Source organism: Phyllostomus hastatus, unplaced genomic scaffold (genome assembly GCF_019186645.2).
Source record: "Phyllostomus hastatus isolate PE091 unplaced genomic scaffold, TTU_PhHast_1.1 phas_contig_346, whole genome shotgun sequence".
In the NCBI taxonomy this organism is placed as follows: Eukaryota; Metazoa; Chordata; class Mammalia; order Chiroptera; family Phyllostomidae; genus Phyllostomus; species Phyllostomus hastatus.
In genome coordinates, this window is record NW_025333858.1 from 14,891 (window position 1) to 73,259 (window position 58,369).

At 38.7% G+C, this 58,369-nt stretch overlaps 1 protein-coding gene and 3 pseudogenes across 1 annotated transcript; 3 read left to right on the top strand and 1 right to left on the bottom strand.

The window, feature by feature from the left end:
* The first annotated feature begins 9,438 nt into the window (after positions 1 to 9,438).
* LOC123820363 lies at positions 9,439 to 15,366 on the top strand (annotated as a pseudogene).
* On the bottom strand, positions 13,517 to 14,083 carry LOC123820362 (annotated as a pseudogene).
* Positions 15,367 to 22,603: 7,237 nt separating the features above from the next.
* Positions 22,604 to 53,382, top strand: LOC123820361 (guanylate-binding protein 7-like). Its single transcript, XM_045841055.1, is given in 12 exon segments — positions 22,604 to 22,677; positions 26,533 to 26,729; positions 31,098 to 31,212; positions 39,123 to 39,232; positions 39,450 to 39,500; positions 39,502 to 39,647; positions 41,028 to 41,273; positions 42,167 to 42,447; positions 48,181 to 48,393; positions 51,702 to 51,804; positions 52,099 to 52,292; positions 53,183 to 53,382. Coding segments are annotated over 11 exon segments (1,812 nt in total). The 5' UTR covers positions 22,604 to 22,677; positions 26,533 to 26,538; the 3' UTR covers positions 53,345 to 53,382.
* Positions 31,478 to 33,907, top strand: LOC123820359 (annotated as a pseudogene).
* Positions 53,383 to 58,369: the final 4,987 nt, after the last annotated feature.

The window sequence follows — 58,369 nt, forward strand, 5'->3', positions numbered from 1 at the left end:
AAATTCTGTGTGAACCTACCTGTCCTTGAACACTTGCAGAACACCTTATTATATGAAATGTTAAAAGACTTATCTAAGAAAAAGGTCAAAACTATGTACAGTAAAATGACAACTATCAACAAGTGAACCTAAAAAAACAAAAACAAACTAAGCAAACAACTAGAACAGGAACAGAATCACAGAAATGGAGATCCCATGGAGGGTTATCATCAGGGAGGGGAAGGGGGAGAATGGAAGAAAGGAAACATGGAAGAAGAAGCATAATTGGTAGTTACAAAATAGACAGAGGGAGGTAAGAATAGTAAGAATGGGAAATGAAGAAGCCAAAGAACTCATATGTACAAGGTATGGACATGAACTAAGTGAGGAGAATACTGGTGGAAAAGGGGTACATGGTGGAGGGGGATAAAGGGCAGAAAAAAATGAGACAACTGTAATAGCATAATCAATAAAATATATGTGAAAAGTTTTATTTCACTTAATGATTTCCTTCTTCAATGCCTTCCTTTTGATGTAAACCTGAGTTTCTTGCCTATATTATTTTCCTTCTTTAAGAAACTTCTTTTTAACATTTTTTGTAAGACATATTACCTGGTAACAAATTCTCTCTGTTTTTCTTGTCTGCAAATGTCTTTATCTCTCCTTTGCTTTTTAAGAGTAGTTTTACAGGGTACAGAATTCTAAGCTGGTAGTTTTCCTGTCTCAACTTGTTAATATTTTATTGCATTTTCTTCTTGCTTTCATTTTCATCATTCTTGAAAAAAAAAGTCAGGCATAATTCTTATCTTTGTTACTCTATAGGTTTCTTTCAGGATTTTTTTCTTTATCTTTGATTTTTGCAGTTGGAAAATGATATGCCTAGGTATAATTATTTTTGTTTGGTAACTGAGAAAGGATCACTAATATTTGATCTTAGGGCACAGGCCCACATAAATCCCTTCAATACAGTTAATATGGGGACACAATTATTTTGTAAGCTTGGGTTGAAATCTTGAATCTGCCAGGTTGAGTTTCAGGAGTTTACAAAACTCTGTCCCTGATACTGTTGCCTATACTTTTAGTTATAACATGCCCCACAGCCCCAAATATCAGTCTTATTCTGTTTTAAAAGATAAGCTTATTATGGTCATCTAGTTAAGACATATTTATGTAGCTGCTCTGACAGCTAGGTGTGACTATGTGATTTAGTCTGTATATGGAATATGCCAAAGCACTTGGATTTGTGAACCTGGGCCACAGAACTTTGAGATTATACTCCACCTGTCCTTCCATGCTCTCACTAGTATCTGAATGACACACGTGGCAGCAGGCCAGCTTTTAACTTGAGATTAGTATAATGCCTTAAGGTCCAGAACACTAGGATGCAAGGAATCAGAAACACTGAATGACCTTGTGAAACAAAGCTTCTCCTCAAGCCTAGAGTGGTGGGATTATAACATGCCTTCCACATGTAGACACCTCCTAAACTATCCCTGTCTAACAAATCCCCACTTTATGCACTCTCCCTTTCTGTTTCAAGCTGAGATCTGAGGATGTTTCATCACCTTGCAGAATCTACCTGACTGCAATAAAGTCCATGACTCAGGTCCCAGTTTGTCTTTGAAACTCATTCTCAATCAGCTTGTTCCACTGGCTACAATAGACCCCAGTGAATTCTTAGTACTTACTTCCTACCATTATATATTTACTCCTTCCCTTCCTTTGCTTTAAAACACACTTCTTCTATCTCTTCTTGCTGAAATATAAGTCATCATACAAAATCCAGCACTGAGGGAAATCCTACTGGGAGAACATCTAGAAATATTTCAAATTTAATAACCTGTTGACTTCATAAAAAGTGTCTTTATTTGAGAGAGAGAGAGACAGAGGCAGGGAGATCGACAGAGACAGAAAGAGTTTTAACCAGGATCTTTTTTGAAATCAATCAATTTCCCAAGAGCTTGTGGGCTTTTCATGGATTTGCATCCTAGCCAATGATCCTTTTCCAAGTTAAATTGACAGGCCTCTGTGGTTTAGTACCTCCATGGGAGCCATTTTGACTTCTATTGCTCACCTGTCCTTTTTTCTTCCTAGTCTTCCAGCAATCAAAGTACCTGAGAGGGTGTCAGAAGGCATGTTAATCTTTGCTGGGGCAATGCTGGGATCTCCTGGAATGTGTGTGAGGCTGCCACTTCCTGATAAAACAAACAAGTTCATGCTCCCCAGCTGATCATGCTTAACAATGTCGGAATCTCCTTGTCTTCTTCCTATTAGTAACTAGCTAACTGTGGTAACACCTCTCCCTCAGAAAAGAAGTTGAAGTCCTTTCTAAAACCAAATCCTGAACCCCTCACAAAGGTGCTGGATTGGATCAATTCCTTCATATCCCTCCCCTCTGCCTCAGACATTTCCTGGATCTCTCCCCACCCAGATGAGCCTAAATGATTGTAGAAACACAGAGAAAAGATGCTCCTTAACTTACAGACAATATAATCATAAAAAATTGACTATGTATTATTTTTATATTTACATTTAATATTCTACATATACTACAAAGCTGTGTTATATGGAATAATTCAATCTCACTCTTACTACTCAACTCTTAAAAATAGCTTTAAGATCTAATCTTGTTAATAATGCACAGAATAACCTGTGATGCTGTTGAGAGTCCAGGGTTTGGGGTATTTTTAACAATCACTTCAGGTGACACTCTTGAAGAGTAAACTTTGAAAACCATTGATCATCTAACTTCATCTAAGAGAACTATTTCATTGTGCTTGTTTATGTGGAGTCAATAGCTTCTAGGTTTGGATATCTCAGTACACTTACATTTTTTAAATGCTATTTTTTGTTGAATCATGTACTCCTTATGCAAAACTTTTTAAATATTCAATTTAAGAAATAAACTCTGCAATTCCTCCTGCTTATAAGACAGTAGTAAAAGGCTCATGTTTACTCCCCATCTCTGCTCCTAATCACCTAAAGAATTGTACAAAAATGATACAGAGGAAAACTGGTAAACAACTTAATGTCATTTTCTCACAAGATTTTAGATACTTTATTATTTCTTGGCAATTTGCAGTTTACTGAACATATGGACACATTTGAACACATTGCCTAACTTGCTCATTATTGAAACACTATTAATCCTAGAAATTGTTTTATTGCGACCCTCTTGGGTAACTACCACCCTGTAAAGGAATGAATCAGGCAGGAATCCTTGCTTTATCTATTGTATAACACTGATAAGAAAATGGAGGCTCACACATATAAGTTCCCTTTTCAAGGTCTCACCAACAGTAAATGATTGCAACCCTAGGGTTTGAACCCTGGTAGCTGCTTCAGAATCTGTCCTCTGACACCCCAGGATTGCCATGGGCTCCTCCCATAGGACTCACCCTCCCTCACTGTCCTCCCTCCCAGCTGCTACTGTTGGTCCTGTCCTGCCCACTCATCCTCCTCATGAGATGTGTTCCCCCACTTGCTTGATACTGGGGAAACAAGTGTCACTGTTTCAGTCCAAAGCCAAATCTTCATCTTCGTTTAGAATAGGAGTGTCCAACCCATGGCCTGCAGGCTGCATGCAGCTCAGGTAGGTTATGAATGCAGCCCAAAATAAATCATAAATTTACTTAAAACATTACAGATTGTTTTGTGATTACACATGTCGATGTCACATAAAATAAATGTACACATTCTCTTGCTATATGTACACATGCATGGCTTCAGTTTTACTGTGGTGTGTGGCTTCCAGCATGCTATCTTCCAAGTGCAGACAGTAGAATTGACACCATCAGACATTAGATATGCTCATGGTGATTTAACAAGGCAAAGATTATCAATAATATTTCAACCTACCATTGCAATGTTAGGCAATTAATGTTATTAGAAGTGAGGTAAGCATTCTTCTTTGATTATTAAAGGTACTTTCACACCTCAGTAGACAAGGTAGAAAAAAATTACAAGAAAGAGCAAGAAAAAGGAAAAAATCCAAAAGGAATGAAGAGGGGTTAACAAAATGCAGGACAACATGAAACATAATAATATCAGTATCATAGAGATACCAGAAGGGGAAGAAGAGAAACAAGGGATAGAAAACCTGTTTGAAAAAGTAATTATGGAAAAGTTCCCTAATTTGGTGACAGAAAAAGTCACATGAATCCAGGAAGCACAGAGGGTCCCAATCAGGAGGAACCCAAAGAGGCCCACTCTAAGACACAACATAATTAAACTGGCAAAATTCAAAGATAAAGAGAGAATCTTAAAGGCAACGAAGGAGAAACAGGAAGTAATATACAAGAGAGCCCCAATAAGGCTAGCAGCTGACTTCTCAACACAAACACTACAAGCCAGAAGGGAATGGCAAGAAATGTTCCAAGTAATGAAAAGCAAAGGCCTGCAACCAAGACTACTCTACCCAGCAAGGCTCTCAATTAAAATGGAAGGTTAAATAAGGAGTTTTCCAGACCATAGAAGGCTAAAAGTATATACCTCCTCCAAACAAGCATTGCTAAATATGCTAAAAGGACTGATTTAAGAAGATGAATAAAAAGAGTGAGAGTGAGAGGAACATGGTACAAAGGGGTAAAATGGCAATGAATAAGTACCTATCAATCATAACCTTAAATATAAATGGATTATATGCTCCAATTAAAAGACACAGGGTAGGCAAATGGATAAGAAAACATGGCCCACACATATGCTGCCTACAAGAGACCCACCTCAGAACAAAACACCTACACAGACTGGAAGTCAAGGGTTGGAAAAAAAATATTCTAAGCAAATGCACACACACAGAAAAGCTGGGGAAGCAATACTTATATCACACAAAATAGACTTCAAAACAAAGACCATAAAAAAGCCACAGCAGGATACTTTATAATACTCAGGGGAAGAATCCATCAAGAAGACATAAACATTGTAAACATATATGCACCCAACATAGGAGTGCCCAAATACATAAGGAAAATCTTGGAGGACTTAAAGAAAGAGATAGGCAGCAGCACACTTATAGTAGGGGAGTTTCATACCCCTCTGTCAACAATGGATAGATCTTCCAAACAAATTATCAACAAGGATATTGTATCACTGAACAACACAGTAGATTAAATGGGCTTAATTAACACATATAGAACTTTCCAATGCAAAGAAGCAAAATACACATTCTTTTCGAATGCACATGGAACATTTTCAAAGATAGACCACATGAGAGGACACAAAACAAGCCTCAAAAAATTCAAGAAAATTCAAATCATATCAAGCATTTACTCCAACCACAAGGGCTTGAAACTAAAATCCAACCTCAAGGAAAAAACTCAAAAATATTCAAACTCATGAAGACTGAATAGCATGCTATTAATCAATGAATGGGTTAATAATGAGACCAAGGAAAAGATAAAAAGATATCTAGAAACAATGCAAGTGAATACACAACAGTCCAAAACCAATGGAACATTGTTAAGGCAGTCCTCAAAAGGAAGTTCATAGTGATACAGACCTACCTAATAAAGATAGAAATGTTTCAAATAAACAACCTAACCTTACATCAAACAGGACCAGAGGAACAACAACAAATAAAGCCCAGGGTGAGTAGAAGGAAAGAAATAATCAAAATCAGAGCAAACTTAAATGCCATAGAGACTAAGAAGACAATTCAAACAACCAGTGAATCCAGGTTCTGGTTCATTGAAAAGATAAGCAAAACTGACAAATTTTTAAGTACACTCATCAAGAAAAAAAGAGAGAAGACACAAATAAGTAAAATCAGAAAAGAAAGAGAAGTAACAACTGATACTACAGAAATACAAAGAGTTGTAAGAAATTACTATGAACAACTATATGACAAGAAATTAGATAACCTAGGCAAAATAGATAAATTCCTAGAAACATACAATCTTCCAAAACTGAATTGAGAAGAAGCTGAAAGCCTGAACACACCTATAATAGCTGGTGAAATTGAAGCAAATTTCAAAAGAAACCCCAGCACACCAAAGTCCTGGAAAGGAAGGCTTCACAAGCAAATTTTACCAAACACTCAAAAAAGAACTAACTCCTATTCTTCTCAAATCATTCCCAACACCCTAAGAAAAGGAAGGACTCTCAAACTTTTTTTATGAGGCCAGAATCATTCTAATCCCAAAACTAGATGAAGACATAACAAAGAAAGAAAGCTGCAGGCCAATATCATTGATGAACATAGACACCAAAATCCTCAACACAATATTGGCAAACTGCATCCACCAATACATTAAAAAGGTCATGACCCTGATCAAGTAGGATTCATCCCAGGGATGCAAGGATGGTATAATATTTGCAAAGCAATAAATGTAATACATCACATAAACAAAAGGAAAGACAAAAATCACATGATCATATCAATAGATGCAGGAAAAGCATTGGATAGGGTAAAGCACCCACTTATGATAAAAAACACTCAGCAAAATGGGAATAGAGGGTGTATACCTCAACATAATATAGACCGTATAGAAGAAACCTGCAGCCAACATAATACTCAATGGGCAAAAACTAAAAGCTTTCCCATTAAGATGACGAACAAGACAAGATGTCTATTCTTCTATTCTTCCATTCAACACCACTTCTATTCAACATAGTATTGGAAGTTCTAGCCACAGTGATCAAACAAGAAAAAGAAATAAAAGGCATCCAAACTGGAAAGAAGGAAGTAAACCTATCATTGTTTGCGGAGGACATAAAAGTATACATAGGAAATCCTATAGACTCCACCAAAAAGCTACTCAACCTAATAAGTGAATTTGGCAAAACAGCAGGATACAAAGTCAATATTCAGAAGTGAAAAGCATTGCTGTATACCAACAATGAAATATCAGAAACAGAAATTAGGGAAAAAATCCCATTTGCTATAGCAACAATAAAAGTAATATACCTAGGACTAAACCTCATCAAGGATGTAAAAGACCTGTACTCAGAAAACTACAGAACACTGAAGAAAGAAATTAAGGAAGACACATGTAAATAGAAGCATATATCATGTTCATGGATTAAAAGAATTAACATCATCAAAATGTCCATACTACCCAAAGCAATTTATAGATTCAATGCAATTCTTACTAAAATACCAATGACATATTTCATAGATATAGAAGAAACATTTCAAAAACGTATATAGAACCACAAACAACCCCGAATAGCCTCAGAAATTCTGAAAAAGAATAATGAAGTAGGAGGGATCACAAAACCTGATATCAAACCATACTATAGGGCTGTTGTAATTAAAACAGTCTTGACTGGCATAATAACAGACACATTGATCAGTGGAACAGAATAGAGAGCCCATAGATAAACATATGTTTCTATGGTCAAATAATATTTGACAAAGGGGGCATCAGCATAAAATGGAGTAAAAATATCCCCTTCATGAAACAAATAGTGTTGGGAGATCTAGGCAGCTACATGCAAAAAAAAAAAAAAAATGAATCTCAACTGCAAACTTACACCATACACAAAAATAAACTCAAGATAGATAAAAGACTTAAATATAAGTTGTGACACCATGAAAGCCTTATAGAAGAACAAAAGCAGGAAAATTTCAGACTCAATTCAGCAATATTTTCACCGATATGTCCCCTAGAGCAAGGGATATAAAGGAAAGAATAAACAAATTGGACTACATAAAATTAAAAGGCTTATGCACAGCTAAAGAAAACATCAGCAAAATAAAAATGGAACCAATCATATGGGAAAATATATTTGCCAAAGATATCTTGGACAAGAGTTTGCCCTCCAAAATATATAAAGAACTCGACTTCACACCCAGAAAACAAAAAATCCAATTAAAAAATGGACAAAGGACCTAAATAGACACGTCTCTAAAGAACACATACAGAGGGCCCAGAGACATATGAAAGGATGCTCAGCATCACTAGCCCTCAGAGAAATGCAAATTAAAACCACAGTGAGATACCACCTCACACCAGTCAGAATGGCCATAATAAACAAATCAACAAAGAAGTGTTAGTGAGGTTGCGGAGAAAACGGAACCCTAGTGCACTGTTAGTGGGAACACAGAATGTGCAGCCACTGTGGAAAACAGTATGCGATTTCCTCAGAAAACTAAAAATGGAACTGCCTTTTGACCCTGTGATTCCACTGCTGGGATTATAGTCTAAGAACCCTGAAACACCATTTCAAAAGGACATATGCACCCCCATGTTGATAGCAGCACAATTTACAAAAGCCAAGGCTGGAAGCAACCTAAGTTTTCAGGCTTTATGTGCAATTTATATGCTTATCAGCAGTAATTGAGAATTCCCCATATCCTCATAAAAATATGGTAAAAGACTTGGTAAAAGATATGGAATGGAGCTACATGAAAGGAGCTGTGACCCGTGGTAGAGGAGCAGGCACTGGCATATCCCGGCACCCTAGGGGGAAACAAGGGGAGCACGTGCTTGACCTCTAGTCTCCTGCTTGTACCTCCCACTGGTTGAGCTCCATTAGAAACTGTCAGAAAAAAAATAAAAGCCAAATTTATATTAATTCTGTAATGGTACATAGCTTGACTTATCAATAGTATGAGGTGAATTGGAGACACAAAGTGTTTCTTGAGAAAGTCCTTGATGCACATGAAGGTTGCCCTTGCTGAAAGGGAAGCAGTCTTCCTCCCAGTCTGGCAATCACATTCTGGCAAGTTTAAACAATGTGACCCGTGGGTAGCATGGACTATCTACTGTTACTGTATTCTCATATGTTGCTTTCTCTTTTGCAGGTTTCCATCTGGGCTCCACAATGAGGACTGAAACCAAGGGCATCTGGATATGGTATGTAGCCCACCCCTCCAAGCCTAACCATGCTCTGGTTCTTCTGGGCACTGAGGGTCTGGAGAATGTGGAAAAGATAAAGCAGAGAATTTTCTTTGCTCTTGATACTCCACTTATGTTTTAATTTGCCAACTGACTTCAACTTTTATGATATATTTCTGAAAACTACAAATCCAATTAAGAATAATGAGGTCAAATTCTGTTTCTTTGAATTTACTTTACTGGTAAACTCAATACTATGGTTATTAGGGATAGATTTCATTTTTAACCCTGGGGTAAAAGATACAAGTTAACTATTTTGGGGGCAGCTAAATTCTAGGGCTTTCAGTGAAGTGCTACAGATATTCCAGGGAATAAGGTAAAGTCCCAGAGCCTAGTAGCAGTAACAAACAATGTAACATTTTATCAGTACAGGGTACCATGGATACAAAAAGTGAAACCTAACTCAGTTATCCCGTGAGGAAAAACCTCCTGAAGAAGCTATAAGGAAGAGGTCAATAAGCTCTACCAGTTAAGGTGTGTGTAAGGTTGATGTGCTTGGGTATGGGACTCATGAAAATAGGGTGTCTGTGAAATAATCTTCTTAAAAGATCTACAGAAAAATTTCAGTGACTCCAAGGACATTTACTAAGATTTTAGCCCAAAGCTCTGGGCTTTGAAGATCAGCACAAACTAATTAGAACAAAATCCTCTCCAAGCCCTGGTGAAGAAGATGACTCAGGCAAGTTTGTGAGTTTCTTCCCAGACTTTGTTTGGGCTGTATGTGATTTCATGCTGGATGGAGCTGGAGAGGGACAGATGCAACATCACTGTAGATGAGTACCTGTAGAATGCCTTGAAGTTGATTCCAGGTATCAGAGGGTGGTCTGAGTGATGGAAGATGCCAATATGAGGTGGGATCACCTGAGACCTGTCACTCAGCACTTAACATCAATCTTGATTTGAGACCTAGCCAGTTAGCTCAGTTGGTTAGAGAGTCATTCCATACACAGAAGTTACAGGGTTGGTCCCTGGTCAGTGAACATACAAGAATCAACCAATGAATGCATAAATAAGTGGAACAACAAATGAATTCCTGCCTCTCTCTCCTCTCTCCCTTTCTCCCTCTCCCTCTCTGTATCTCTGTCTCTCTCTTCCTCCCTTCTTCCTCTCTCTCTAAAAAATTAATAAATAAATAATTTTTAACCTTGATTAGAGATTGGATTTAGCCCATGCAAATGGTGTTATGTGTATGACAGGTGGATATTGTTTCAGTTGCTATTATTCCTGGAACAACCCCACTGAGCACACATGAAGCTCACTGAGGAAATACAGAATCTTATATTGGACCAACCAATTTTAGATAAATTGTCAGCATGAATAAAAATGTAAGGACTATAGCTAGTACTAAAACTTAAGTCTCAAATAGTTGTGTTACTTATTAAGCTCAGAGTTCCCCCACTTCTATTTAGAGGAAAATGCTCATCACTGAAAAACAGTAAACACAGAGTCACAAAGATATCAAATGACTTAATTTTGAAATATACTTCATGCAGTCTATTTTCCTGTCCTGCATAATTATAACTTTCATATGAAGGCTATTTATACACTATTTGTTTTTTGAATGGTTCTTAAGGAGTTACTGATATGTCTTTTCAGTAACACTGTAAAATCCTTCATGTTCTCTTTCTCATAATAACACTCTCTTCGTTCTTCAGTCTCATACAATATGCTGTCTTGTTAAAATAATAAATTCGTTACCACAATGATGAGTTTTAGTAGAAAGGATAAAGGTGGTACTTGGAAGTGCTATCCATTTTGTTTATTTAGTTACTTATTCAATTATTTAAAAATATTTATTGAACAGCTGATACATGTGCAGGATCTTTCTGTATGACATTGTCAACTCCAATATAATCTGATACAAAAAAAAAGGTGGGGGATCCAACATACATTTAGGTTCATCTTAATATTTGGTACTGTCTTCTAAAAGAATCTTTCAACATATGTATAAGTTGTCTATTTTTGCAGGGAACTCTGATTTCATCAAGCTTTTATATACTGTCCTGAGTATCATCTGTATTGTACATGGGTTTTTCACTGAAATAATATACATATTTTTATTTCTATCTTTACTTTAGAGCCCACATTTTATTTCTGTCATGGAGACTGTATTGTTGAGAAAGTATTTCTGGAAATTTTTGGATTAATTTATTATTCAACAACTATCTAATAAATAGTCAATCCAGTGCACACCATACAAGAGCTAAGGAACAATCCTGAGTTCCTTCACTTGGGATGGATGTGTCCCCTCCTCCTACAGAAGTACTAAGTACTTCTGGAAGTCTCGGCTCTGTACAAAAAAACAATTCTAAGTCTTGAGTAGATTAGAAAGTTAGATTGGCATAATTAGATAAAAGGAGTTTTACAGGCACAAGAGTTACAGTGGTGCAAATAGCCCAGGAAACAAAGGTACCCAGTTCCCTTGCCTAGAGACTGTCTCATCGATGATGGTTCTTTTTTCACGTCTGAAGGTGAGGATCCTCAAATCCAAAATTCCAACAAACCCAGAGAATATATCAAGAAGTTCTTCCCAAACAGAAATGCTTTGTCTTTGTCCTGCCTGTAAGTGACAACAAACTCTTACACTGCATTAAGGAAGCATCAGAAAACCAATGGAGATGCATTTTCCAGGTACAATCCAAAAATTTCTGTAACTGTATGTTTATGCATGCCAAAACCAAGATCCTCAGAGAGGAAAACATTATCACTGGAAATGAAGAGTCTTCTCTGCTACAACATGTATTTCTGTGGTTCAGTAGGTGTGATGGAGCTGTGATTGCACCCAGAGTTTGTCAGTAATTTTGTTCCATTCTCTGTGTGATGTGGAAAAGCAGAGATTCATGCCACAGATAGACATGCATGTTGTTTCATTAAAGCTTCTCTATATAAAGGATTATTGAAGCCTATTGTATCTGATGAAACTAGTACACTAATAATATAAGCACAAGGTGCTCTTAAGAATAGGAATCTGAACGATGATGATAAGACAAATGATTGTTTCGTGGGGAGACACACAAGATATTTTGTAAATTTACACTAGTTAGAAAATAATCTCTTAAAGTTCACTGAGAGCTGGAGAAACAAATTTATGTATAATACTATATTAAGTGCTGGATTCATGAACATGCAATCTGGTCAAACACAAAGTGCCCTGTGCTGAAATGGGCCAATGCTTGGTTTAATATCTCTGTCACTGTCTTGAAATTCTTAAAAATTTGTTTGCAAAGGCCCCACAATTTCATTTGGAAATAGTGCCTACACTTTGCCCATTGTGCTCACCTGTGTTATAAATTATTTTTTATTTTATTTCAATGGTAAAAGCATTTTAGGACTTCCTTGAACATACTGGTTGAGATTACTAATTTAATATTGTAATGGAATGAATTTGTTAACCAGATGAAAGTATATAACTAAGAGACATAATAATGTTATTATAAGGAAACAGATGCATAGAAGAGCAAGGAGGAGGAGAAAAGGCGAGGCCAAGAAGGGAGATTAGAAGGAGAGGAAGAAAGAGGTAAGAAAAAAACCCACTTTATTTCAATAAAATTATTTTGAGTTTTAGAATGTTGATCTGTAAATCTCTAAAATAAAGAACAAGAACTTCCTGCCCATTACCTAAATCCCACGTGTAATTCAGGTCTGGGGACTCTGGCAAAGGTCTTTGTGGATGCCATCAACAGTGGAGCAGTGCATTGTTTGGAGAATGCCATGACATCTGTGGCCCAGCATGAGAACTCACTGGCTGTGCAGATGGCAGCCGACCACTACAGTGAGCAGATGGCGCAGCGAGTGAGGTTCCCCACAGACATGCTCCAGGAGCTGCACGTGGCCTACACGTGGCCTGTGAGAGGGAAGCCATTGTGATCTTCATGGAGAACTCCTTCAAGGATGAAAAACAGGAGATCCAGAAGCTTGTGGTACTTTGTCTTCTGGTAGCATATAGCCTTCTTAATTCCTGTTCCTCTGGAATGATGCCTGGACATACACTTGTTTTGACACATAGTTCATGGGTTTCCCATTGGATTCCTGTGAGTGACAGGACTCAGCAGGCTTCTCTTCATCCTTTTTATGAAAGATTGACTCTGTGTTTTATTATACCAAAAAAATTAATGCACACTTATCAGCATATCACAAAAGCACACATTTATTAGTTCACAATTCTTCAGGCAGGATCCTAGTACAAGATGTGTAAGTGCTCTGCTCTGTGTACCAAAACAAGGGTCAAATGAACACTTGAAACTAACAACATATGGAGGCTCTTGGGAACTCTCCTTCCATCTTCAAGGCAGCAAAGGTAGATTGTATCCTTGTCTTGTTTCTAATATCTTTGACTACCTCTCTGCCACCAATTGGAGAAAACTGCTTTTAAAGGACTCATGTCTTTTGGCATGCCCACTTGAGTAACTTTTTCTTTCTATCTCCTTCCTTCCTTTCTTCCTTCCTTCCTTCCTTCCTTCCTTTCTTTCTTTCTTTCTTTCTTTCTTTCTTTCTTTCTTTCTTTCTTGCGGGGGTGACAAAAGATATTTATTGAGGCTTGAATGCTTGATCCTTCTATACATATAAAAAATATAATCTAAAATAAGGGAAATGATAATCTGGGTGGTGTCATCTCCCTTCCTCCCCTTTGGCACAGACTTCCTGGTAGCCCCTTTCCAGGTGCTTCCTTCAAAATCCTGAAGTATGTAGGACTGGGGTTACTTCTTGGCACTGTCTGCCTGAGCTGCCAAATCTGTCTCTTTCTGAGCAGATAAGAATGTGGATGCTCCTTCTGGGAAACTGGCCAGTTCTTCAAAACTGAGGTCCTTCACCACACTAATGCCCAGGATATGGGTGGGGCCAATGATGGAGTGGACAAAGCTGATAGGGGCACATTCTGCAGGGCAAAGGCATCATCCTGAGCTTTATCATAAACAGTCTCATACACATGCTTCAAGATCACCAGCTCTTTCCCTGTCTGCTGAGTCCCTTTCTGAATCCCAGCAGCTGTCCTCAGGAAGTAGGAAACAGTGAGATGTCCAATCAGGATTTCAAATGTCCTATAAGGTCTTCACAAAGGTCTTGGTAGACAAAGGGATGACTTATTTGGTGTCCTTTGTCTTCTCATTGACATTCTTGCAGACCTAGTTGATGGAAATGACTCACTGACCCAGGACAGGGCCTAGTGGGGGTGTGGACACCACATGGCCTGCCCACACAATGGCCCAGATCACACCAGCCTCGGGCTTCCTGAGGACACAAGTGACCTGGCTCAGCTTCAACATGATGTAGGCAGGGTTCACCACTTGAGTTCATCTGAGGTCAACAGCAAGAGAGACATCTCCAGGAGTCACCAATTTGGGCCAGAGATTAAGGGTCAATACTCTATTTCTTAAAGTCAACAGTGCCATGTAACAATCAAACCACAAGATTAACATTCAGCATTATCATAGGCCTAGGGACTGTAGTGTTTGGACACCATGGGAACTCTGGAGAACTCCCGAGAACAACATAATTCTGTGTAGCATGATCACCTTCACCTTGTCTTGGAGTCTGTCATTGACCATTCTACAAGTTACAAAGCTCTCACTTCATACAGAAGAAAACCAACAGAAGTGTAATTTTTCAATTACACTAGAAAAATTCTGTTCCTATAATTTTGCACAATCAATCCTTCATTGAAAAAACCCATGAAGGATTCAAAACTCTGTTCAGTAACCACTTACCTCAGTAGTGGGCTGTTAATTAACTGTGAATATGTTTTTCTCCATACCAATCCAAGTTTGCAAAGGAAAGTTTATTTCCAGTCATGCTGATTTTTTCATTGCTCATTGTCTATGAATGGGCCACTGTTAATTCTACTTCTGGTAAAGGAACCATTGATAATACTGGATGGCATATTTACAATTTGCTAACAGAGTCGAACCTAAAAGTTCTCATCAAAGAAAAAACAATTTCTGTATTTGTGTGTCAGATGATAACTAGACATTGTGCAGGTTATTTTGCAATGTATACAAATATTAAGTCCTTATGTTGTAAACCTGAAACTAATGTAATGTTATATCTAAATTATATCTCAATTTTAAAAATAAGGGAACCATGGAGTTTGTATCTACCAGCCCCACCACATCACAAATGTTGAGCCTAAACCCAAGGGACTTAAAGAACATTCCACAGATAACTCAAAATATTGGTCTAAACTGAGAATAAAATGAGCCTCCTGATCCTGACCTATTAGTCCATGCCCCAGTCCACCCTGATACAACCAAACTGCTTCTTCCAGGAAGATCAGAGTTGGACCTTCCCTCCTAATAGCTTCTTCCTTTGGCTTTCTCCACATTTTTCCTGACAAGAAACCACAGAGATGAAGAAGAAATATTTCTTGCTGCACAATGAAGAGGAATCTGGCAAATATTGCCAGGCTCAGCATAGGCAACTTTCTGAGCCCTTGGTGGAAAACATTTCAAGAGGAACATGCTCTGTGCCTGGAGGATACAACCTCTACTCAGAAGAAATGGACAAGGTTGAACAGTCCTATAACCTGGTGCCCAGGGAGGAGTTAACGTGAGGAATAAAAAGAGGTCAGGAGAACAGTACATTAGGGTCCAAAGGTTTTCGTAGATTCTTTTGAAAATCTAAGCCCACAGGACCATTTGTGAAGAGGCAGCAAGGCATGGGGATATCTGTACCTTTTTTCTTTTTATCTACAATTAGTTAAATACTTTTAAATGAACAAAAAATATGGTTCCCAAACACAAAATTTAACATTAGGAATGTAGAGGAAAGACAACATGCCTTTCATTTAGGAAATAATGAAATAGTTTTGTGCTATATTTAAGGGATACAAAATTAAAGAAACAACGTTGTCAAGAATCTTATGATCCTACTTAAAAAAAGAAATATAAACAGTCAATTAGATGCAGTGGGTAATGTTATCATACAAGTATACACTGCTGCTGCTGCTGCTGTGGCTGATATATATTGAATACACACTTCCCAAATCAGTTATATTCTTAGGTTTTGGGTTTGGAATATCAACTTAATATTCAGAATAATGTGAATTTAGATAAAACTGTCATCCCCATTACCCAAATGAGAAATCAAATGCACTGAGAAGCTAATAAGTTGCCTGAGAACACACAGTCAGCAAGTGGTAGAGCTGGTAGGGCAGGTCTGTGTAACTGGCATCCAGTCAAATCTCAAAAGGAAGGTTGGCAAAGCTTACTGGAAGAGGATGTAGTAGCTATAAGGTGAAATAACAATAAATTATATCTGACTAAAGAAAGTGTAGACAAGCATCTGTTCAGAAGAAAATAATGTGCAGATATTGAAAAACATGGGAGAGGAGTGTTTGTAGAACTGCATGTAAATCTGGTTGTCTGTAACTTGGGGTGGTGGGTGGTAGTTGGAATCATTAGGACAGGAAGCTAGAGAGGTAGGAAAGATGTTGCCAAAGAGGTTGTTATTCTAACTGAAAAAGTTTGATTTTTTTAAAAGATTTTTTTAGAGAGAGGGGAAGGGAGGGAGAAAGAGAGGGAGAGAGACATCAATGTGTGGTTGCCTCTTGCACACCCCCAACTGGGGACCTGGCCGACAACCCAGGCATGTGCCCTGACTGGGAACCAAACCAGCAACAGTTTTGTTCAAAGGCCAGTACTCAATCCATTGGGCCACAGCAGCCAGGGTAGAAGTTTGATTTTTTATTGTGACCATAGAAGAAAGGGAACCACTGTGTGATTCTAAGAAGGATTTACAGGGTCATGTTGTAGCTTTGTTGAACATGATTTCCTCAGCAAGAAGGCACAGGCTGCAACAGTGGAATCCACCCTGCAGGCAGACAAAGCCCTCACTGCTGGGGAGAAGGATTTAGCAGGCACAGGAAAGGGCTCTGATTACAGAGTGGGGATAGTTCCCTGCAGTGTCCTCCAGTGTGTGAGAGCACAGCCTTCTTGAAACAAAGCATTTTTTTTTGTGGAACAACTTGACTAAGTCTAAAAATAATCAAGAGGGTTTTATTTGCACATTCAGCCAATCAATTCCTTTCCATCACATTCTGAAACATACTGGTACTGCTAGTTAGAACACTCAGAGATTCCTCTCTGCCATTGACAAGTCATTTGAGTCTCTTACTTTTTGAGGGTACAGCTCAGTATAACTGTTATTTTTGACTCTCTGTAAAACCATTGTGGAACACCTGAGCATGCCAAGAAGCACACAGCAGAAAAGGCACAGGACCTTCTAAGACAAACACTGAATGAAATGTGGCAAAAAATGGAGGCTCAAGAGAGAAGCCTCAAGGAAAACATCACCCAATTGAATAAAATAACTAGAGAAAGAGAAAACCTACTGAGAGAGCAGGAAAGAATGCTGGAGCACAAGCTGAAGGTAAGTCTAGGTGGCAGTTGGGCAAAGCCTAGAGGGCAATCAATAACAAAAACTAAAGGAAAGAACAAAAACTGAAGGAAATCCAAAGGCATGTGATTCAGTGAAATGTCAGATTAAATGGATCATTTTAAAGCCCTTACTCTTTGAGACCCAGCACTTTCTGTGGTACTAAAGTTAGGGGGTTACAGATAACATGCTGCAGGTTCCTGGATTACTGGCCATGGTGCCTCCAGGGCCTTATTGTGCCCCCAAGTGAATAGGACTTTAGTTCTTAAGATGTTTGGTACAACCATCAAAGAGACCTGGTATAGATCCCTCTGTTCTGAAAGTATCAGATTATACATGATATGAAATATGAAACAATGAAAGCTCTAAATTTTGCTGCATTGGTTTCATGTCTGCCTGCTCCATCCTATAGATCCAGAGTAAAATGCCTTTTTTGGTCCCAACCTGGAATTTGATAACCAGCGTTCCATAGAGAGTCAGCAGTTGACTTTACTTGTTAATATGTGTAGTTGTCCTACATCAGTGGAACCAGGAAATGCATAGAATAAAATCTCCACCCTTCCCAAAGAACATCTTTAGGATGGGAATACATCCCTGGCATAGTCGTCAGGATAGAATCAGCCCCAAACTCCTCACCACCCCCAGTGAGATTGTGATAAGCAATTATAGGATGGTGTAAATCATGGATACTCCCACTATGAGGTCCAAGGTTTGGAAATATTGGACAAAAAGCATCAAAGGGCATGTAATTTTGCAGAGAACATGTATTTAACTCCTGATGTTTTTAATAAAGTTCTGATTATTGAGATATTCAAAAGGGAGCTTTCTCCTTTTTATAAATCCAAGAAGGACTACTTACTGAAGAATTTTTTTTAAGTATGAAGAGATGATAAAAGAGATAACAAGTAGAAGAAGAGAATGGGAGAAATAAAGTCAATGAGCTCTCCCATATGTCATGAAGCATATGGCCAGCACTGTGTTCATTGCAGTGCCACCTGGGGCTTATAAACTAATAAGTATAAGGATGAGATGCTTCAGTTCATGTATTAAAAGTTTTGATAATTCCTCTTGACTGTATTTTTAAAAGGCTCCTTATGCTATAATAGCATAACACTGTGGCTCATTTAGGAAATATTGTGTCATGCTGGTTTCGTTCAAGAAATGTCGCAGCCACTGGCCTGCAGTGACCGTGAATGCTGCAGCTGCTCATGATATGAGAGTAATACACACGGACTACTGAGTCCTGTGGAGGAACAGGAACAGCATGGCCACTCTTTCTAGTGGAGAGCGCCCCAAGCCACTGCCTGAGTAGGCTTTTTATTAGGTAGTATTGGGTAGGGGTATGGATACAGTTTGTGGATTATAGTCTTGCAGGGAAGATCAGACAAGTAGGTATCTTTCAAAGAGCTGAAAGGACTCACGCTGAGTTTGGAGTTTTATCACCTAAGAGCTACAAGGCTAGCTTCATTTCCTGCCCATGCCTTCATTTTCAAGAGCATCCTCAGCAAGCAGGTCTCACAGGATCTTGCATATCCTATGCCCCAGGTCTAATTACTCTGGAGGTCCACTGACTCTGGTCTGGACTGCACAGCCCCTGCTATTTCCACAAGCTTGAGTCGGACAGAGGAGACAAAGGCATCCAGGAGACTTGGATTTCTCACAGCCAGAACAAAGACTCAGGCTTTGTCAAAGCTGAGGGGGCAGGGGTGATGTTGGTCACCCCTTCACTTCCACAGCCCCCTGAGTCTCTTCTCTGAAGTCCTTCTCACGTGATCGTGTCTGTCTCAGATTCATTCTCCTCTGAGCATTGTTACCCGTCATTGATTATCCAACCATGCAATGGGAGCCAGCATAGAACAGGCAGTGTTCACGCCAGGGAAATAAGTTTTGTCTCCTTAGGTCTCCTTGTTTCAGAGGTCTCTCACTCAGTCTTAGCCATGGGTGGTTACAGCTTCCTGGGACCAGGCAGGGTGGACCCCAATAAAGAAAAGTCTAAAAATAGTGATTAAAAAGGACATCAGGACCTGATATCCAAGAAAATAGTTTATTTCGATTGAATGTATTAATTGAAAATAGAAAATAAGTTAGGAGATAATGATTATTTCCTAGAAAATATTTCAGCAAAGTGAGAAGATTAGCATCTGCATTAAAGTCACAAAGATCATTTCTTCAGCCATGACAGGCCCTTACAAATCTGGCAGCAAAGAGCATCAACCAAAATATATCATTTAAACAGGGCAAAAATATAAGAATAAATAAAAATGTTTATCTTTATGGATTATAAAGATATATAAAGTGAAACTAGGAGGTACCTGTGTCACCGCTCAGATAGTCCAGAAAGAACAGTTCTGATAGGACATTAAATAGGCAAGGGTTTCAGGAAACTGGAACTCTCTCTTATTTGCTGTTGAGCTTACAAATTGGTACAAGTATACATTAAAATTTTAAATGCAAATAATGTTGGTATAACAAGTCCACAGTTAGGAATTTATCTTATAGATTTACCCAAGTTGCAAATGACATAGGTAGCTTTGGATGGTGTGGCTCAGTGGACTGAGTGCCAGCCTGCAAACCAAAGGGTCACCAGTTTGATTCCCAGTCAGAACACATGACTGGGTTGTGAGCCAAGTCACCAGATGGCAACCACACATCAATGTGTGTTTCTCTTACTCTCTTTCTCCCTCTCTTCCCCTCTCCCTAAAAATAAATAAATAAAATCTTTAAAACAGACAATAACATATGTAGTGATATATCATTGCAAAATTTTTATAAATTCCAAAAGATTGGAAACAACCATAAATTCCCTCTGTGAGGTACTGATTAGGTAAAATCGAGATAGACTTACAGAGGAATATTCAACAGTTGCTAAAAGAAAGGAGAAGCTCTATTTGTACTAATGTAAAGAACTCTAAAAAATTTATCATAAATTTAAAAATGGTGCAGAATTATGCATAGTTGCCACCACTAAATTGTGACCGATAAATATGTGAATCCACTATGATCTTTCTGTAGAAAGTACAAAATAAACTTGTATATTAGACACGAGAGTCATGAACTTGCAGAAAATAAATAACCTTACATTGTGTACTCTGTGCCTGTTATATCTTATAGGAATTATTACCTATTCAAACAACAAATAAATATAATTATTAATATTAAAATTGAAATAATACATGGAAGGGAAAATTCCCATGACAGGATCAAAGTATTTACAGAAATACCATAAGTCAGCTCAATAGGAATAGTCTACTTATCAAAGCAGAAAACAGAAATTGCAAGATGTGCATCTTAACCTTGTCATCCTTTGGGCCTCTCAGTAAGGCCCTGAAATTGTAGTCTCAAATTTAGGTTCCAATATAATATCTACTGGGATGTCACCAGGAATGGTCTCCAGATTCCCACCCCACATTTATAAAGATGGTGAATTTGAAGGAAAAAAACTTAGGGTCAACTAAATATTTTAAGTTTTCAGCTCTGTGGTGCTTAAGACACTGTGCTTAGTTAGAATAAATTGCTTTTAATTTCAAACATTGTATGTATTCTTTTGACTTTGTATATTTGCCCATAGAACACAAACTTCCCTAAAACAGCCTGTACCCTTTATTTGCTGGCCTCTGTTCTCCTACCATGGCTTATTTCCTGACTTCCCGTGATTGGAAATGATGTCTTCCCTATGCTACCATTGTGCTATGTTATCCCTGCTGCCATAGTACATTTAGATCATTGCAAAAGTGAAATGACCCACTTACAGCCATCTCCACTTTACTGCCTCATAATCTCATCTACTTGGTGATCTTCATCATCATGGATTTAGCTCCCACGACACAGCCCACCCTGTAAACACCAGTTATTTAAAAATAGTGGTGAGTACATGCATGACCTGCCATCCAAAAGGGTGCCGGTTACCAAGTCCTTACTATATTAACTGCTTTCCATAGTCTCAAAAAAAAGATACAGCTTTAGAAACTTGAATAGATGGGACTCACTGAGGCAGAAAGGACAGTGCACAGCCATGTGAATCTGCCGCCCAGTTCTCTTTGAGGAGCTGGACAGTCCATGTGCTCAGGGTTCCTCAGGCTTCTCTCCCATGACAATCACTCATCAAGGAAGCTAGGTCCTTGTCTCACAATGCAGTTGTGACATTTAAAATAGTAAAGAAAAGAAGTAGCATTTTGCAGTCTCATTTGTGCCATAATTTTTCAATGTGTTTAAGGTGCTTTGATAAATGAATGGATACAAAAGCTGTGGTATGCATATACAACAGAATACTACTCAGCCATAAAAAGAATGAAATCTTACCATTTGCAACAGCATGAATGGACCTGGAGGGTATTATGCTAAGTGAAATAAATCAGTCAGAGAAAAACAAATATGATATGATTTCCCTTACATGTGGAATCTAAAGAACAAAATAATTGAGCAAAAAAAAAAAATTGAAACAGACTTTAAATTAAGTCTCTACAATCTGATTTTATACTTATCACTGTTATTATCAAAGGACCCATCTCACAGAAATATATGGACTGATATAGAATAGACACTCAATGCTATTTTTGTTCTGTAGTTCAGTACAATGGAGTGCAATTTTTAAAGTGAATTAAATTTTCGCTGGTATACCACTAAAATATATATGCCAGCATTCTGGCTCACACTGAAATTCAAATATGATGGGAGTAGTTGAACAGAAAGTAAACAAAGTGGTGAGACAAAATATTTATAGCATCTGTCAGCTTTTTAAAAATGTTGCTACATGGTTTTGGTCATTTTGAATATTCATTTATTAATTTCTATTTTTCTGTTTTTTTTATGTGAAGTAGATTCTCAAACTATATTCAATCATCAATCCCTTGCCCACCAACTGATCCACTCTCCTATAAGCAAGAAACAACTGTAAGTATATGCAACAAAATAATAATGAATTCATCTGGGCTATAAAATCAGGAAATTTATGTACACACATACTGGTATTTTTGTTGCTAATGAAAAAAAAATCACGTTGAATACAAAATACTCTTTGAAAAAGGAGGGAGAAGAACAAGTGAAAAATTTAAGAAAAAGATATTAATAATAATAATGAAACCTTTCCTCACAAAACAATGCCCGCTGTTCTTTGGCTCACATTCAGCCTGCTGCTGGGTATTCCTTGCGGGTTCAGGGAACAGCCAATGGAGGAGGGACCAACCTGGGATTCTGAAGGCAGGTGTGGAGCAACCACAACTGTCTTCCCACCTCACCTGCCTCAGTTGAAAAACAAAAATAAATAGAAAAGGGAGGGGGGCACCCAACGATTCACTTCTCAAAAAAGCACATGTCCTTTCCATCTGGGTTCTTATCAACCTGAGCCATAACTGCTTGCCTGTAAGATCTGGCACGTGTTCAGCTCCTAAAGAGAACAGTCAATACGCGGAGGAGCCAGACACTGGAGGAGCACGCGCAGAAAGAGCGAGGATAGCTGAGAACGTGTCCCCTGACTGCAGGTCCCAAGAAGGTAAGTTAGCTCCTAGACTTGGTTTTCCATAGCATGTTCTCATGTTCCTCAAACATCGCCAGTAACAACATGGGCACAAAGGCTCATCCCACCCGGGAAGAGCAGGGTGGGCACTGGCTGGCAGGGAGGCAGCAGGAGACTAGCACTGGGCCTGGGCTCCCAGCAGCTGAGCATCTCTGTTTGGATCAGAGGTCACCCTGCGAGGTGACCAACACAACAGTACCTTGTCACCAGGATGAGCTGCTCTTCCCACACTCACCCAGTGCTACAAAAACACCCCTGCATGGGAGGAGGAGGAATGCATCCTGCCTCAAATGTCAAAAGGGGCTAAAGTCCTCCCTGGCACTGACCTAGTAAATCCCACCAGCTTGCAGAGATGCTCCATGGAGTCCTCCCCGCTCCAGCTCTCTCCTCTCTCCTCAGACTGTCTCTGCTTCCCGTTCCCCTCTACCCTTTGGCCCTACCCCACCTCCAACTGTTGGAGAAACTGAGGGAAAAGATGGTTCTTGATTTACAGACAATTCAAATCCTGAAAGATCCACTCTGATTATTTTTGTATAACAATATTTAATATTCCAAAGGCAGTACAAAACTGTGTTATGTAGAATAATTCGATCTCATGCTCACTGATCAAGTGTTAAACATAACTATAAGACTGAATAGTGTTTGTTTACCATGCCTTGTTTCTAATGTGTGGTCCATGTGAGGAACCGTGTCAGAGTGCCCTGTGATACTTGCTGACAAGCCAGGGCTTGGGGCAGTTCTCATCGTCACTTCAGATGACGGACTCTCCTGAAGAGTAAACTTTGGAAACCAATTGCATACAGCAGCACTATTTCATTTTACTTGTCTGTTTGAAGTTAATAGCTTCTGGGTTGGACATTCTAGTATATTTATATTTTTTAAAAGTTTTGTTAATGCATCTATTCCTACCCAAAATTTTGAATGTTTGGTCCAACAAATAAGCTCTGCAATTCCACCTGATCATTATACAGCAATAAAAGACTCATGTTTTACTCCCCAATTCTGCTCCCAGCCACCTAGAGAAAAGTATAGAAATAGTAAAAAGGATGTCTGTTAAGCAAATTCATGTTATTTTCTGACGAGATTTTAGACACCTTATGATTTCTTGGCAATTTGTAGTTCACCGAAGAATATATCAACACATTTGAATGTATTGCTTAACTTGCTCATTGTTAAAACACCACACTAATTCCAGAAAATTTCTTAATTTATTGAAACCCTGTGTGGTGCATACCAGCCTGTAAAAGAAAGAATCAGGCAGGAATCCTCACTTTATCTCTAGCACTGATGAGAAAATGGAGGCCCACACAGGTAGGTAGGGTCCCTTTTCCAGGTCTCACAGACAGTAAGTGATTTGAACCCTGGGGTTTGAACCCAGCAGCCACTCCAGCATCTGTGCTCTGACACCCAGGACTGCCCTGGGCTCCCCAACAACAGGACTTACCCTCCCTCACTGTGCCCGCTCCCAGCTGTACTGCTGGTCCTGTCCTGCCTGCTAATCCCCCTGATGGGGTGTGTCCCCCCACCTACTTGTACTGGGGAGATAGGTGTCACTGTTTCAGTCCAAAGCCAATCCTTCACTTTCATTTAGAACCTACGCTCCCTGCTCTCTTAGATACTCAGTTTTTCATCAATACTTACATAGGTTTCAGTATGTAGCTCATTATTTTAGCAGCATTATAAATTTTATCATTTATTTAATCTTCTTAATGACCCTAATGATCAATTCATTGTTATTTTTATTGTTATTTTTAGTGTTGCCATTTTATGGAAGAACAAACGAGGCACAGAGAAGTTGATCTTTCTAATGGTCACTCAGCTAGGAAAGTATGGGAACGCATGAAAGTTGGTTAGAATTGTCTTTGAGAAAATGAAGGGATAGTCAAAGCATTTCACTGCTCTCTGTCCCTTGATTTCATGAAATACCCACTGTGATGGAAACATTCAAGCAGGGCCTCACCCAGCTGTGGGGCTCTGGCAGATCTGGGCTCACCCTGAAACACCCTGGCTACTGCCTCTCTTTCCTGTCAGCGTATAAAAAAGAAAGGACCTTTTATTATAGTCAAATACATGAATTTTTACCCTCATAACTTTAAGTCCTATAAGATCTGTCCCATGGTGTTTTGAGAGCAAGTCACATTCTTCATCTCTTCTTCTCAGAGTCTCCCCTCCTCCAGCTGCTCCACTCCCACAATTCGCTAATTCTGTCCTGAGCAAGGTTGCAGGTCACATTTATGTCTCTACCCCTGAGAGCCCTCCCTGACCACCCTCTATACAATTCGGCCCCACACTCCCCGTCATAGTCCCTGCTTATCTACTGGGGAGCACTTCCCATCATCTAATACACATACAACATGCATGTCACTTATTTGCTTTATCCAGCATCTGTCTTCTCCTGCTAGAATAGAGCTCTTTCAGACAGGAATTTGTATCCATTTTGTTCACCACTTGATACAGAGCAACTAGAACAGTGCCTGGTACATGTAGGTTCAGAAAATATATGCAGTTAATGAGAAACCAAATCATTCTGGAACTCCAGGTATTTTCTCTGGTCCCTCCTTGTCTCTTGCGTGTCCTGTTCTGCCCATACTCACCCCTAATGTGTTAGCGTTCTCAAGGTGCCATCATCAGTGCTCTGTTTCTTTTACCCATTAGGTAAGCAAGGTTGTTTGTCACTGGACAAGGACGGGGCCCAGAGTGGGTCTTTCTCAGGCCAGGCTGTGATGCATGGGTTCTGACTTCGAGCAGAAAAGATTTCACAACCTGAGTCCAGGTGATTTTGAGAGAACATTTATTAAAGCTGGTGACAGTAAAACAAAGGAAGGACTTAGGGTAGAAGAAGCAATAGGAAGAGATTAGGCAGTGCTCTGCTTTCACTCCCTAGAAACGTTATTGGAAGGAAGTGAGCCGAGGTGGGGCTGCTGTTAGTTCACTGGGAAGTGGGAGAAAGGGGGGAACTTGGAGACAGGATCATGAGGAAAGGTCAGGACAAGGAGCCCACTGCTCCCCTGATTGTAAGTCTCTCGGGACCCTTGGAGTTTAGGAAGAAGGCACTAAAAAGTTCATGTCCTAGAAAGGGCGTGGGCTTGCTCTAGAGTGAGCCCACATTGGTATCCATTGTCTTGAAGGTTATTCCTCACTTTTGTGGGCAAGAATCTTAAAGGGGGCTTTCAGCAGAATAGTCAACAGCTTTCCAGGTGTGTTTTTAATATACTGATGCTTCCAAATGAGCATATAGGGAAGTTTTGGATTACTCTATGATCTGCTCTACTGTTTTACTTTTATCTTGGGTCTGTCTGGCTTAATTGAGATTTTGTTATTTGTTCCTGGACTTCATCTGTTTGGGCATCCAGCTAGAACAAATGGCATTAACTGGTTCTCTGTTCTCTATTTCCCCAACCAGGGTGATTTAAGCTATGTGTCTGTGGTTAGGGAGGAGAAATGTGAACCATTTGCTCTCAAGTGTCCTTGGTTAGAGAAGATAAGGTCTTTCAATTCAATAGCTGACTATAAGTTGTTCAAACTGTTTGGCCTTATTTAATTTTCTTGTCTTAGTTTCCAAATTCCATTTGTGCAGGAATTTTTCTACCTTCTTACTATCCTGCCTCAGTTTGAGGGTTGATTTATGGATTAATTTGATAATGTACATAAAGTATCTGCACCAGGCCTTGACACACTAGGCTAAAACCTTATCTTTTAGGAACATACAAAATGTAGGAAGCTGACATATAAGCTCCAGAAGCAGAAAGTTGATAATGCAAATGACTTCTTTAACCATTAGATAGGATGTTGGGACCTTACATTTTACTGAGTTCTTCCTCTGGGTTGTAGCTTACCATGGCATCTGGATCCATGACAATGAACCCCATCTGCCTGGTAGAAAACCAAAAAAATCAACTGAGAATAAATCCAAAAGCACTGGAGATTCTTGACAAGATCTCTCAGCCTGTGGTGGTGGTGGCCATCGCAGGGCCGCACTGGACAGGAAAATCCTACCTAATGAACTGCCTGGCAGGGACAAGCCCCGGGTGAGTGTTGCTTTGGGTCATTTGTTTGGAAACAGTGATAACACAGGCTGATCATGCCTCCTTCATAGTCATCTTAAGGAAGAACCTAACTCCTCCCATTGAAGAAAAATTTAAATTTTCACTGAAAAATGTATAACTTTAACTCCATCTGCCCATAAAAATCTCACTCATTTGTTGAGGAATTAAGAGATCCCCAAACTTATCAAAGATCCATCCTATAAGTCATCTCTGGGGTAGCTCAGTTCCAGAAATTATTCTTTTCTTTTCTTCCACATCACTTCAGCCCTAAACTATAGGGAAATTTCAGTAACACCCAAATATTGTTCAATATTTACTGTTTTTTAAAAGGGGTAGAAAGCAGCATAAACAGCAGTATATTCTATATACTTTATATCTCAATGGGGATACCACCTAATTATTTGTTTTATTTCATAGCAAAATTTTTGTGAATTATTATACCTCTCTCTTTTTCTCCCTCTTTCTCCCTCCCCATTCTTTTTTAATATGTGAACTATAACACATGTAGAAAAGTACATACCACACACATATACAATAAGATTAATAAATGTAAAATGAACATCTGTGTAATCACTGTCAAGATCAAGAAGTAAAAACATCATCAACACCCAAAAGCCCAAGTCATGCCCTCTCATACCTCACTGCAGTTCACCAATGTTTTGACTTTCATGGTTCTCTCTCTCGCGCTCTCTGTTTCTCTCTCTTTATACCTCTCTCCCTTTCCTTCTTTCTTCCTCTTTTCTTTTTGCTTCTTAATATCTCTTTGATTTCTAACAAAAAATTTGTTTTTGTATTTCTTTTAGAGGAATTCTTAACCACCATTCAGGGTAGGACATTTTTCCTTGCATTGCCTGAATTAATTATAGAGGGGTTTTTTTTTGGGAGGGGGTGTTTTTTGGGGTTGTTTTAGTGATTAAAGGTTGAGAACTCAGAGAGCTATTAGTCAAGTGGTTTCAACAGTGTCTTTTTTTCTTCTGCTTAAGATAACATCAGGTGGGAACCAGATGGCTTCCCATTGGTGAGGAAGTTTCTACCCTCAAAATATGTTGACATCCAAATGGTGGTTTTACCACCCCACTCATATCACAGAAAGAATAAAAAGAAAGAGATTTGCATCCAGTCAAGTTCCATGAGCATGACCAGGTGCCTACTCTCTCTCTCTTTGTTGATGACTAGCTTTATGTGTTATTTACCTCTCATAACAGAGAGCAATGACCTCCAAATACACATTGTCTTTCCTCACTGGGGGAATAGGAACTTCAAATTACTTTGTACTAGTCAGAAAGCAAACAAACAATATCACATGTAAAAGAATGCTGACCATATCAGGCTTTATATCCTCTTTATGGACTACACCCTGAATGTGGAAATTGAATGGCCTGAGCCATGATGAATCAACCTCTCCTAGATATTTCATTATGTTAATTTCTATTCTTCATTGAGGGAAACATTGACATATGGCAGGTGGTCAAAATCCTGGACTGTAGAACAAGATACATCATTAGCAGGTTCCTGGGCATATATCTCACATCTGCTCCCACTGTGTGTTAAATTTTAGGTTTCTGGAAAGAGGATCTAGAAAATCTCACAGGTCTTTTCTGCTTTCTCTTCCATTTTATCCCCACCTGAGGCAGTGAGCAAAGAACTCATTACTTGTTTAAAAAGAGAAAAAGATTTCTAGTCAAGATGGTGGCATAGGTGTACATGACTCATCTCCTCATACAACCACATCAAAATTACAACTAATTTATAGAACAACCATCATTCAGAACCAGCAAAAATCAAGTTGAATGGGAGTATGAAAACTACAGAATTAAAGAAACCACATCCATCTAGACTGGTAGGAGAGGAATAGACAAGGAATAGGCTGGTCCCACATCCACATGTGGCAGATAAAAGTTCAGAAGGTATATCTCAGGAACTAGGAGTCCCAGCCCCATACCAGGCCCCCAGGTCCAGGCTTCCAGTGCAGGAAGATAAGTCCCCATAAGTTCTGGCTGCAAAAACCTGCAGGAACTGAATTGATGAAAGAAACCACTGGAGCTCCAAGCAGTTCCTCTTAAAGAACTTTCACATGAACTTACTCAAACTCACTCCCTTTGTGATCCGTCACTGGCTAGCAACTTGGAAGGCACCACTGGCCTACAGGGAGAAACTGACACATCTGGCATCAAGGTGAGATCTGGGAGACAGCTTTCTCCCATACAGAAAGGCAGCTAGAGCCACAGAGCCAGCAGGTGGGTGCCATATCAGAGTCTCTATCAACCTAGCTAACACTGCCTCACCCTGGAGATTCCCTGAGGTTCATGCTTCACAAATTCCTAAATCCTTTCAAACAAACAGCAGCTGGTCTCAGTGAACTCCCAGGCCCCATATCACTTGCTAAATAGCCCCAGGCACAAGACTAAGAGTAGCCAGCCCAGATTCACAGCTTGGCTTCACCTGGAAGTCTCCAAGTTCAGCACAAATATCAGGCATCTCAGATAGCTCTAAAGTTCAGGAAGGGTGGTCCTGGGAAAAACATCGGTGGGGACTGACCTTGGCCTGTACCAACCAGGAAAGCCCAGAGCCTGCACACCCAGTGGACAGCTACAGACCACACTGGAGCAACACCACCCTGCCCCTACACAGCTGATCTTCCATGGAGGGTGGCAGTTGGTGGTCAATGCTCAAAGCCACGCCTTGCAACTGGCTGGCCTGGGTAAATCCCTCCTATTGACCTGCTAAGAGCTACCAATGCTCATCCAAGGCAAGAGGAAGGTGTACTGAGCCCATGCAAAGGTCACACTTCAAGTGCCCAGCTTGGGTGATAGGGGAGGCTGTGCCCCTGGTCCATATGGGACACCTACTGTATGTATTAGGCCACAATACCAAGACATGGAGTCCTAGCAGTTCTACCTAATACATGGAAACAAACTCAGGGAGGCTGCCAAAATGAGGAAATAAAGAAACATGGCCCAAAAGAAAGAACAGATCAAAACTCTACAAAAAGAACTAAACAAAATGAAGGTAAGCAACCTATCAGATGCAGTTTGAAACACTGGTTATAAGGATGCTCAAGGAACTTAGTGAGGACCTCAACAACATAAAAAAGATACAGTCAGAAATAAAGGATACACTAATTAAAATGAAGAACAATTTACAGGGAAATGACAGTAGAATGAATGAAGCAAAAAATCAAATCAATGATTTGGAACTTATAGAAGCAAAAAACAGCCAATTAGTACAACAAGAAGAAAAATGAATAAAAAAAAGTGAAGATCATATAAGCAGCCTCTGGGATGACTTCAAGTATTCCAACATTTGCATCATAACGGTGTCAGAAGGAGAAGAGAAAGAGCAAGAAACTGGAAATCTGTTTGAAAAGAATAATGAAAGAAAATTTCCTTAATTTGGTGAAGGAAAGAGATATGCAAGTCCAAGAAGCACAAAGAGTCCCAAATAAGGTGGATGCAAAGAGGCCCACTCCAAGAAACATCATAATTAAAATACCAAAGGTTAAAGATAAAGAGAGAATCTTAAAGGCAACAAGAGAAAAGAAGTTAGTTACTTACAGGGGAGTTCCATAAGACTGTCAGCTGATTTCTCAAAAGAAATTTTGCAGGCCAGAAGGGATTGGTAGGAAATATTCAAAGTCATGAAAAGCAGGGACCTACAGCCAAGATTCCTCTACTCAGCAAAGCTGTCATTTAGAATTGAATGGCAGATAAAGAGCTTCCCAGACAAGAAAAAACTAAAAGAATTCATCATCACCAAACCATTATTATATGAAATGTTAAAGGGACATATTTCAGAAGAAGAAGAAGACCAAAACTGTGAACAATAAAATGGCAGTAAATACATACCTATCAATAGCTGATTAAAAAAAAACTAAGCAAAGAAGAACAGAGATACTATCATGGATATGGAGAGCATTTTGATGGTGGCCATATGGGAGGGGGGTGTGGGGGAATAGGTGAAGAGGTGAGGGAATTAAGAGCTACAAGTAGGGACTTATAGAATAGCCATGGGATGTAAAGTACAGTATAGGAAATCGAGTAGCCAAAGAACTTACACACATGACCCATGTACATGAACAGTAGTGTGAGGTGGGCCTGAGGGAGAGAAGGATGCTGGGTGGAAGGGGTCAAGGGGGGGAAATTGGGACAACTGTAATAGCATAATCAATAAACTATAATTAGAAAAAGAAAAAATGAGGAACACACAAGAATGAAGGGGAGAAAAAAATTCCAACAAAAGCAGCTGTATCATATAGGTCCTGGCAGGACACAGATGACCCACACAGAGCCTGGACTATCTGCTGCTACTGTATATTACTCCCTCCTCTTCTTTTGCAGATTTCCCTCTAAGGTTCATGATGAAGTCTGAAACTAAGGGCATCTGGATGTGGTGTGTACCCCACTCCTCAAAGCCGAACCACACTCTGGTACTTCTGGACACAGAGGGCTTGGGCAATGTGGAAAAGGTGAGACAGAGAACCTTCTTTCTTCTTGGCAACCCACTTACATTTAAATTAACTACTTCAGTTCAAATTTTATGACAAATTCCTCTAAAATACAAATTTAATTATGAATAATGAGGCTAACTTCTGTTTCATTGAATTTAATTTCTTGGTAAACTCAACACTTTGATTAGGAATAGATCTTTTTATTTTTACACAGGTGCAAATAATGCATATCAAATACCTATTAGGCAGCTGCAGTTAGGGATTTGTGTTAAGCACTGCAGATATGACAGTGAATGAAGTGAAGACCCACAGCCTAGTTGAGCAGACAGATAATATGCTGCATTATCAGAACAGGGTACCATGGATACAAAAATTGGGAATCTAATCCAGTCATTCTTAAAGGAAGCTGTAACCAATGGGATATACTAGTTAAGGTATGTGAGATTAGTGTGGTTGGAGGCAGGACCCATGAAAATAGGTTGCAGTAAATAATCTACTTAAATAATCTACAGAAACACTTCAGCTACACCAGGAATATTTATTCTTTGAAGATGAATTCTGCACTGACTTGTATAAAAACATGAGTTAGATCTACCAAAAGCACTATTAGTATAGTATAATAAACTATTTTGTATTTATAGGAATCCTTGCAATTCAATCTTTTTCATTATTTATATTAGTGTGCATCTAAGTTGAAAGTAGCACCAGTGAATCTTTGGCTTTCATTGCTGCAAAAAAATTTCAATTTTTTTTAAAATAGTGAGGGAATAAATTTAGAAAAATCTGAGTGTAAAAAATTCTCAGTAATCAGCTCAACATAAACCCATGATGGTCTACTGATGTCTAATAGATTGTAGTTTCCATAAACCCTTTTTTTTACATAATTACATTCATCAAGGAAACGAGACATACCAAATAGAACTGCTAGAAGCAGAACTACTTGCTAACCTTACAACTCTAGTGTATTTCTGTAGTATCTAACTCTATTACAGAGTCACTCATGACTTGCCCTGAATCTTGTTTTTAGCTTCTTCATCTACTCCCACTAACCACACACATAACTGCTACTTCAATCAAATAAAATAATCTGTAATGCCTTTAAATGGCCACACTTCTGACAATTCTGATTGGCTTCTATTGGTCCTACCACCTGCATGATCTCTTTCTCTCCACAGTTCCACATTCTGTCACTTCTTTAAAGCCCAGCTGTTTTCAACCTAATGGGATTGTACTGCATTGAGACATAATCAGTTCTTGCCCTGAAATCACAGAGTACTTTTCTGGATTTTGCATCCCCCTTTGTCTTTTATGGTATAATGCTGGGTTTCACTCCTGGCAGAGTTTAGCATCTTGGATGCATTTACATGCTGCCTTACATGCTCCAGTGAGTCATCTCTCAAGGTCTGGGACTTCCCTATGGAACTGTGTATTTACAGAAGCAAATGCAGTAGCTGGCACTTTTTAGATGCACAGTGAATAGTTTGATGAATTTAATGGAATAGATTTTTGTCTCCAATAAGCCTGTGGTTGAAGCCTGTGGTTGCAAAGATATCATTGCCCAAAGCAAGCAATATTTACTGTAACATAATCAGTAATTAGTTTAGAAGAAAGGGATTATAATAGGGGAGGGAGACAGTCCAGACTTCTAAAGACATTTATAATGTCTCTTTCTTGATGGTTAGATGAATGTGTGCTTTATGATGTGTTAATTTATATATTTATGTTTCATATGCCTTTCCATATATGCTAAGATTCTAGTGAAAACATTAAAAAACAAAAATCAAGAAAAAAAGAGAGATCATTGCCCAATTATTATAGCATACTTCTATGTTTTAGGCACTGTATTAAGTATTTGACACATTTTTTTTGCGGTGTTGTTTACTTCTGTTAATAGCTAAGTAAACTCAGGCCACAAGGGGAGTCAATATAAATACCCAAAATGAGGCTTGAATTCAGCATTGTCTTCACAGTCATTGTTATTCACCCTACTATTCAGTCATAGTAGAGCTGACATAGTGCACAAACAACTGAATGAGTGGATGAAGAGTAGACACTTAACTCACTTCTGGTATTCATACACCTCATCTTGCACTCTCAAGTTAATAATGATGGGCAATGGCTGCTGAGTGGAATAGAGATAACTGCTTCCCACACCAGGAAAGTCTCCATGCCACCCCCTTCCCACTGGCTATGAGAAGGACAGCTCTGTTGCAGCCAGATTTCAGCCCATGAAGGAGGAATTTGATAAAATTAGATGAGGAAGACTATAGAAGGGGTTGTGATTACACACGAGCACTGGCTTCCCCATATGTTACTGCTGCAGCTGGTAACAACTTTCTTCAAACTACCTGGTGGTGAACTGAACCTCAGAGAAGATGAAGTTGAAGGACTGAAATGCTTAATAACAGAGATACTAGGTGGTCAGATGGAGTCCCGAAAGACTGGGTCATGGATGGCCACATTGGTACCTGGCTGAGAACAAATTTTGAGCCTCCTCAGTATCCATAAATGCCTGAACATATTAGCAAACCTAAGGAACATAAGTTGTTTTGGGTTCAAATTCAAGACAAAGCCTTGTATACAATCAGTCCCTAAAAATTACAAGCTGGAAACCTCACCCTTGTTTGTATTGCATGACAATGCGCCAGGACAGGGACACTTCATGTCTAGACTCCCTCAGCTTTTGAGCAGGTTCAGTTTTATCTACGACTGAATTCCCATCCCCTGAAGAAGTCAAAGCAGCTATCTCTGTGAGCACAGCTCTACATTGTGAATGACAAACAGGGTAGAACAGCTTGTTTTTGGTTTCATCTCTTTCCCAGTCCCTAAATGGCCACCTGCTCTCTATTGTTTAAGAGTAAAGTTAACATGAAGGACTAGATAGTGGTGTAAACAAATGTGATAATGTTCAATTTCACATTTGTTTCTTCTCATATGTTTTTGTAAAACATTAAAGAAAGTAAATAAAAAAGTAGACTTCCTTCTATTTATATTTTATTTTAAAGTTCACATTAAACTTGTAAAATTCTTACATTTGAGGATCATTTTCTTCTCTTCCCCAGGCTGGTTTAGAGACAATGGCAGGTTCAGGTCAGTTGAGTTTATGGGACCCTGGCTCTGGTACCATTCTTGGGGGTTACACTCCAGCACTGTGTATGTTCTAGATCTTTGTGATGAGGATTTCTATCACTTTGGGAACCTCCTACAGATTTGCTTGAACAAAGCCAGGGTTCAACTCCTTCACCAAATTTTACCCTCTGGTGAGATGTATTACAGCCAAACCCCCAGTGTATTTCTAATTGGCACATTTTATCCTGGTAGAGCCAGATGTCAGTTTATAAGCAACAGACCTTAAATATATCGGAATTCACTAGAAAATTGATTAGGTTAGGGGAAATCATGGGAAAGGGTAGGAAAAGAGACTAATCTAAAGCTCATTTAGAGTTTTTTCTTCACATAATGGGTGTATTAATTATTTGTGCTATTCTGAAATTAGGTCTTAGTTAGTCTTAGGGGCATGGTAAAATGGTGAACTGTGGCTCTGGCCTGCATTGTTTGGTTGGTTGGAGTGTTCTCTGTTGCTGGTTCAATTTCTGGTCACCGTACATGCCCAGGTTGCGGTTTGATCCTAGGTTTCCAGCTCCATCCCGGATTGGAGTGCATGTAGGAGGCAGCCAATCACTGGTCTCTCTTCCATAGATGTTTCTCTCTCCCTTCCCTGCAACCTTGAATGAGAATAAAATAAATCTTTACAAAAAATAGTGATCTATGAAGGAAGTTTCTAAAAATGGGTCTCTTAGGTTATGAACTCTTGGGTTACAAAGCTAGGTTTTTTTAAATTAACTATAAGTTATACTCCCAGAGATGAAAATCCAATTGTAGCAAGTGACACAAAGTTTCTTCAAAAATGTATTTCAATAATCTGAAATCTAAGGACAGGATAGGAGATACATTTTGTCAGCCTAATAGAAAAATAGGAAATCAAAAAAACTTTTTAAAATACTGCTGATTTATGTTCAAATTTGGGAAACTGAAAAAAAAGAATCTTAGCGCACAGGTGTTTGCTGGCTGTGTCATCACTTAATGGTCACAGTACGCTGTGAGTGCCTTATTAAGGACTTGCTGTCTGCAGGCTGAATGTAAAGGAACTCTTGCAAGGTACAGCTCTTTAGAGAAAAGAGATTGGTGTGGTTAAGTTTTTAATAGATAGATAGACATGGACTTTCGATTAGCTCTTACATCTTTATAGTACTGATCACAGGGCTAATGCCCTGAGCATTGGGTGATCTGAAAGTTATCATGCATTTTCCCCTCTTTAGACTTGAGGAAAACAGATCAAGAGAGCCTGAACAACTGTATTCATAAACACTCAAGTTTAGTTAAGGTCCTGTCACACCTTCACATGGTGAGGAATCAGGTAGTGACAGTAACCATGCCTGTGCTCAAGTAGGTGAGCACATGTCCCCAGGATCAAACATCACCAGCGATTTCCTTTGAAAAGGACACTGGTTCTGTGAATAGTCATTTTTACCTCAAGGCTCACAGTCCTGCTCTCTGGTTTACAGTAGCATATCTCTAATTTACTGTGATTTTATTGGTGAGCTCACTGATTATCTCAGTCTAAAAGATTGGAGAAGGCAGAGATGGAGATGGCTTGATCCAGCCCACCTTCCAGGATTGCTTCTGGCAGCAGTGAAAAGCTACAGTGACCACGTTTCAAGCATGTTAGCTCTAGCCATTTGGGGAGGGTGGAAAGAGGTGGACGTTTTCCCAGTGTGAGTTATAAAGTGCTGTCAGCAAAGGAGTGCTACCGTTGAAGAGTGACCTGATTCAAGGCCACTCGTGTCCTGAGTAACTTAAGCTCTGACCTAGACATGCCTTCTTGATCTGTCCTTCCCATTAAAATTAGTATCGAGTCAGTCATCCCTACACTGTGGACTAGGTGAGGAAAACCTTTGATTTAAGCTGGCTGGGTTACTAACCTTGGAATGTGAGAGATATAATTCATAATGTAAAATTCATAATACACAAACCCAACTTTTAAAATTGTACTTGAACCAGTCACTTGTAGCTGCATCTTGTTGTGGTTTCTTGAAGCAAAGACTAGATCTAAGGAAATTCAAATCAGATGTATTCCTACAGCATTAAAACTGGGTACAAAGGCATTCTTAACACCAGATCCTTTGAGAAAAAGTGTTTATCACAGTTCTTCAAGAACTAACAGTCTTTAATTGTGCATTCCAGTTCTCTACATACTAAATATTCAATACTTTTCAAATGAGATCTTAACTGAATTTTTTTTGACTGCCTTCTATATTCCAGGTTTGCTTATAAATGAGAGCACCCTGCAGTCTTGGATAACTTCAATATTTTCCATGTTATTTTCCCAAAGTAACCCAAGTAGTGCATATTGTATATAAAACTATTGAATGGCACTGGAGAGTATTTAGTAGATTGAGGAAAAAATGAAAAAAGTTCTACTCAAATATTTTCCATCAAATTTAGCATTGACATCCCTTTGAAGACAAGGGAAAGTTATTTTTTTCCTAAGTGATGAAGACTTGTGATTTTTTTAATTCTTTTTTTTTTAGATTTTATTTTTTTAGAGAGGGGAAGGAAGGGAGAAACACAGAGAAACATCAATGTGTGGCTGCCTCTCGTGTGGCCCCCACTGGGGACCTGGCCCGCAACCCAGGCATGTGCCTTGACTGGGAATCGAACCTGCGACCCTTTGGTTTGCAGCCCACGCTCAATCCACTAAGCTACGCCAACCAGGGCAAGACTTGTGATTTTTTAAAAAGAAGATAATACTTAAAATGGCACTATAATGATTCTGTCTGTATATAAATCTGTACTTTTCACAGCAAATCGGATTGTTATCATCATCTTACCTTGTGATAGCATGTGTGGTTCAGTTGTTACTTTGGATATTTACTGGTTTCATTAAGTTAGCATTGTATTTAGATAAAACAGCCAAATTAGCCAGTCTCTTTTTTTCCTTCCATACCTGATTAGAAGTGAAAGGTAGAGTCTCCCTACATTCAGCACACCAGCAAGCAGTCAATTAACAGCTCCTTTTCTTACAGAGCTCCTACTCTTTGCAACAGCATGGATGGAGCTGGAAAGCATTATGCTGAGTGAAATAAGCCAGGTGGTGAAAGACAAATACCACATGATCTCATCTTTAACTGAAACCTAATCAACAAATGAACAAACAAGCAAAATATAACCAAAGACAATGAAATTGAGAACAGGCTGACAGTGACCAGAGGGGAGAGGGGAGAGGGGAGAGGGGAGGGGATAATTGGGGGAAAGGGTGAAGGGTTTGCAGAAGCAATTATAGAGGACACATGGCCAATAACAAGGCAGGGGGTGGAAACAGGGGAGGGAGGAGCAGAGTTCTTGGGTGGTTGGGGAGGTGTGGGGGGAAAAGGCAGAAAACTGTACTTGGACAACAATTTTTTAAAAAGTACCAAATGATAGAATAAAATAAAAATAAAACAATATTTTAAAAAATTCCCTGTCTTAAATGATGTGCCTCTTATTGTGTCAGGTTTTTAAGAGTTTGTGTTTTAAGAACCTTCTCAGTCACTTGAGATGGAATGATTAGAGTAGCTTTTCCACATTGGAGTTCCTCAAACATAATGTTTTTCCTCATTCACTGGATTTGGGGCATATGTGCCCATCACAGAGACTGTTTCAGAGAGGGTGCAGTTTTGTACATCACATGGCCAGAAAAGGCTCAGTGGTTTCTGACTAAAACACAAGTCAGCTTCTGCAGCATAGAGTTTCATTTGCTATTATCACTCCACTTGTTGTATATCACTTATTATACAGGACTCACTTCACTTTTCTTTTGTGTTTAAATGTGTGATGAGACACTAATACTGTAAAATGACCTGAGCCATAAAACACATTTGAATATTAACTCATATTTATCAAGCTTGTTTTTGTGAAAAAAAATAGACTAACAATTAAGTAAGTCCAAATCAAGCCAGTTTAGGTATAATTTGTATTTTAGTGATGGATTATATTGTAAGATGAAAGACAAATTGGGAAAATGTATCTGTTGAGAGAAAGATCAGTGCATTTATGAACTTAAATTTTTGGTCACTGTGTTCATATCTGAGAATTCAGGAACCACTTATAGTTTGGCTTTGAAAAATTTTCTCATATTAAGTTTATAGTAAATATAGAAAAAACTGACAGTTTCATTATATTTTTGAAATCATTTTAAATTTTCAATTACAGTTGACATACATTATCATATTAGTTTCTGGTGTACCCCCAGTGAGTAGATATTACATAATGAAGTAATAATCATGATAAACCTCACACTCATCAGACAGCATGTATGGTGTCTGTATTATTAGAATATTAGAATATTATTAGAATATAGAATATTATTAACTATATTTTATTTTTAATATTTTACTTTTTATTTTTAGACATGGGGGAGGGAGAGAGAGAGGGAGAGAAACATCAATGTGTGATTGCCTCTCGTGTGCCCCCTACTGGGGACCTGGCCCACAACACAGGCATGTGCCCTAACTGGGAATCGAACCAGGGACCCTTTGGTTTGCAGGTCGGTGCTCAATCCACTGAGCCACACCAGCCAGAGCAAAAATATCATTAACTATACTTTCTATGCCATACTTTACATCCCCATGGCTATTCTCTAACAATCAATTTGCACTTCTTAATCTCTTTACCTTTTTCACTTATCCTCCCAACTGCCCTCCCATCTGGCAACCGTTAAAATGTTCTCTGTATCTATGGCTCTGTTCCTGTTCTGCTTGTATTTGTAAAGTAAATGTTTAACTAAAATAGTACTGTTTTTTTTTATTGTATGGATTGTCATTTCAATTTAACACTAAAAAAATAAAAACAGTGGATACCTGAGATGCCTGCTGTTATGCACTTCCTAGGGTGACCCTAAGAATGACTCGTGGATCTTTGCCCTAGCCGTGCTTCTGAGCAGCGTGTTCGTCTACAACAGCATGGGCGCCATCAACCAGCAGGCCCTGGAGCAGCTGCAGTATCCTTCCAGGGACCACTCCACCATGCGTCCTGGGGTCTGTGGGAATGGGACTGAGACTGTTTTTGTTGTTCTTGTTTTTTCCTTGTGTCCATAATCATCATGGTTGAGGAGATAAGGGGTCACAGGGCTAATGGGAATATTTATAAAACTTGTTTCTGGGTGACATATGGAAGTGTTTGGGTGGAGCACCTCTCATTCCTTAGCTAGAGCCCAGTTACATGACTGAACTGGCACAGCAAATTAGGACAAAATCCTCTCCCAGCCCATGGTGAGGAAGATGACTCAGCTGAGTTCATGAGTTTCTTTCCCGATCTTGTTTGGGCTGTGCGTGATTTCACGCTGGAGCTAGAGATGGACGGACACCCCATGACTGCAGATGAGTACCTGCAGAATGCCTTGAAGCTGATTCCAGGTATCAGAGGGTGTCTGGGTGGTGAAAGTTCTAGTAGGATCAGCTGAGCTCTATGATTCAGCACTTAAGGTCCATCTTTATTTTCAATCACTTTGAAGCCCATCCTAATGATGATATGTGTATAATAGGTGGGTATGGTTTCACTTACTATTGTTATTGAAAAAACTCCAGTGACCAGAATTTAAGTTGGCTGAGAAAATGTAATATCAAATATTAGACCAAATGATTTTTAAAAATTGACATCATGAAAAAACTTAGAGAATTACAACCATTGCTAAAACTTCCTAAGGCTCAAAGGTTTATGTTACTATCAAGTTCAGAGCATCTCTATTTCTATTCAGAGAAAAATATCCATTAATATGGAAGATGGTAAACACAGACTCATGAAAATATCAAAGTATTTTTGAGATATATTTTATAGTCTATATTGCTAGCCTGCATAGTTATATCTTTCATATAAAGGGTATTTATACACTAAATGTTTTTTTAAAAATCATTGACATATCCTTCCAGTAAGACTGTCAAATCATTTATCTTTTTCATTACATTACTCTTTATTCTATATCTTAATACAATATGTTACCATGTTGATATAATAAATTTACTACAGATTACATTTAGCAGAGACAATAATAGGTGGTCCCTAAAAACATATTTATTTTTGTTTATTTAATCATTTATTTATTCATACAAGAATCATTTATTGAAGAGCTAATATATGCCCAGAATCCCTCTGTGTGACATTGTCACATTCAATATAATCTGGTATAAAGAACAGGTAAGAAAACCTCCAAGTGGCTTTAGGTTAACCTTATTTTTTGATGGTGTCTGATAAAAAAATTCTCTGAACATATTTATATTATGTTTATTTTTATCTGATTTTTAGAAATTTTTCTTTACTGTTCATTGTATTGTCTGTCCTTCACATGTTATTTTTTCCCAGAAATATCATAAATATCTTTATTTATACCAGGAAATAACTTACTCTTCCTCTAGACACATTTTATTTTTGACTTGAAGACTATAATGTCAAAAGTATTTCTGACAATTTTGGGGATTAATCTATGATTTTAAAAAAGCACCTAGTAAATAGTCAAGCCACAGAACACCATGGAAGAGCTAAGGAAAACAGTCATAAGATTCTTCACATGCGATTCTTCTTCTCCAGAAGTACTTCCTTTACTCTTGGCGCTGGACAAAAAGAAATAAATATTATTTCTGTGTTTGGGTAGATTAGCCTTAGGTTGCTTTGCATGATCAAACAAAAGGAGATTCACAGGCATCCGTGTTAAAGTGATGAAAAGATCCCTGGTAATGAGAGTCTTCAATCTCCTTGTCTGCAGACTATCTCATCAATGATTGCTCTTCTTCTTTTTACAGGTGAGGATCCCCAAATCCAGGAATCCAACTTGCTTAGAGAGTTTATCAGGAAGTTCTTTCCAAGGACGAATTGCCTTGTCCTTGACCAGCCTACAAATGACAAAAGATTATTACAGCATATGGAAGATGTGTCAGAAAACCAACTAGATTTGAATTTCCAGGAGCAATCTAAAAATTTCTGTCAACATATCTTCACACATGCAAAAACTAAGACGATAAGAGAGGAAATAATTATCACTGGAAATGGTGAGTCTTCTTTGTTATAGCATGTCTGTCTGCATTTCAATGTGTGTGACTGCACTGTGGGTTTGCTGGTAATTGTGTTTCCTTCTCTATGAGATGTGGACAAAGCAGAGATTTACACCCCACATAGGGATGCATATTTTTTCATTCAAGTTTCCCTATATGAAGGATGTAGCTCATGAAACTAATATACTAATGACATAAGCACAAGATACTGTTAATGATAGGAATCAGCATGATGATAAAACTATGAATTCAATGTGTCTTGGTAGCATACACTAGATATTTAGTGAATTTACACCATTTAGAAAATATACAACAAAACATGAGCCTTGAAGCTCATTAGAATTTCAGAAGCAAATTTAACCATAGCCTTATGTACAGGGCTCCATTCATGGATATGCCTCCTGGGCAGACACAGTGCCCTGTAGTGAGATGGGCCCATACTTGGTTTAATGCTTGTGTCACTAACCCGAAATTCTTGATGATTTTTTAAAGGGGCCCCACATTTATTTTGGAATAGTGCCCACAAATTTTCTGCTTTACTTACCTATACAATAAACAATTTTAAAAATTTCAATGGGAAAAGTATTCTAGGAAATCCTTGACCATAGTTGTTGAAATTATTATTTTAATATAATAATGTGATGAATTAATAAATCAATATAGGGTGAATAGAATATATAGTAATGTTATTATTAGAAAATGAACACATGAAAGAAAAAGGAAGATGAGTCAAGGATGAAGACAAAGAGAGACATGAGAAAAAGAAAGAGAAAACTGAAAACTTTATTTCATTAAAATCGTTGTGTTTTTTAAAAATGCTGCTCTCGAAAGCTTGTGAAACAATGAGTGAAAACTTTCTGTCCATTTTCTAAATATCACATGCCATTCAGGACTTGGGACAATGGCAAAGGCCTACATGGACACCATCAGTAGTGGAGCAGTGCCTTGTTTGGAGAATGCGGTGGCAACTCTGGCCCAAATCGAGATCTCAGCAGCCGTGCAGAAGGCAGTTGACCACTACAGTGAGCAGATGGCCCAGCAAATAAGGTTACCCACAGACACACTCCAGGAGCTACTGGATCTGCATGTGACCTGTGAGAGGGAAGCCATTAAGGTTTTTATGGAGAACTCCTTCAGGGATGATAACCAGGTGTTCCAGAAGAAGCTTATGGTAATATGTCTTAACCTCCACCCTCGCTGAAAACTGTCCTTCTAAAGTGATGCCTTGATTCCCTTTTTGTGACTCTGCAGTTCATGTGTTTCTCGTTGTAGAATGAGCATGGGTATTCTGAATGATGGGGCTCTACAGGCTACAGCCTATGCTTTTTCTGAAAGATTAGTTCTTTATGTTATATTATTGCAAAGTAAAACACTGTGTGCTTCACAGCTTAAAACACATGTTTATTAGCTCACAGTCCTTCCGGTCAGATTCAAGCACAAGATATGGATGCTCTTGTACCACAAGCTGAAAACAAGTTTCACAAGGGCTTGTATTATGAGTGGAGGTTCTAGGAAACTCCCTTCCATCTATAAGCCAGCAATGATGCATCTATCCTTGTATTGTTTCTGTGTTTGTGTGACTACCTCCTGTGCCATCAGCTGGATAAAACTGCTTTTAAAGGGCTCATGTAGTTAGGTGATAATGGCCACCTGGAACTTTCCATCCTAAAGTCATGTGAACTGTAAAACATACAGGATTAATATTCATCATGTTCACAGGCCCAAGGACTGTGTAGAGAATGGATACCAGGGGAGAGAACTAGAAAACATCATAGTTCTACTTACTGCAGACACCTTTACTGAGAGCTTCCCTTTCAGTCTGTCTTTGTCTGTCTAGTAGGTTACAAAAACCTCCCAGATCATATAGAAGAAAACCACCTAAATTAAAATGTATGAATACAACAAATTTTGTTTCTACATTTTTGCACAATCAAACTTCCATTGAAAAATTCACGATAGTTTAAAACTCTGTTCAGAGATCACTTAACTCATTATTGGGCATGTGACTTGTGATGTATCTTCTTTTACCCAAGTTTGCAGAGGAAAGTCACATTGAACTTTCCATTGTTCATTGCTGATTAATCCAACTACTGGTAAAGGAACCATGAGTAATACTGGATTGCATATTTGAAAGTTGCTAGAGAGCTAATATTACAACTCATCAAAAGAAAAATTAATATTTGTAACTATGTAAGGTAAGAGATGTTACTAGACTTGTGATCATTTCACAATATATACAAATATCAATTCATTAAGTTGTACACCTGAAACTATTACAATGTTATATTTCAATTACACATCAGTTGGGGAGGAAAACACACCATGGACTTCACGTATACCAGCCCCACCATTTCACAGGTGTTGAGCCTGAGCCAAAGCAAATAAGAAACTTTCACAGTGATGCCTGGTCACTCCAATCCCCAGACCACCCTGATGCCTTGCTGTCTGCAGGCTAAATGTAAAGGAACTCTTGCAAGGTACAGCTCTTTAAAGAAAAGAGATTAGTGTGGCTCGATGTGTTTACTCCTCTTAAATTTTTGGAATAATTTGAGAAGTGTAGGTATTAATTCTTCTTTGAATGTTGGCTATATTCACCTCTGAAGTTATCTGGTCCAGGGCTTTTGTTTGTTATGAATTTTTTTAATTACTGATTCAATTTCATTAGCAGTCATCAATCTGTTCATATTTTCTATTTCTTCCTGATTCAGCTTTGGAAGATTTCATGTTTCTGGAGATTTCTTCAAGATTGTCCAAAGTGTTAGCACATGATTATTTATAGTATTTGCTTATTATAACCTTGTGTATTTCTGTTGTGTCATTTCTCTGCTTTCATTTTTTTATTTTATTTGCTTGGGTCCTCTCTCTTTTTTTCTTAATGAGTCTGGTTAAAGTTTTATCAAATCTGTATATCTTTTCAAAGAATTTGCTCTTGATTTCACTAATCTTATCTATTGGCTTTTTAAACTCTCATTTATTTCCATTCTGATCTCTTTTATTTCCTCTCTTCCATGCACTTTGGGCACTGTTTGTTGTTCTTTTTCTAGTTTCTGTAGTGTGATGATAGTTCGCTTATTTTAGATTTTCTTGTTTCTTGAAGTATGCGTTTATTCCTATACATTTCCCTCTTAGAACTCCATTGTCTGTATTTCATAGATTTGGGGTAGCTGTGTTTTTATTTCCATTTGTCTCAAGTTATCTTTGCATTTGTTTTTCTTTGATCTAGCTGTTAACCTTTTCATTGTATAGTAACATGTTATTTGCCCTCTGCATATTTGTGCGTTTTCCAGTTTTCTTCTTGTAATTCACTTCTAATTTCATACCATTGTGATCACAGAAGGTGCTTGGAATGAATACAGTCTTCTTTAAGAGAAATGTCCTAAAAATGTCAATTTAGTCCACGTGGCCTAATGTGTTACTCAAGGCCACTGTTTCCTTGCTTATTTTCTTTCTGGAAATCTTCCTTTGATGTCAATGGCATGTTAAAGTCCTCTACTATAACTGTATACCGCCAATGTCTCCTTCTATGTCTATTAATACTTGCTTTATGCACTTGGATTCTCCTACTTTCAGTGCATAGATGTTTATGAGAGTTATATCCTCCTGCTTGATTGATCCTTTATCATTATTAAATGCTCTTCTTTCATTCTTGTTACAGCCTGTGTTTCAAAGTCTGTTTTGTCTGATATAAGTATTGTTGCTGCAGGTTTTTTCATCTTGTTTGCATGAAGTATCTTTTTCCATCCCTTTATTCTCACTTTGTATGTGTCTCTCTATCTGAAGTGGATCTCTTATAGGCAGGATATGAACAAGTGTTATGTTTTTATCCATTCACTGCCTTATGATTTTTTATTGGAACATTTAGTCTGTTTACATTTAAAGTAATTATTAATGAGCATATAGTTATTGCCATTTTATTGTTTATTGATTGTAGTCCTTTTCTGTTCCTTTCTTATTCCCTTGCCCTCTCCCTTATCTCTTAACAACCTTCCACAATGCTGTGTTTGCATTCCTTTCTCTACAAGTGATTCTTGTATATCACTTATAGATATTTGGTTTCCGGTTACCACGTGCTTCATATATACCAAACTATGTTTATACCAGTCTACTTTTAGTTGAGTTGCTTAACTTTGAACACATTCCAAAACACATAATTTTCCTACTTTTGCATTCTAACCTCTGTACTAGCTTTATATTTGGCTGATGCACTGCTATAACTAAGTGTTTGTATTTGCCAGTGAGATTTATTTTCTCTCCTATATTTCCTTATTCATATTTTTTATCTATTCTTTTCCAGTAAAAGCAATTCCTTTAACAGTTTTGTAATACTGCCTTCTTGATGATGGACTCCTTTAGCTTTTTCTTGTCAGTAAAACTCTTTCTTGTTCAATTCTAAATGAAAATATTTCTGGGTAGAGTAATCTTAATTTAAGTCTCTGCTTTTCACCACTTTGACTATTTTATGCTAATTGCCTCTAGTCTGCAAAGTTTGTGTTGATAAATTAGTTGACAATCTTATGGAGCTCCTTCACATGCAAATAACAGCTTTTCTCTGACTGCTTTAAAATTTTCTCTTTATCTCTTACCTTGGGCATTTTATTGTAATTATGCTATATCTTAGTGCAGGCCTATATGGGTTCCTCTTGTTTGGGACTACCTGCACTTCCTGGACTTGTATGTCTATTTCCTTCACCAGGTTAAGGAAGTTTTCAGTCATTATTTATTTGAATAGGTTTTCATACTTTGCTCTCTCTCTTTTCCTACTGATACTCCCATGATGCAAATATCAGTGTGCTTGATGCTTTCTCTGAGGTCACTGAAATTATCCTCATTTGTATAATTTTATATTTTTGGTGTTCATATGGGAGTTTTCTGCTATGTTGTGTTCCAGTTCAGTGATTTGATGCTCTGTTTAACCTAAACTGTTTTTTTTATTTCCTTTCATGTATTCTTCATTTCATTTACTGTATTCTTCATTTTCTGTTGTTTCTTTTTGTTATCTACCCCTATTTTTATGTTTTCTATCTCTTTGTGTCATTTCTCACTGAGTTTTTCTACTCCTTCCTTAAGTTCGTTAAGCATCCTTATAAACAGTGTTTTGAATGCTGCACTTGGTAGATTGCTTTTCTCCATTTCACTTAGACCTTTTTCTTTCTTTTGTGATATATTTCTTTGTCTCCTCATTTGTGCTGACTCTCTTTTTTTATTTCTATATATGAAGTCAATCCTCTACCATCTTCCAGTCTTGGCAGAGTGGCCTAATGTAGTTGGTGTCCTGTAGGATCCAATGGCACAGTCTTCCTGCTCACCTGAGTTGGCTGCTCCAGGGATATCTCTTGAGGGATGTGTGTGTGCCCTTCTTTTGTAGTTGAGCCTTGATTGCTGTTGGCACATCAGTGGGTGGAATGGACCCTTAGGCTGACTGACTATAAGGGCTACCTGTAACTGCAGGAAATGAGCTGTTGTATGAACACTGATCTCACAGTACAGAAGTCTTGTTAGCAGGGCTCTGGGGCCAGCCAAATCCACCCTTCAGATGTGTCTTTTTTGGAGCTATTTGGTGGTGCTCTGGTGTGATCTGAAGCCAGACACCAGGTGTGTTGCCTCTGACATCTCTTAGGAGAAGTCCCAATGCAGGCTGAGGTCAACTGCCATTTGTACCTGGTTTGGGGTCTTCTGGTGGAAGTTACAAAATGATCTGCAATTGGTTTACACTTATACTGAGTTTGGAGATTCTGTGAATAGGTCAGCTGCCACTAGTTCCAGGCTTGGAACACTTTGGTGGGCACTATAATGTGAACTGAGGCCTGCCATCAGTTTGCTGGGCTTATGGCTGCTTAGTTGAAGCTAACTTTTAAAGCATCAATGGCCACAGCTTATGCCAGTCTTGGTGGCACCTGATGGAAGTTACATGTAATTTGACATTGGTCTCTGCTTATGCCACACTTGGAGCTGGTTAGCCAGAGGTACAGGGCATGCCAAGTCCAGTTGCTGCTTTTTGGAGGTTTCTGGGCCTTTCAGAGATTTTACAAAGCTCTACAGTGTGAACTGAGAGGAGCTGCTTATGTGTAAAACCTGATGGAAGCAATCAGTCCAGGTACAAACTGGTTGTGGTAGTGTATCAGAAAATTACCAGCATGGTATAAACTGGGCTAGATTATTTGAAAGCTCAGATTGATTACACACATGTGCCTGCTGGCAGCGGAGGGGGGAAGGGCTCATCAAAGGAGCAATGGCACCCGCCCCCACTTCTCATCCCAGAAAGAGCCACCCTGACATCAGTTTCTCCACCCTAGCCCTAGAAGTAGCCAATTAAGTTCCTCCCTGTGTATTCATATAGCCTTTCAAGCTGCTGCCCAAACAAAGTTAGAGAAAGTAAGTTTGTGAGTGAGTCCTTACCCATTACCCAGGCCCCTTAGGGAGAACACGTGGCATCCCACAGCCCTCCTCGTTCACTCATAATCCCTTCAGGTTTTCACAGACATTGTGGGAATTCCTCTTCCAGGCACTTGTTCCTTTGGCTGGGAGACCAGTATGGGCTGGGACCCATCATTCTTCAGGGTGGGGGACTCAGCGGTTGAGATGCCCTTCCCTGTTCTTAGTGGTCACACTGTAGGTGTGGGACCTACCTGTTCCACATTTCTGTCCCTCCTACCAGTCTTGCTGTGGCTTTTTTTCTATCCTTAGTTGTAGTACTTCTATTCAGCTTGTCTACAGATGGTTCTCAAAGATGGTCATTCTATAATTTAGTTATAAATCTTATGTGGTCCTGGGAGGAGGTAAGCACAGTGTTTACATGCTTTGCCATCTTGACCACAAGTCAGGCTGCTTCTTCCAAGAGGATCATGGTTGGACCTTTTCTTCTAACAGCTTCTTTCCTTTGGGTTTCTCCACATTTCCCTGACAGGAAACCATAGAGATGAGGAAGGAAGATTTCTTGCTGCAAAATGAAGAGGAATCTGGCAAACATTGCCAGTTTCAGCTTAAGCAGCTTTCAGAGCCCTTAATGGAAAATATTTTAAGAGGAACATTCTCTGTGCCTGGAGGATACAATCTCTACTTAGAAGCAATGGACAACATTGAACAATCCTATAATCTGGTACCCAGGAAAGGAATTAAGGTGAGAAAAATAAAGAGGGGTGGACTGGTGTGGCTCAGTTGGTTGGAGCATTGTCCTGTAGCCCAAAAGATCATGGGTTCAATTCCCAGTCAAGGCACATGCCCAGGGTATGGGTGTGATCCAAAGAGGGACATGTACAAGAAGACAATGTATCGATGTTTCTCTCTTTCTCCCTTCCTCTCTCTCTAAAAGCAATGAAAAAAATGGAGAGTTCAAGCCAAGATGAAGGCATAGGAGTATACGCTTCACTTCTTATACAACCAAAAGAAAGAAACAACCAATTAAAAAAAAACAGAACTGCCAGAAAATTAAACTATATGGAAGTCTGACAAAGAAGAAGTTAAAGAAGAAACATTCATACATACTAGTAGGAGGGGCAGAGATAGGCAGCCAGGGCCCAAAGCATGTACAATAAGGTGGCAGCTAGTGGACCAGGCAGCCCCACATTCACATGCAGATAAGCCAAGAGGAACAACTTGGGAACAGGACAGACCACACGACCCGGGATTCAGCGCAGAGAAAATAAAGTCTCAGAACCTCTGGCTATGAAAATCTGTGGGGATTGTGGTGGTGGGAGAAACCACCAGTCTCTTGAAAGCAGGGTGAGAGACAAGCAAGCAGCATTGTTCCCTCTCTGACTCCTCCCCCAAATACAGCACCACAAACAGGCGAAGTGGGTGGTTCCACCCTGGAGAATACCTAAGGATCTGACTCTTACAATGTAACAGATGCACCAAGACAAACATATGTGGCCCAAATGAAAGAACAGATCAAAACTCCAGAAAAACAACTAAGCAACAAGGAGATAGCCAATCTATCAGATACAGAGTTCAAAATACTGGTAGTTATGATGCTTACAGAAATGATCTTATGTGGTCCTGGGAGGAGGTAAGCACAGTGTTTACATGCTTTGCCATCTTGACCACAAGTCAGGCTGCTTCTTCCAAGAGGATCATGGTTAGACCTTTTCTTAAATGATTGCTTAAATGATTTTTTATTTTGTGGCCACAAAATAAAAAAAATAAGTGAAACCTATACAAGATAAAATCAAGGAAAACATACAGGACACCAACAGTAAAGGGGCTCAAATCAACAATTTGGAACAAAGGGAAGAAATAAACATTCAATCAGAACAGAATAAAGAAACAAGAATTCAAAAAAAATTAGAGGCTTAGGAACCTCAGGGACAGCTTTAAACATTCCAACATCTGAATTGAATCACAGGGGTACAAGAAGGAGAAGAGTAAGAGCAAGAAATTAAAAACTTATTTGAAAAAACAATGAAAGAAAATTTCCCCAATCTTGCAAAGGAAATAAATGTACAAGTCCAGGAAGCTCAGAGAGCCCCAAGGAAGTTAGGCCCAAAAAGGATCACACCAAGACATACCATAAGTAAATTGCCAAAGATTAAAGATAAGGACTCTTAAAAGCAGCAAGAGAAGAGCGTTGCCTACAAAGGAGTTCTCATAAGACTGTCAGCTGAATTCTCAAAAGAGACCTTGCAGACAGGAAGGGGCTAGAAAGAAGTTTTCAAAGTCATGAAAAGCAAGGACCTACATCCAAGATTACTGTATCCAGCAAAGCTATCATTTAGAATGGAAGGGCAGATAAAGTGCTTCCCAGATAAGATAAACAAGTTCATCATCACCAAATGCTTATTATATGAAATGTTAAAGGGACTTGTCCAAGAAAAAGAAGATCAAAACTATGAATAGTAAAATGACAACAAACTCACAACTATCAACAACTGAACTTAAAAAAAAATGAACTGAGCAAACAACTAGAACAGGAACAGATCACAGAAATGGAGATCACATGGAGGAAGATTACTGGGGAGGGAAAAGGGGAGATGGGACAAAGGTACAGGGAATGATAAGCATAATTGGTAGGTATAAAATAGATAGGGGGAGGGTAAGAATAATGTAGGAAACAGAGAAGTCAAAGAAGTTATATGTACAACCCATGAACATGAACTGAGGGGTGGAATGCTGGAGGGAATGGGGATACAAGATGGAGGGAGATAAAGGGAAGAAAAATGAATGGGACAATTGTAATAACATAATCAATAAAATATACTGAAAAATAAAAACAATGAAAAAATGCCCTCACATGAGGATTAAAAAAAGAGGGGGAAAGAGTAGCAGATTAGGGTCAGAGTCTTTGTTGTTTCTTTTGAAAATCTAAGAACACACTGCATCATTTATGAAGTTAAAGCAGAGCATGGTGAGCCCTACATTTTTAGTTTTTATATCCACAATTAGACACTTTTAAATAAACCAGCAATATTTCTTCTCAAATATATGATTATCAGAAATCTAGATGAAAGAGAGTATTCTTTTATTTAACAAACAGTGTGATAGTTTTTTTTTGTTAAGTATAAGAGATAATTAAAGAAACAACATTCTTTTCTTTTTTAATTTTATTTTAATTGTTGTTGCAGTACAATTTTCTATCTTTTACTCCCATCCTAGTCCACCCACCCAGCCCTCCCCTCCTCCCTCCCAATTCCACCCGCCCCTAGTTTTTCATCCATGTGTCCTTTATACTTGTTCCTGTTAGAAACAACATTCTTAAAAAAGCTTATGATCTTACTGAAAAAAGACATAAATAGTCAATTGGATATGATGGGATATGATTATCATACAAGTATACACTGATAGTGATGATGAAGATGATAATAATGACAGTGATGGGTAACATAATTTGAGCACTCACTTTCTATTACAGGTATCATCTTAGGTTCTGTGTTTGGATTATCAATTTAAATTTTAGAATAATATGATTTAGATGCTACTGTCATCTCCATTATACAACTGAGAAATGTGATGCAATGAGAGGCTAACAGGTTACCTAAAAACACACAGCCAACAAGTGGTAGAGCTGGTAGGGCAGGTCTGTATACCAAGTATCCATTCAATCCTCAGAAGAATATTTAGCAAAACTTTCTGGAAGAAGAAGTAGAAGATACTAGTTGAGGTATCGGTAAATTATATCTGAGTAAAGGAAGGGTAGACAAGCATCCAGTCAGAAGATAAAGAAGGTGCAGATATTACACAGCATGGAGGAAGAATGTTTGTAGAACTGCACGTAAACCTGGTTGAATGCAACGTGGGTGGCTGGTAGCTGGCACCATTAGGACAGGGAAGAGGTTGCCAAAGAGGGTTTTATTTTAACTGAAGAGATTGGATTTTTTTTTATTGTGGCCATGGAAGGAAGGGAACTACTGTGGGGTTCCAAGAAGAACAAAAATTTTAGAGTCAAATAGGTTGTTTTATTGAACAAGAGTTTTTGATTTATTTGTTTTACAGGCAAATGAGGTCCTCCAGAGCTTCTTGCAGGCACAGGCTGCAACAAAGGAATCCATCCTGCAAGGAGACAAAGCCCTCGCCACTGGGGAGAGGGATCTAGCAGGTACAGGGGAGGGCTCTGATCAGAGAGGGGAGGGGAGGTTCTTGCATGGTCCTGTACCAGGTATGAGAGCAAAACGCTCCTGAAACAGGCACTTCCTATCTTTTCTGTCCAACAGTCCACTAAACTAAAAATAACTACGGGAATTCTAGTAGCTTATTCAGCCAATTAATGCCTTTCCATCACATTCTGAAACAGATTTCTCCTTACCATTTTAAAGTCATTTTAATCTCAGCTCAAGAGGGTACAGCCCAGTATAATGTATATTCTTTCCTCTGTAAAACCTTTGGGGAACAGCTGAGCATGCCAAAAACTGGGAAGCTGAGAAGGAACAAGAGCTGATAAGGCAAAAACAGAAGGAACAGGAGGAAAAATCAGAGGCTCAAGAGAAAAGCTTCCAGGAAAAATTAATCCAACTGAAAGAGAAGATGAAGAGGGAAAGCAAGAACCGACTGAAGGTGCTGGAAAGAACACTGGAGCACAAGCTGAAGGTCAGTCTGGTTGGGGCCTGGGCAAGCCTAAAGACAAGTAATCTAGTTCCTCATGAAGGGAAGAAAAATTTTAACTGAAGTAATAATAAGCCCTGAAGAAAATGCAAAGGCATATAGTTCAGTGAAATGTCAAATTAATCTGAATCATTCTAAAGCCCTAAATCTTTAGAACTCAGCACCTTCTGTAGTATTCGAGTTTACAGAGAACAAATAACATGCCCCAGGCTCTGGAACTGCTGTCTCAGGTGAAGATAGGGTTTAATTTAGTCCACAAATAAACGGGACCTCAATCCTGTAGTCCTAGGATGTTTGCTACAATCATCAAAGAGACTTATATAGATGCATCTGGTTGAAAACATCAGATTGTGCCTGACATGATATACAGGATGCTGAAAGCTCTACAATTTGCTGAATAGTTTCTAGATCTGCCTGATTTGCACTGTATTCCCAGAGCACAATGCATTCTTTGTCTCAGTGGGAGTTTGAGAGCCAGTATTCCCTAGAAAGTTGGCAGTTCCCATTACGTGATGCATGTGTGTGTGGTCATCCTATGTTAGTGGAACTGAAAATAATTATTAATTAATAATTTTAAAGCTCCATCCTTCCCAAACAGCATCCTTAGAACTGGAACACATTTTTGGCATAGTTGTCAGGGCTGATCCAGCCCAAGTCCTCCCCACACCCAATGAGACCATGCTGAGGGATCTTAGGAAGGTGGAAACCATGGATACTCCCACTACCAAGTCCAAATGTTTGGAAATTTTGGACAAACACATCAAAGAACATCTAAGTTAGTAGAGGTATAGAGCACGTACTTACCTGCTGCAGTTGTTAAATACAATGTGCCAATAAGTGGGACTTTCAAACGGGAACTCTCTCCTTTTTTGCAGATTCAAGAAGAACTACAAATTGAGGGATCTGAGAAGATAGGGAAAGAGATAAACCAATTAAAGCAAGAGATTCAAGAAACTGAAAACTTTTGGCCCTCCATATTTGTAGAGCTCTTTTGTATGGCAGCCGGAGTACTGCTGGGGCCCTCCATGTTCCAATGAAGAAAGAAGGCAGAAAATTTTTTTCAGATTAGTTGAGAATTTTTTTAGTAAATATGTTAGAAAAGGACATATGTTATAATAGCATAACGCTGTGGCTCATTTTTAAAGTATGTGTGTCATGCTAGTTTTATCCAAGAACAGTTTAAAAATAAAGAGTGACAGAAGATAATAATTTATTCATGCTAACAGTATAAGGAAAGCAAAAAGACAGATGGTTCCATGAGGGAAACACTGGCGATCTGTATCACAGTCACAGAGATGATTTCCCCATCTACACAGTCCCCAGGAATCTGGGGACAGAGAACAACCACCACATGTTTTAAATGGGTGTAAATATAAGAAGAGATGAAAACACTTAACTTTACTGATTATAAAAGGCATGCAAATTAAAACTAGGAGGTACCTGTGTCACCTGACAAATGGTCTAGAAAAAACAGTTTTGATAGGATGCTGGATTGGCAAGGGTTTCAGGAAACTGGCAGTCACTCCTATTTGCTAGTGAGAAATACAAATTGAGGAGAATACATATCAAAATTTCAAATGCAAACACCATTGTTCCAGCAAGTCCACATTTAGGAATAAACCTTAAAATTTATTTACTTAAGTTGAAAATGACATATGTAGTATGATATTTGTGGCAGGATTGCTGTAATTCTAAAAGACAGAAAACAACTTTAAATTTCTTCTCAGATATTAGTTAAGTAAATCTTGAGACAGACTTACAAAGGACTCTACAGTCACTAAAATGAAAACAGAAGCCCTATTTTTTACTAACATAAAGAAATCTACACAATTTATCACAAATGAAAAAGAGATACAGAATGTGTGTATAGATGTACCAACAAATTTAGAAAATAATATGTGCATTTATGATCATCTCTCTGGAAAAATATAAAAGAAAATAATATCCAAGAACACAAAAGAAATGAATGTGCATAAGTTGAGGTTAGATATGAGAGGATAGCTAACCTTACATTTTATATTTTACTGTGCCTTTTACATCTTGTATAAATTATTACCTATTTAAACATAAATAAATAAAACTAATAGATTAAAACTAAAAGAAAAATACATGGAAAGAGAACCTTCCCATGACAGTATCAAAGTAGAAATACCATAAGTCAGCTCAACAGAAAGGGCCTACTCATCACAGCAGGAAACAGAAATTGCAAGATGTGCCTCTTAACTTTGTTGTCCTTCAGGACTCTCAGTAAGGCCCTGAAATTCTAGTCCCGAATTTATGTTCAGATATAAAGTCTACTGGAGTGTCAACTGGAATGATCTCCAAATTCTTGCCCCACATTTATAAAGATAGTGAATTAGAAGAAAAAATTTTTCAGGGCCAGCTACACATTTTAATAATCCTTTTCAGCAGTGTAGGACTTAACACTCTTGTGGTTAGAATGAGTTGCTTATAATTCCACATGCTGTGCGTATTCTCTTGACTCTGGATGTTTGCACACAGGACACAGACCTCCTCAGACACCCTGGCTGCTCACCCTGTGTCCTTCACTTGCATTCTTCCGTCTCTCCGTACCCTCTGCTATTTCCTGATTTCCCAAGAGTGCAAAAGGTTTCTTCCTTGGGCTATCATTGTGCTGTGACATCCCTGCTACCACAGTACTTTTAGGTGATTGTGAAATTGAAATGACCCCTTTACAGTCATCTCCTTTACTGCCTCATGATCTCATCTACTTGGTGATGTTCATCATCGCCTCTTCGGCTCCCATCACAAAGCGCACCCTGTAAATACGGGGTGTGCCAAAAACATAGCGGCAAATATATGAGCTGCCATCTAACAGGGCCCCTGCTAGCATTTTCTTACTGTATTAACTGTTCTATTTAGGTCCCCAAAATAAAGAACACAGTTTTAGGAACTAGTGCATCAGGGACTTGCCAAGGCACAAAGGAAACATACACTTGTCTATACCTGCTGCCCTGTTCTGTCTCAGGGACGGGACACTCCAAGGGCTCTGGGTTCTCCAAGCTTCTCTCCCAAGACATTTACCCAGCAATGAGGTCACCACCTTTGCCTCACAGTGCAATTATAATATTTTAAAAAGTAAGAAAAGAGTATTTTTGCACTCTCATTTTACCCATAATCCTATGCATTCAAGGTGTTTCAGTTGAAAGAAAACTATGCTTTGCTATGAAGATCAAATTCTCAATGAACATTCCAACAGAGAAGTGGAATCAACAATACAGCTCTTTCTTCTTGAGGATTGTGAGATAATGCTCACATGCCTTTAATTTTGCTCATTCAAAGCCCTGCACCTGGTCCAGTCTCCAAACCCCCTGGGACCGCCAGAGGAGTGGCCTGAATACTGCACATCTGGATGGTGTGCATGGAGGCGAGGGGCAATGATGAGCTCTGCCTCTGTACCCAGTCTCTCCAACACACATGGCCAGCAATACAAATTAGAAAGAGTTAACCCAAGAATGCTGACATAAAATGATCCTAATGTAGAGAAAGGAGAGTTCAGGGGTGAGGTAAAGGACAATGAAGGCAGAGGAAAACACCTTCATGCACTTTAAAGTTCCATCAGAAACCATCATCTCTTGGAATAAGTTTACACCATTCTCAAGATTAGGCTTCAGAGAAAGGCCTCTGGCCTACTCAAAAATTAATAAGCAATTGTTAAATTACTGAAAGAATCAAAGGTCTATCAGAGACATTTCCAACAATCGTGGGAGAAGGCAGCTTCACAAGTATGCTTTCACATTCTGAGAAGTGAGCCGCTTGGACGTGTCTACATTCCTTTCCCCAAGTCCTCAGATGCTGCTGGTGCCATATAATCCTCACAGCACTTACTTATTATGGAAAGTCTTCAGTGTTACAGAGGGCATAAGGTACAGGAACTCATCAAAACACAAAGAAAACTACAGGAGGCTTTTTTTTTCCTACAACATAGGAAAAGGCATAACAAAGCAGGAGGGCTGACTAAACAGTGTTAGGTGGTTTCTTCTACACTCTGCAGTCTCAGGCTAAATACTGCCAGTGACCACTCATGGAATATAACAAAAAGTAAAAACAATGTCTGCAGGTGGGGGAAGTTCTTTTCTGTAAAATAAAGGCTCATTCCATGGTAGATATAGGAGCTTCCATGGCAGGTTCTCTGACCTTGAACTTACTATATTAGGGGTTAGGTCTTCCCTGGAGTGCAGAGAAGCAGGGCAGCAGGTGCAAGCCCTAGACCAGGCACAGCCGGCAGGAGCTACCGAGCCTGCATACCTATGACTTGTTTACACCAGAGTATTGGGAACTGATCAGTTCTCCCAACCCACCACACATTTTAAGCCCCACTGACTTCATCACCTACTGACTCTTGTGCCAATTAACAAATTCTTCCTTGTTAATTTAGAAAAGAATGCTTCCTGTACTAAATCACCAAATATAAGTAGGTTTTTCTAGGTTTGGCCAGTTCACAACCCTGTTAACTACCCCATGGTTGTATACTGGCATCAGCATGTAAACATACACAGCACCGTGTTCATCCTAAACTCTATAAAACTACTTCCCACATAAAACAATTTTATCCAGTTGCAAACTGATATTGCCTGAGCCGTGTCTCCTTATTTGCTCACCAGGATAAAACTTTTATTGGATCCTGCAACCTGCAACTTTATCAATTGCCCATGGTTCCCCTCCAGACCAAGCAGTCTAGGAAAACTCCTTATCTCAAGCCTCCTTTTCTATCTGATCCACTCTAACATAATAACTGATGTGTGCACTGTTGAACATTATAAATATATGACTGACCTTATGTAGCATTATGGATTACGAAATATTTGTCCAAGAAATGAATAAACAATAAATTACAATACATGATACATAGCAAAAAATGTTTCCTGATAAATGATTTTTGTTTTTTAGAAGAAAATTTACTTTATTGTTGTGTATTTGTTTTTCTATTTTTCAAAATAATTCACAATCATTAGAAAGGTTCACAATACACAGACAAGTAGAAAATAAAAATACATACAATAATGCCAGTGAATTAGAAATGCTATTGTTGACAAAAATGCTTTCATAAATAGAATAATGTTGTACCTATCATAGATTGAATTATTCTTAACAAGGATGTCAATTTATGTACTTTGTTTATCTTCAAAGAAGTTTGAAGCATTGGCAGGAAATTTATTTTTTCATATTTTTTGGTGAATTAAAAGTCTTAACAAAGTAATTCCTCTCCACAGAAAAAAAAGAAAGAAATCTCTTTAATTTTGAATAAGCAGTACCAAGTATATGCCTATAGATAGACTGAAAGTGAGTAGAAAGTCAGGATAAAATTTCACATTATTTACATATTAAAACTGAGGAGATCCTTTACACTGCACAAATTTTAGCAAGTATATAGTATGTTTTCTTAGGAAGAAGAATATCCTGTTTTACCGCAGCAGGACTGGACAGCACAATTTCCTGTTACAGCCTGAACTTTCTGTACCTTCCTTCACTGAATGCACCCTACACTTGCTGGGAAACCATCGTGGCCGTTGTTTGGTTAATTGTCTTCATCTGAAACAAATCAAAATTCTTCCATCTTCCTGAGAAGAAATGGGTCCACCAGGATAAAACCCAGATTAAGCTCCCAACATGTCAGGGAGCCTGGAGCTCTAGCTTTCTGGGTGTTCACATTTCAAAACGGATGGAGCCCAGAGACTTGGACACAACTCTGGGTTGTAAATCTGCCAATCCATTTTTTAGCCCTGTACAGTTTTATTGCCATTCAATATTGTAGAGATAGGACTGTTGCCCACATGTTCCAATGAAACAGTCTAACAAAATAGATAGGGAAATGGGCTTTTTCTGCTTATACATATAAAGAACTCACCTTTTTTACCTTTACGTTATATACGATTCAGCAAAAAATTCAATTGTCCCTGGAATCACTTTGATTCCCTCACTTAAACAATATATTTTACTGATCAGAAAAATAAGCAACTGATATCATAGCGTTAATCCTATTTCAAAGTAACCCTGCCCTGCTTCCACTTTCAATCTTACTTATATTAACCCTAAATAAG